The sequence below is a fragment of the Mus caroli genome, unplaced genomic scaffold (assembly GCF_978045245.1).
Source record: "Mus caroli unplaced genomic scaffold, Mus_caroli_1 scaffold_4, whole genome shotgun sequence".
NCBI classification, from domain to species: Eukaryota; Metazoa; Chordata; class Mammalia; order Rodentia; family Muridae; genus Mus; species Mus caroli.
The window spans coordinates 141,838,346-141,907,026 of NW_028227259.1; the positions used below are offsets into that span (position 1 = coordinate 141,838,346).

The 68,681-nt window shown below is 50.2% G+C and overlaps 4 protein-coding genes across 11 annotated transcripts; 2 read left to right on the plus strand and 2 right to left on the minus strand.

The window, feature by feature from the left end:
* The first annotated feature begins 2,836 nt into the window (after positions 1-2,836).
* On the plus strand, positions 2,837-14,777 carry Lrch4 (leucine rich repeats and calponin homology domain containing 4). Of its 3 annotated transcripts, none has more exons than XM_021161927.2 (18): positions 2,837-3,123; positions 7,292-7,436; positions 7,569-7,695; positions 7,865-7,970; positions 10,444-10,580; positions 10,692-10,804; positions 10,920-11,019; positions 11,252-11,342; positions 11,433-11,509; positions 11,605-11,666; positions 11,765-11,881; positions 11,992-12,060; positions 12,138-12,241; positions 12,344-12,427; positions 12,797-12,873; positions 13,025-13,162; positions 13,253-13,330; positions 13,631-14,777. In XM_021161927.2, the coding sequence occupies exons 1-18, from the start codon at positions 2,904-2,906 to the stop codon at positions 13,826-13,828; spliced, it is 2,043 nt and encodes a 680-aa protein (XP_021017586.1). In that variant the 5' UTR covers positions 2,837-2,903; the 3' UTR covers positions 13,829-14,777. The 3 variants fall into 3 exon arrangements, with proteins under 3 accessions (XP_021017586.1, XP_085693480.1, XP_021017587.1); XM_085837354.1 differs by having other exon boundaries at positions 14,448-14,777; XM_021161928.3 differs by lacking the exon at positions 2,837-3,123 and adding an exon at positions 3,863-4,005.
* Positions 14,778-15,041: 264 nt separating this feature from the next.
* Positions 15,042-16,587, plus strand: Sap25 (Sin3A associated protein 25). Its single transcript, XM_029477755.2, has 6 exons — positions 15,042-15,239; positions 15,406-15,500; positions 15,594-15,697; positions 15,782-15,920; positions 16,026-16,123; positions 16,207-16,587. Exons 1-6 carry the CDS (start codon positions 15,097-15,099, stop codon positions 16,471-16,473), a joined length of 846 nt encoding a protein of 281 aa, XP_029333615.1. The 5' UTR covers positions 15,042-15,096; the 3' UTR covers positions 16,474-16,587.
* An 818-nt stretch (positions 16,588-17,405) lies between these two features.
* On the minus strand, positions 17,406-19,856 carry LOC110293997 (uncharacterized). Its single transcript, XM_021161930.3, has 2 exons — positions 19,258-19,856; positions 17,406-18,837 (listed from the first exon to the last, which is right to left on the minus strand). The coding sequence occupies exons 1-2, from the start codon at positions 19,685-19,687 to the stop codon at positions 17,783-17,785; spliced, it is 1,485 nt and encodes a 494-aa protein (XP_021017589.1). The 5' UTR covers positions 19,688-19,856; the 3' UTR covers positions 17,406-17,782.
* A 4,845-nt stretch (positions 19,857-24,701) lies between these two features.
* Agfg2 (ArfGAP with FG repeats 2) lies at positions 24,702-58,917 on the minus strand. Of its 6 annotated transcripts, none has more exons than XM_021163615.3 (13): positions 58,539-58,917; positions 41,569-41,662; positions 40,942-41,057; positions 37,803-37,959; positions 37,028-37,193; positions 35,182-35,307; positions 33,986-34,018; positions 29,990-30,110; positions 29,712-29,794; positions 29,523-29,603; positions 28,154-28,282; positions 26,656-26,741; positions 24,702-26,053 (listed from the first exon to the last, which is right to left on the minus strand). In XM_021163615.3, exons 1-13 carry the CDS (start codon positions 58,757-58,759, stop codon positions 26,000-26,002), a joined length of 1,467 nt encoding a protein of 488 aa, XP_021019274.1. In that variant the 5' UTR covers positions 58,760-58,917; the 3' UTR covers positions 24,702-25,999. The 6 variants fall into 6 exon arrangements, with proteins under 6 accessions (XP_021019274.1, XP_021019273.1, XP_029333580.1 ...); XM_021163614.3 differs by having other exon boundaries at positions 35,182-35,310; XM_029477720.2 differs by having other exon boundaries at positions 35,182-35,334.
* Positions 58,918-68,681: the final 9,764 nt, after the last annotated feature.

Here is a 68,681-nt window from a genome sequence, read left to right on the forward strand (position 1 = left end):
AATTCTGTTACATCCATAGTGTGTGTGTGTGTGTGTGTGTGTGTGCAGGCGCGCACGTGTGCGTGTGCTATGTAGCACACAGGTGGAGGTCAGCTTGAGAGCTGTTTCTCTCTTCCTAACCTGTGGGTCCTGGGGATAGAACATTCCTTTACCCTCTGAGCATTTATTCAGTCCAAATTTTAAGTGTTACTTTTTGAGACAGAATCTCACTATGTATCTCTGGCTATCCTAAAACTCAGTATATAGGGTTAGGGTTAGGGTTAGGGTTAGGCTGTGAGTTAGGCTGGCCCTGAACTCACAGATCCACCTGCTTCTGCCTCCTGATTACTGGGACTAAAGGAGTGCACCGCTACATCCAACTTTTTGGTTTTTTTTAAAGACTTACTTAGTGGTGGTTGCACGCCTTTCATCCCAGCACTTGGGAGGCAGAGGCAGGCGGATTTCTGAGTTCGAGGCCAGCCTGGTCTACAAAGTGAGTTCCAGGACAGCCAGGGCTATACAAAGAAACCCTGTCTCAAAAACCAAAAAAAAAAAAAATTTACTTTGTGTGTGTGTGTGTATGTGTTGCGTGCATGTATGAGTACCATATAAATGCCTGGATGCCATGGAACTGGGAGTTCAGAGGGCTGTGAGCTGCCATGTGGCTGCTGTGAATCCCATCTGGGTCCTCTGCAAGAGCAGCAAGTGCTCACAGCTTCTCAGATCTCTCTCCCCAGACTCCTAAGGTTTAATTTCTTTTTAATTGTGTTTGCCTGTGTGTACGGGTGGAGGAATGTGCCTGTGAGTCCAATGCCTGTGGTGGCCAGAAGAGAGACCTGGGCGGCCGGGAGCAGGAGATCCAAGTTGTTGTGAGCCACTCTCTTGGGTGCTTAGAACAGAAGTAGACCAATATACATTATTGGCCAGCTAAACTCGCTCTCCAGCCCCCAGTCTCTAATACTTTAGTGTCTAGGCATATCAGTATAGCAGGAATGACCAGAGATGAGAGAGCAACTTCAGTTACTGGTGGTCAGGCAACACGGAAAGCAGACATGGTCTTCTGTCACTACACAAGATCTTAAGCTCTCTAAGCGAGCCCTGCATGAGGGTGCACACCTATAACCCCAGCACTTGAGAGGTGGTAACCGTCAGGAGTTGTTCATGGTCACTCCTAGCTACATCACCCGTTAGAGGCCAGCTAGAACTAGAGGAGACCTTGTCTCCGAAAGCCAGTCTCCCTCTTTCCTTTAGGTCACCATGCCACCCACATTGAGAAAAAAAGACTGAAATTACGGGGCCATGTTAGCCACAGCTACAGCCACATTGGTAAGCTGTGGAGGCACCCCAGAGCGAAAGGGGGATGCTTAGTGGCACGCCTCACCACAGGATTAACCTTGGAAGAGCCGAGGCGATTAAGGGTGTTGGGGTGCCTGTTTCTTAATGACTAGAAGCCACACAGGGAGGTTCATTAAACGCTAACATTCTTCTAAAAGCAAATCTCAAGGAAAAAAAAAACCTACTCTTTTACTACTACCTCTCACATCTAGGACTCCTTCCTGTATCTCAAGAAGTTTTCTGGGTTTTTTGTTTGTTTTTTAAAAAGGTTAGTTTTGAGTTATGTAGTCCAGGCTTGCCTGGAATTGACCTCGAAGTCCTGATCCTTCTGCCTCCTCTTTTTAAGAACTGTCACGACAGGCTCATGCCACCACACCCAGCTTCAAATAAGAGGTTTTCCAATAGACAAAGTCTGTTATGAAAGTATGTGTGGGGGAGTTCTACGTGGAGGTCTGAGATTTGTCCAGCTTCCCTTTCCTCATTTATAAAAAACGGAGGTCTTAGCTGGGCGATGATGATGCACGCCTTTAGTCCCAGCATTGGGGAGACACAGGCAGGAGGAGCTCTGAGTTCAAGGCCAGCCTGGTCTACAGAGCAAGTTTCAGGACAGCCAGGGCTACACAGAGAAATAAATCCTGTCTCGGAAAAGCAACAAACAAAAAACCCCCAAAGATCTTGTTCTAGAGGCCATGAGATCCTTCGCAGTCTCTAAAGTTTGGTCTGGCCATCACAAGTCTTCTCGAGGGGGACTTTGGCAGGTCTGACGACTTTCCCTCTCTGAACTGGAAACCCCCTCACCAGTCAACCCCAGCATTCCCATTAGGGACTCAAGACTGCGCAGGAGGAAATGGTCCCTTCTGTTGAGACAACAGCCTGAGTGCTGAGTGGGGCATCCCTCGCCCTTCCTCACTTCTCGGATGCTGGTTTGCTCCCCAGTAAACACAGCTAGCACCCAACCCTAACCCTGCACTGTCAGGCCGCCCAGCGCGCGCCTTTTACGATCTTTACCTGCATCTCAAAAATTCTAGCTCACCCACCTCCTTCTGTCTAGCGAATGGAGCACCTCCTAGCCCATGCTATTGGTAGGCAGAACCGTCCCTCAGAGAAGAGGCCGGGACAGGTTTCTTTTGTAGGTTCTAATTGGTCTTCTTCACAGTCACTCGCCTAGATCTAGACTGCAATTGGTCTTGGTTGAAAAAGCAGGTTTGTGGTCTCTGGGTCTCTAATACCCTAAAGTTGAGACCTGTAGTCCCCGCCTCCTGGGCGGGTCTCATTGGATCCATCTCCAGCCTCGAGAGTTGTGATTGGATGTCGCTGCGCGGGGCGGGCCGACCAGGAACCGCGGCCGTTGGCGGGGTGCTCCTCTCTCACCCCTCCCTTCCCTCAGTGTAATCTAGAATTGGGAGGCTCCACCCCCTGCCGTTTTCTGATTGGGCACTTCTAACGCGTCTCTGGTTCATGATTGGCCCGCGGAGTTCCTGACCCTCGCTTCCTCCCTTCAGTGGCGACTACGGCGGCTCCGAGGAGGGGGAAGGGCGAGAAGGGCCGGCCGGTGCCGTCAGTCAGGCAGAGGGAGCCGCCGAGAGCGGATGGCGGCAGCGGTAGCGGGCCCACTCGCCGCCGGGGGTGAGGAAGCTGCAGCTTCAGTGTCCTTGCCAGGGTCTCCTGGTCTACCTGGGAGCCGTAGCGCAGAACGAGCCCTAGAGGAGGCTGTGGCCACCGGGACCCTGAACTTGTCCAACCGGCGTTTGAAGCACTTCCCCCGGGGCGCGGCCCGCAGTTACGACTTGTCAGACATCACCCAGGCCGGTGAGTTGCGCTGGTGCCCAGAGAGCAGGGGAACCCATACTGGACTGCGACCCTCATTTGCATAGCCCCGCCTCGCGTTCGATTGGGCCCACCCCTTCACCTGGCAGTCTTGCATGCTCGCCCCTTGGGATTGGCATTGAGCCCGCGACCTCCCCTCCCCTGTGTAAGAACCACTGGACAATGAGTTCGCTTCAAGAGTGCACAGAACACTTTTGGCCGAGCTCTAGGAGACTCTTCCCCTTTATTTGCATATTGCGCACCTGTAGCATGGTCCCGCCCCTCACCTGGTAGGCTTCTTCAACCCTAGATCTGATCAACCCTTAAAGCAAGCTTCCATGTAGAGTCTATCATTAATCGCTACATTTTCACCCTTTTAGTCGCTTCCAACGTCTTTCTCACCCGTCCACCTCAATCTCAACAAGCCCCCGTTATCCCTTTCCTAAAGGGTCGCCCCTAACAACCCGACGTTTCTGCTTGCTTTTACCTAGTCTCCGCAAGTCCCAGCCCCTCTCCGCCGTCCACCCCAGCCTGTCTATGTAAGGAAGTGAATCTCCCGCCCTTAACTTTCCACCCATTATCTCCCTATCCCCTTTCTCTTCTTCCTGGCTTTATGAGGTCACTGTGGAGTTTGTGATCTCATAGGAACCCTATAATTCTGCTTTCCCCTTAGGGGAGAAACTTGAGGCAGCTTGCTGAAAGGAAGGACATTGTATCTCTTAGTTAGGAGTGCTGACCTCCTGGAGACTCTCCAGTCCCTGCCCTCAGGACCCCTCTAATCATGTCCACTCCACCCTGGTGGGTGTGTGTTTGGGATCCCACTAATCATGGGCACTCTACCCTTGGGTCTGTTATGGCCAGGCACTGGGGACTGTACTATGACAGGTGAGTCAGGCTGCTTAGGAGGCAGCCTATGAACTTGGGCTGGCAGCTGAGGGCGGGGGAATCACAACAGAGGGCTACATTCCGGGAGCCCCACCCCGGTCTGGGCTGGAAGTGTGAGGGCCCCTTCTGCTCCTCTCATCTGGTCCAGGGCTGGATCGAGCTGGATCAAAGAACACATTGCTCCAGTAGGTTCCTGCCCACCTGCAATTGTACCGGGCTGGCTGGGGCACAATCTCCCCTTACAGCTCTGGAGAGAAAAAGTTTAAATCTCTCTGTTTTTAAATGCTTTTTCCCTACACAGTTGAATGAGTCCTGGGAATGGGTGAGCCCCAGGAGCCATGCTTACCCCTCTTAGGTCCCCCCAGCCCCCCCCCCCCCTAGATTGACCTCAGCAGCTGTGTGACACTGGCCGTCTGTTCCCTTTCCCCTCCCCCTCTTGCTTGTTTTGTGACCAAGACCAAATGTTTTTCTTTACTTCCTCAGGGCTCTGTCTCAGTGAGTGGACTCTTGGGAAAACTACCAAGCCCTCCCAGCCCCTCCTAGCTCCTGCCCCAACCTAATCTCCTCCTTCAACATTCCGGCCCAGGGTGCAGCTAGGGCTCCCCCGGGTGCAGGCTCACTGTGTGCTGAAGTGGGAAATTCCCTCTGTGCCTTCTTCAGTCTTGTTGGAGCCCAGTTCTAGGCAGGTGGGTTCCATTATGTCCAGCCGCTGTCCTCTGTCTTCTCTCTCCAAGCTGGGTGCTCCTAGCCTTGGAGGGCGTGTGTGTATGGCAGAAACCCAGAATTGCCTGGTGCCCTGTCCTCTGCCTCCCCTTACCCTCCAACCCAGACTAAGTGCTTCAGCATTGTGCCGCTGGGTTAGTGTGTCTCCTGCTTGCTGTCTTCCCTGAATGTTCCCTCCGTGGACTCCCCTGACAACCAAGGATTGTGTTCCTTTGACCTACTAGTAGAGACCTGGGTTGGGGCACGGCAAGTTCTAGCAAAGGAGAAGTGTTGATCACTCTCCCACAGACCACATCCTGTGCCCCTGAGCCCTGCCTCCTCCAGCCTGGGCTGCTTCCGCCCCTGACTTCTGCCCCTCTACTCTTTACCCAATCCCAGTTTGGTCTGCACTCCTATGCATGCATGCATAACACTTATGCATTTGTGAGCACAAAGGAAAGAGGCAGGTGTTGGGCATGGGTGGAGGACCAGATGCGGGCCTCCCACCGTCTCCGGAACTGTTCTTCCCATATCAGCTCAGTCTGTGTTCAGTGGGGCAGGAGCAAAGAAGAGAAAGCAGTTTGCAGGGCATCAGGCTACTATCCCCTGAGAAACAGATGTACAAGCCACAGCCTAATGGATTGTTTCTACTCCGTTTCCTGTCACAAGACACATTTCCTTTGGGGAATGTTCCCCAGCTTCTCTTAGCTTTTGCCCCCTACTGAAGGAGGACCTTTAAAGAAGCTCACAACCACTCTGGCCTGGGTTTCCCCTAAAATACCCAGACACCTCCTAGGGCATCCTGAACAGAACAAACAGAAATGTGGCTTCTAGGGGTCTGTGGTCTGTGTCTCCACACTGGAGGGAGCTGTGGGCTTAGTGCCTCTGCCACGGCCATAGTGAGCCAGTCTTTGAGATAAGAGGGTGTTAGCCTCTTACCTCAGCTCCTTGCTCTGCTCATAGTAAACGTAAAGACCCTGGGCCTCAGGCAGAGGAACGGTGCTGAGGTTGGAAAAGGGCAGCCGGCCTGGGGACCAGGGAACCCCAGTGAAACCCCTTAAGTACTCTGAGAAGTTGGTCCCAGCTCCAGCTTAGCCTTCTGCCTTTCCCTCCCTGACTTCCTGAGCTAAGTGTTCCTAGTCGTCTTTTGGTCCTGGAGGCTCATGAAAAACTGGCCAAGTATCAGGGTCTCACTTAATCCCAAAAGCCAGGATATCTCTGTTCGTGATTTCTTCCCTATGCTGAAAACAGGTTGATGCTAGGAGGAAGGGCTCTTTCTCCCTGTGGCCCCCCAGAGGTTTCTGCATTCTCCTCTTGACCTTTCCTGCCTATCACCTTACTGTTGTTTTCAACTTGTCTTTCTTGTGCTGGGATCACATCCAGAGCCTGCTGTGTGCTAGACCCATTGAGTCGCATCCAGCCCTAGCCAGGCCCTGCTTTTGGGGGGGAGCGGGGAGAGTGAGTGCATGCTCAGAGGTGGAGGCCGGAGGAAGAGGATGTTGGGGTGCTGCTCTGTCACTCCACCCGGCAGCCCAGAAACCCAGGTCATTTCTGCCGGCTCCTCTCCCACCCTCCCCACAGCACTGAGGTCACAGGTACATGTTTATGCCCAGTGTTTTACATGAGTGCCGGGATCTAACTCAGATCCTCATGTGTGTGGAGTCAGTGTGTTATTCACTAAGCCTCCTCTTTATCCCTCTGACTCTCTTTACAAGCAAGGCCCCCTTGTGTGATCTCCCGCCTTTCAGCTCTCCTGACATCTCAGCACACACAACCGCAGAATTATAGACCCTCCTGTACGCTACCAGGAGAAATCTTCATTTGTCCGATTTTTTGCTGGGTGGGACAGAGTCGAATCTTGAACTCTGAATAAAAAGCCAGATATGGCCGTGTTCACTTGCAGTCCCACCCCTGGGGAGGCCTGGATTCTTCTCTCTCAGCATTCTGATTGCTGCAATTACAGGCATGAGCCACCACGTGTAGCTTCATATGTGAATTTAAAGAGTATGTTTATGGTCTGTTATTACACTCCCAAGTCTGGGCTTCTCCAGCTGTGTCCCTCTGGCCTTCTCTTTGCCTTTCTGGTCATGCTTATTTTATGCTTTGGTTTATAGACTTATTGTCCCCCCAGGGAGGCCAGGTTTATGAACACATGAATACAGGTTATATGTATACATGTGTTGTATATGTGTGCACACACCTATGGAAGCTGGGGGTACCCCAGCTGGTGTTCAGGTACCATCCACTTTGCCTCTCTGAGACAGAGTCTCTTCATTGACCTGGTCACTGAATCAGCTAGGCTGACTGGTCAGCTGGCCAACGAGCACCAAGGATCCACTTGTCCCTGCCTCTCCAGTGGTGGGATTGCAAGCGAACACTGCTGGACCTTACACTGGATTCTGGGGATTGAACTTCATGTGTGGCAGGCCTTTATCCACTTAGTTCTCGCCTTAACCCTATGGGCTTGATTCTTTAGGTCAGTGGGGGATATGGAGCTAGGCAGCTGCTTCAGGGGACATTCAGCCCCCCTGTTGTGTGAGGCCGAACCTTTTCTCAGCTCATTCCAGACCCTTACTTTCCTTAGACTTGTCTCGGAACCGGTTTCCCGAGGTGCCTGAGGCAGCTTGCCAGCTGGTGTCCCTGGAAGGCCTGAGCCTCTACCACAATTGCCTGAAATGCCTGAACCCAGCCTTGGGGAATCTTACAGCCCTCACCTACCTCAACCTCAGGTAGTGGGGCTTATTCTGTGGACCTCGAAGACCCTTTATTCCCTCCCGAATGGTTCTCCCAGACCCAGGAGGAGGCCTGGTGCTTGGTGCTTTGCCTGGGGTGTAAGCCTGCTGCCTTTCTCCCTTCCACAGCCGGAACCAGCTGTCGTCGTTGCCGTCCTACATCTGCCAGCTGCCCCTTCGAGTACTTATCATCAGCAACAACAAGTTAGGAGCCTTGCCTCCAGACATCAGCACCTTAGGAAGCCTGCGGCAGCTTGTGAGAATAAGGGACAAGGGCCAGAAGAGGGCCTGTTGAGCCAGGGCCTGGGGACTTGGGGGGGAGGGGTAGCAGGAAAAGGCTTGGACGAAAGGCAAGTAGCTAGAGAGAAATGGCAGAGTGATTTCTGCTGACCCTGGGCTTATAGAGCTTCCCTTCTCTGACCTAGGATGTGAGCAGCAATGAGCTGCAGTCCCTGCCCGTGGAGCTGTGTAGCCTCCGTTCCCTGCGGGATCTCAACGTTCGAAGGAACCAGCTCAGTACCCTGCCTGATGGTGAGGAAAGTGAGCCAGAGGGCATGGTGTCCGTGCTCATCTGTGTCTTCATCAGCTCGGCAGCAGTAACACATGTGCTGTACATACGCTGGGTGGCTTCTAAGCAGCCAGGCATTGCCCACAGTCAGATCTGGTGCTGTGTGGCCAGGTGGTATTAGAATTCCCATGGATAACAAACATACCTTCCTGTGTCCTCATCAACAGAGCAGAGAGAGCGCGCACCAGGACCTCTGGCTCGTTTTATAAGGATGCTAATCCTCTCTGGACTCTGCTCTCATGACTTGAATTACTGCCCTAAGGCCCCACTTCTTTTTTTTTTATTAGATATTTTCTTCATTTACATTTCAAATGCTATTCCCAAAGCCCCCTATACCTTCCCCCTGCCCTGCTCCCCAACCTACCCACTCCCACTTCCTGGCCCTGGTGTTCCCCTGTACTGGGTGGGGCATATGATCTTCGCAATACCAAGGGCCTCTCCTCACATTGATGGCCGACTAGGCCATCCTTTTGCTATATGCAACTAGAGACACAGCTCTGGGGGTACTGGTTAGTTCATATTGTTGTTCCTCTTATAGGGTTGCAGACCCCTTTAGCTCCTTGGGTATTTTCTCTCACTCCTTCATTAGGGGACCTGTGTTCCATCCAATAGATGACTGTGAGCATCCACTTCTGTATTTGCCAGGCATTGGCATAGATTCACAAGAGAGAGTTATGTCAGGGTCCTGTCAGCAAAATCTTTCTGGCATATGCAATAGTGCCTAGGTTTGGTGGTTGTATATGGGATGGATCCCCGGGTGGGGCAGTCTCTGGATGGTCTTTCCTTCCGTCTTAGCTCCGAACTTTGTCTCTGTGGCTCCTTCCATAGGTATTTTGTTCCCCAGGCCCCACTTCTTAGTACCAATCACTTTAATAGTTATGATTTCAACATACAAAATGGGGGAGGGGGCACAAACATTTAACTTGAAATAATACTTCTACCTTGGAGAAGCCACAGGCAAGAAATCCTTTGAAAATAACCTTGCCTTCGTTGCTCAGGGATTTTCAGTGTCTAAAGCAAACTGTAAACAGTTGTATTTGCTTCTGACCATGGCAACCCTCCGAGGCTGGGCAGGCACGCACTCCTAGTTCTGCTTTTACGAGTGTGGAGACAGGGTAGGGAAGAAAGGTAGGAGGGAATCAGGCAACTGTAGAACCCTAAGGTTGGAAGGGATCTGAAGGGCCCACCCAACACCCACCTCACCCCAGCAGGAGCTCTTGAAACAACGCTAGTCACGTGGTGCTCTTGAATCTCCTCTGGAGGACTCTGAACTGGGAGGGTCCCTGATATCAGAGCTTAAGCAGTCCTGTCTAATGGAGTAGTTATGACACACCAACATTTGACAGTCACCGCTGGGATGCAGTGTACCTTCTCATGTTCACCCAGCCACGTTCTGGTGTGTGTGCTTCCTGTGTTTCAGGTGGGGAGTCCCATACATGTGACTGAGATCTGAGACCAGCCCTCAAAGGTTGAGTGGCTTAATGGAGGAGAGGCAGCCATTCATAGGGAACTGCGAGGGGCAGGAGGCTTGGGAACCCAGGAGGGGGCAGTGGGGTTCTGGGGAGTCTGGGAGATGGTATCCAGAAGCTCAGGCACAGCTGACCTTAGAGAATGCTCCATCCTTCATCCAGGTGGAGGAGTACCATGTACAGAGCACAGAGGCAGGGATAGCGTGGTCTATCTTGGGCAGTTAGAAAGACAAGGTAGATAGGAGGAGGCAGGAAGGGTGCAGACTTGGCGTTGAAGACCAAGAGTAATGGCCATCCATTTTCCCTGCCTCCTCCCACTCCTCTCTGCCTCGGCCTCTGCCCTCCCAGTCTGTTAAGTGTCTTCATTACAAAATACGTGAAGCCAAGGAATTTTGTCTTGTTTAGTTGAGACAGGGTCTCACTATGTAAACCAGACTGGCCTGGAGCTCACAGACATCTGCTTGCCTCTGCCTCCCGAGTACTGGCATTAAAGGTGTGTGCCACCCTACCTGGCTGGAATTTTGCCTTTTTTTTGTTTTGCTTTTTGAGAGTTAGTTCAGGCTGCCCTCCAGTGTGTAGGCAAGAATGGCCTTGAACCCCACTTCTCTTGCTCTCACCTCTGAGTGTTGGGATTACAGGCATGTGCCACTTTAGCAGTTCTGGCTGTGTGGTTTTGGGAGGCTTTTGAGCAGTAACATCAGTTGGTTTGTGTCTTGCGCTGCTCTTTGGAGAATGTAGGATGAATTCCCGGGTGGGGGTGGCAGGAGAGGAGGATGCATAGTGCTGAACTCAGCTGTGAGGGAGGAGAGGAGCAGCCTTTTGTTTCTGGGAAGTGAGCTGAGCCAGCCAGGGTTGGAGGTGCTATGATGGAGCTAGGGTTGACTGACTGCCCAGAGCCAAGTTAAAGGAAGAGAATTCAAGGCCTTCACCTGGGCATCTCCTAACTCTCCCTGTGCCCCAACTATAGAGCTGGGAGACCTTCCTCTGGTCCGCCTGGATTTCTCCTGTAACCGCGTCTCCCGAATCCCGGTCTCCTTCTGCCGCCTCAGGCACCTGCAGGTCGTTCTGCTGGATAGCAACCCCCTACAGAGTCCACCTGCCCAGGTAAGGTGCAGCCTGGGTGGAGCCTGAGGACAGTGGTGCTCTGAGGTAGCGTGGGAGGATCCGACAGGGCTTAGGGAGCCACCTCTTCTCTTGCATGTGCCCCTCACACAGATATGCCTGAAGGGGAAACTTCACATCTTCAAGTACCTAACAATGGAAGCTGGCCGGAGGGGAGCCGCCCTCGGGGACCTGGTCCCTTCCCGCCCCCCAAGTTTTAGTCCTTGGTAAGGCCCAGGGGAAGGAATCCCCTTCTTGGGACCAAAGAACTCCCCTGGATTCCAGTGGGAGGGTAGGGGTGCCGCCAGCCTGGGACTGACCGGGTCTTCCTGGCTGCTCCAGCCCTGCCGAAGATTTATTTCCGGGACGTCGTTATGATGGTGGCTTGGACTCAGGCTTCCATAGCGTCGACAGTGGCAGCAAGAGGTGGTCAGGAAATGAGGTAAGGACCTCCTTTGCAAGGGCATTTGGGGATGTCATTGGGACTGGGACTGGGGACTCTATACCTAATAGGTTAGTATCTCAGTAAGAGGTCATGGCTGGGGCTCCTTCCCCTACTATCCCCAAGAGGCAGGCCCTCCACTTGATCCCAGTCTCTACTGTGCAGTCTGAACCCATATGGTCCCCAGCCCTGCATGGAGCCCATGTCCCATCTCTGCCTCTCTGCCTTAAAGTCCACAGATGATTTTTCAGAGCTGTCTTTCCGGATCTCGGAGCTGGCTCGGGATCCCCGGGGGCCTAGACAACCTAGGGAAGATGGCGCTGGTGAGCAAGGGAATTTGCCCAGGAAGTGATGAGTGAGTATGGGCTGGAAGCCCCCTCCTGCTTGCTGGCTGACAGGCCCTGGTCTTGCAGGCGATGGAGACCTGGAGCAGATTGACTTTATTGACAGCCACGTTCCTGGGGAAGATGAAGAGCGAAGTGCAGCTGAGGTTAGGAGCCAGGCCTGTCCCTGGGCAGGTGGAGAGGCACTGATCAGTGTAAATGGGGGCCAGGCCTCTCTTCAGCTCTGCTGTCCTCTCTTCAGGAGCAGCTGCCTTCTGAATTAAGCCTTGCAGCAGGGGATGTGGAGAAGCCATCTAGCAGCAGGTATTCCAACCCCCAAGCCCACTCTTCTCCCTCCTACTCCACAGCCTGGGCACCTCCCTTCCACTGACAAAGGTCTCTCTTGTCCTGTCTTCTGCCAGGCGAGAGGAGCCTGCAGGGGAGGAGAGGCGGCGCCCAGACACTTTGCAGTTGTGGCAGGAACGGGAGCGGAAGCAACAGCAACAGAGTGGGGGGTGGGGGTCCCCCAGGAAGGACAGGTAAGGAAGGGCTCAGGGCCTGACAGGGACAGATGCAAATGCCTCTCAGACTTCTGTTCTACAGAATTCCAGGCCTGACTGCCCAGCTTTTTCCTCTTCTGCTTCTCCAGCGTCCTGAAGCGGGGGATCCGAGCTGCCGGGGCAGGTGCTTCAGCCCCATCCACACAGGCCACCTGCAAGTAGGTGTCCTCTGAGACCCACCTCCCTAGGCCTTCCTCGTGGCCGGCCTTCTCTGAGTCCCTTCTTTTTTCCTCAGTGGCCCACCAAAGTCCAGCACTACCCAACTGGGAGTTTCAGGGGGGCAGGGAGCTCCCACACCACCCCCCACCTCCCAGGACCCCCTTCCTGTATCTGGACCAGGTAGGACATTGATGGCTTGGAGATGGTTGGGACATAGAGGCCTGAAGGAAGAATGGGCTACTGAGGGTTGTCTCTGTTGCCTATCCCTGGCTCTCCCCCCAGTGACAGCTCCTGTTCCCAGGCCACTGGGCTCCATTCAGAGACCAAACAGCTTCCTCTTCCGTTCCTCTTCTCAGAGTGGCTCAAGTAAGTCTTTCTCTTCCTGGCACTAACCTTGGGACTCGTATCTCTCTCTCTCTTTTTTTTTTTTTTTAAGGTTTTTCGAGACAGGGTTTCTCTGTGTAGCCCTGGCTGTCCTGGAACTCACTCTGTAGACCAGGCTGGCCTCCAACTCAGAAATCTGCCTGCCTCTACCTCCCGAGTGCTGGGTTTAAAGGCGTGCGCTACCACTGTCTGGCAGGACTCCTAACTCTTGAGGCTTGTGTCTCTTAGGGTGTTGTCCCTGTTCATGGAAAATCCCGTAGGCTGGAATCTGTATTGGTATCAGACTGTTGGAAGCAGGCTCCAAAATTTATCCATGAAGCAGAGCTATCCCTGTCCTCCTTTTCCTCCTAGGTCCTTCCTCTCCAGAGTCTGTTTTGAGACCTCGGCCGTTTCCTCAGGAGAAGGAGCTAATATCCCAACTTCGCCAGGTGAGCAAAGTGATATTCTCAGAGGCCTGGCCCAGCATGGCGTCTCCTTTCCCTCTCCTTCCTCAGCCCACAACTCCTGTCATTGAGGAGGGGAAGGGATGGAGGGAGTGACCCTGCTGACCCCAGCTGCTGCTTCTGTCTCTGTTTCCAGGTCCTAGAGTCGCGGCTGCAGCAGCCCCTACCTGAGGACCTGGCAGAAGCTCTCGCCAACGGGGTCCTCCTTTGCCAGCTGGCGAACCAGCTGCGGCCCCGCTCTGTACCCTTCATTCATGTGCCCTCACCTGCTGTGGTCAGTGGGAGCCCAAAAGGAAGAAGAGGGGAAGGGATGTGACTCTGGCTTTGCCTTTCCAAATTTCTTCCCTTTCTCCTCTGTCTCCAGCCAAAGCTCAGTGCTCTCAAGTCTCGGAAGAATGTAGAGAGTTTCCTAGAAGCCTGTCGGAAAATGGGTGTACCTGAGGTATGGGGCTGCACTCTGCTCTGGAGCATGTTGGTGTCTAGGGCTCAGCTGAAACTGCATGAGGGGCGGAGTTCCATCCTCTGGGGTGTTCGCTCCTACAGGAAGCATGTGTCCTGGTCCCACCCCTTAGATCTCCTGCCCTGCTCTCCCTCCCTGTCCTGCATGTCCTGCATGTCTGCATGTCGGTAATGGCTCTGGCTGTTGTCCTGGTTTGTGAGGGCAGGGTGGGAAGGCCCGTGGCTTGATGTTGCTAACTTCTGTGATTTGTCCTTGTCCATCTGCCCTGTCCTCCCTCCCCAGGCTGACCTGTGCTCGCCCTCGGATCTCCTCCGGGGCACCGCCCAGGGGCTGCAGACCGTCCTGGAGGCTGTGATCCTGGTTGGGGGCAAGGCCCCTCTCCCAGTCCAGCCCTCCTCTGGTCTGGGTGGCTTCCTCCTCTTCTACGTGGTCTTCATGCTGCTGCTCTATGTCGTCTACACTCGGCTCCTGGGCTCCTAGGACCCACGTTGCCCTTTCCTTCCCCACCTTCTATTTATAAGACCTCCTGTCCAACCGGTGGTGCCTTCAGCCCTACCAAAGACACTAGTGTCCCCTCACCAACGCTGACCTCAGAAGCCCCACTCTCATACCCACAATACCCTTACCCTTAGTGCTGATGGTGCCTTCATGTTCTCCCGGCCAGCCCTCCGTCCCCCGTCGGATGACAGGACTGTGGCTTTTCTCTTCTGTTCTCCCTCCCCCTACCGGCTGCTATGGGGGAGCTAAATTATCTCTGTTTTGTAGAGAGAACTATTAGCAGGGGATGTGAGCCCAGCATGGGCCCCTGGCTCTGTGTATAAACTGTATAGATTGTCACCTCTGTGTGTGTGTGTGTGAGCTCCTGCTGCAGCCAGGTCTTGTCCTGCCTGGGCTACCTGCCTGTGCAAGCATTTCCCTTTGGAAATGACAGGCCTCTCCTGTCCCAGTCCCCTGTGTTAACCACCCTTCTGTTATCTGCTGGCAGCTTCCATGTGTCATTTGTCCCCAGATATGGGGCAGTGTCTACCAGGAGTCCCCACCCTCTTAACCTTGCTGGGGGAATTCGAGGGGAAAACTTAACCTGGGCCCCTCCCCCCAGGAGTCCCTGTGCCAGCCCCACCACATCCTGGAAGAGGAAGGGGCCCCTGGAAGGGGCCTCCCTCACATCGCTGCTGTCCTTCACGCACTTCTGGAACAGCCTTAGGGGTAGAGGTTGGGGGCTCTGGGCCCCAACTACCATCGGACCTGTCCTGGGAGCAGATGACACCTGGGCCCTGCCAATTAACAAGGATTTGGTGACCATGGTCTTGTGTGTAGCACTGGCCTTGGGTATCCCCTTGCCGTTAGGCTGCTTCGGGTACAGCCCCCATCTGGGTGAAGAGCGTTGTGTCAAACACAATAAAAAGAAGCCCAGAGGCCTGTAGGTTGATCCTCAGGTGTGTGCCTGCCTGTCCATGAATGCGCGAGCTTTTCGGGGACCTGAGTCCTCTACTGTGAGTCCCAGTGTAGACTGCTATATTTCTGTGCCTGGCAGAGGAGCATTGCCGGCACAAGTGCCCCGTGCCTCTGCCGCCAGGGGGAGCCCTTGAGAACCTGGTGGGAGCGTGCCACGTGGCTGAAGAAACGCTGGCGCAGGCGTCGTGGCGACACCTCTGAGGTGGGCTAGGACTTGGGCGCTCATGTAGTCAGGGCCGCGCGCAAGCGCAAGCACGGCGGTGGGTATTGCCTGGTGCTTCACCAGACGCAGGATGTTGCCTTGGCTTGGGCCATGGGCCACAGGCCAGGAGGAGGCAACAGAGGGGCTAGGCCTCCCCACCGGCAGTGGTCACGGAGAGGCCTTGAGCTCTGGAGAGGAAACCATGAAGGAGCAAGAAACGCCTGTGCAGGACAGGTGAGGGCTTGGTGGGGGCCGCTAGGAGGCGTTGTGGGCGCTTTCCAAAACTGAAAATCTAGGAGATCGGGACTGGGAAATGGGTATATTTGTTGGTCCTGCGACTAACTTAGGTCAGCATTAGGAAGGGAAGTGAGTGGGGAAGCCTGTCCTTCCCTTCACACAGCTCACAGCCCCAGGCCCTCAGCCCATCTGAGCCAGGAAGAAAGCAGCTGCCGCCTTCCAGGCACCTGGCTACTGAGCCGACTGCAGAAGCCTCAGGTAGGTACCAGGTCGGCACCAGGTCGTGCTGTTTTTACCCGCAAGGCCCCAGAGAGTCCGAGCCTGTTCTAATCTCGTCTCTCTCGTTCACAGTACCTCTTTCTCCCCGGGTGACCTCCCAGGTCACCCCCTCAAGGATGACTCCACTGCCACTTCGGGATCCCAGCCACCAGGCTAATGCAGGACCTCAGCTGGTGGTGAGCTGGGGGATTTGTGGTTGTGTCTCCAGGTAGCAGGGGTGCCAAGAGAGATGGAACTCAGTGACTTCCTGTTCTCCACAGGGGCCCAGCTGTGGGCCAGGGGTATCTTTGTCTAATAGGACACTGTGCCATCCTTCCTGGCCTATGTATGATAACTGGGGCAGGAGCCCAACCACCTCAGGACGTCCAGAGGAAGAGCAGGTGGTGTCTAAGGATACAGGTACTGATCTTGGTCCCAACAGCTCAGTTGTGAAGTTGCCAGGGAAGCTGCATTGAGGGCTGGGGAGGAAGGCCAAGGCCACCAAGCTAGCAGGCTGTCTTTCAGGGGTCCCGGTGAGAAACTATGAAGATGTCTTTCTCTTGGATCCTCTACTACCATGTGGGCAGCGTGTTCCCCTAATCCTGTCCAAGCCCCCTCAGCAGGTAAGAGTGAGCCTCCCTCCATTCTCTTCTCCCTTTCTCCATTCAAAGCCAGGAGGACAAGCTTCCCTTTTTTGTCTTCTCAGGCAATGGACTCCAGGAAGCTGCTGCTCCCACCACCCATCATGTCGCCCTCTGTGCATCCCTCCTCATCCCAGGCCTGCTCCTCCACCTGGCTCAGCGAGGCAGAGATGATCGCCCTTGCTGGTCTGCTGCAGATGAGCCAGGGAGAGCAGGCACCCAACACTGTGGCAAGCTCTCTGCCTTCCACCAGATGCCCAGACCCTGTCTCTGTCTCTGAAGACCCAGGTCCCAGTGGTGACCAGAGCTGTTCTGGGAGTACTGACACATAGACCATATAGTACCCCAATAACCACAGTCCATAGTGTACCCTGCCCCCCTCTCCTCCACAGGTGCTTCTCCCCCAAGCTGTTTTGTTGACAATAAATCAGAGTTTGCAAACCAGGCTCTCTGCAGTGGGACATGGGCTGCGGATCAGGCTGGGTCCCATTATACCATTTGTTCTTCCTCCAGGCCTCCTTACTCATTGGTCACACACTACATGGGGTGGGGGGATCCATTGAACAAGACAGTCAGGGAGAAGGGCACCTTTAATGGGTGGGTTGGGCTGCACTCTGGGAAGTGAGGAACTCGATTGTGTCTGCTGGGCCCAGAGAAAGGTCAGATGAGCACTGGCTGCTTGGGGAGCACTGGCTGCTTGGGGAGCACTGGCTGCTTGGGGAGCACTGGCTGCTTGGGGAGCACTGGCTGCTTGGGGAGCACTGGCTGCTTGAGGAGCACTGGCTGCTTGGGGAGCACCGGCTGCTTGGGGAGCACCGGCTGCTTGGGGAGCACTGGCTGCTTGGGGAGCACCGGCTGCTTGGGGAGCACTGGCTGCTTGGGGAGCACTGGCTGCTTGGGGAGCACTGGCTGCTTGGGGAGCACCGGCTGCTTGGGGAGCACTGGCTGCTTGGGGAGCACTGGCTGCTTGGGGAGCACTGGCTGCTTGGGGAGCACCGGCTGCTTGGGGAGCACTGGCTGCTTGGGGAGCACTGGCTGCTTGGGGAGCACTGGCTGCTTGGGGAGCACTGGCTGCTTGGGGAGCACTGGCTGCTTGGGGAGCACTGGCTGCTTGGGGAGCACCGGCTGCTTGGGGAGCACTGGCTGCTTGGGGAGCACCGTCATGATCCCTGATGCTCCTCCCATTGTTTCGGAGCCTTAGGAATTCCGCTGTGGCTTGAAAAAACCGGGTTAGGATAATGTCTTGGCAGAGGAGACACAATGACATCTAGTTGCCAACATGTGAGGGGACAGAGCTGTCCCAAACCAGGGTGAGAGTCTTCATCCAGGCTTGGGCCACAGCTAGCCTGAGACTGATTCTGTGGGCATTCATCTGAGAAGGGTTTTATTTGTTTGTTGTTTGGATTGCGAGTGGGGGGAGGGTTGGGAGGGCAGAGAGTTCTAGTGTTTTCTCTGAAGAGTCGGATTCTTTTGGAGCACGTCTTCCTGGGCGTTTCCTAGGTGGGCAGCATAGCAGCTCATGGTGGCCTCAGGGTTCCTGGGTCCTGTGTGCTGAGCTGAACAGTACTAAGGTTTCCTCCTCTTCTCCTCTCTGCCCTGACCAATACCTGGGTCTCCTCACCTGACTATCTCCCAGAAGTTCTAGAACTTGATGCTGGCATAGCTATGTGGATTCTTCCCTGGGGCTGCTCCAGAAACCTCCAGGGGAGGGACCAGGTCCAGGTCCACATAGTTGAGGCAGCTGTCCAGAGACCCCAGCCTAGCACTGTCCGTTCCTACGTAGTCAGGGATGGACATGTAGTCCCCAGAGAGCTCTGACCCTTGGGAACAGCGGGGCTGAGCCACTGTGGGTCTCCATCTGTCTCTCAGACTACAGTGGGCACCCGGATGCCCAAGATCAGACTCCCTGGCCTTGAGCTCGTAGTAAAAAGGCCCGGGTAAAAATCTATTCATGGGTACATACTCTGTGCTCTCACAATCCTCAAGCTGCTTATTAGGATCTGCCCTGGCAGGGGTGGGAGGAAGGCCTGGGGGCGCCATCCACATATAGTCACCTGCTTCTCCTCCCCCCATGTGGACATAGTCATTCCTGACTCCCATGGTGATGTAGTTCCCGCCCAGATCTAGTCCCTTGTAGGAGTGTGTTGACCCCATCCTTTCCAGGGGCTTGAAGTAGTCCTGCTTTGCTTGATCACTGGGGCTTCTTGCTTGTGCTGCCGATGCAGGGATTTCATATGGTGTCGGGGTAGGAGCTGCAGGAACACTCTTTGGAGAATTTCCCTGTGGTGGCTCAGCTTTGCCAGCTGCATTGCTCCCTAGCCGCTTCATGGCAGCCAGGACTGTCTCGTGAATGCTTTGGGCCACCACTGCATCAGGGGCCTGCAGCCATAGCTCACCAGGACCAATGGGCGCTGAGCGCCCGAGTTCCAGGAAGAAAAAAGAGTCTGCGTGGCCGCAGCGGCGCACACTGAGCAAGGACAAGCGCAGGACTGGTGGTGGTGTTGCCCGGCTGTCTCTGGAACCTTTGCTTCCTGGCTTTCGCAGAAGGCTCAGGGCCCCAGAACCCAGGCACAGGCGATAGCTGCCGCTGCTCAGGCCTTGTGCTCTCCCCAGCCCCTTGGACCGCAGTGTCACAGGCCAGACGTCCTGGAATGGGGCGAAGATCCAAGACTCAGGGGCCTCTTGGGGACTGAAACCTGGAGAGAATTGGCAAGTCACTGGGAGGCAGGGGTTGGGGTCACCAGGTCCCAGGTGACCAAGACGTTTTATACGTCTTCTCTCTCTCTCTCTCTCTCTCTCTCTCTCTCTCTCTCTCTCTCTCTCTCTCTCTCTCTCTCTCTCTCTCTCTCTCTCTTTTTAGCTTAAGATTTGAACCTCAGGCCCGGCGTGGTGGCGCACGCCTTTGATCCCAGCACTTGGGAGGCGAATTTCTGAGTTCGAGGCCAGCCTGGTCTACAGAGTGAGTTCCAGGACAGCCAGGGCCACACAGAGAGACCCTGTCTCGAAAAAACAAAAACAAAACAAAAATTTGAACCTCAGTTGATCTGAGGGAAACGGGTTCAAGATAAACTAAGTCAGCAACCCCCTGACCTCCCCGTCGCTCACCCAAGGCTCACCCATAGCAGTAGCAGCAGCTGCTGCGGCGGTGGCGCGCACCTCGAGCAGGGCGCTGTACCATGCTTGCTGCTCTGCTTCGCTGGCCGCCGCCACGCCCAGGCTGCTGTCGCTGGTATAGATGACGATCAGGTGGCGCTGACGGGCATCTGCGCGCTTGCTAATAGTGCAGGCACCCTCCAGGCTAACGGTACGCCGGGGTCTAGGTGGGCGGCAGCCGCTGGCCAAGAACTTCTTCTCGCTCTCGTAGCACTCCAGGCGTGGTGGGTCAGCGCGCAGCACGAAAAAGCGGCGGCGCTGGGACTTCTGCTTCCTCAGATGGCCACAGAGCCGCACGTCGGGCGGGCAGGGCCAAGGAAACGGTGAGCCGAGGGACATGTCGGTGGACTCGCCCCCGGAGGAGACTGTGGGGCCCGTACCTGCAGGCTTCATTTCCAGCCAAAGACAGTAAACTGTCCCCAGAAGAACTGATTTGAATGGGTCTGGTCCCCTGAGCTACCACCCGCTTGGGACAAGTAGACCTGGGAGACTGCAGCCCGTCTAGCTGCCCTGCATCTCTACACGCCCTCTCCTGACTTGGAGTGAACAAGGACCCTGTACACAGGAGTGCGTGTGTCCCAGTGGCCAGTGACACCAGAACTCCTAGGTCTAAGGGAGGCTGACCCAGCTGGGTCAGCCTCCTTGTTGGAATCTCCACCCCTTCAAGTTAACCCTCCCACGCCCGAGTGCAGGAATTTGAGTTTAGGATTCATAGGCTAGAGTAGGAGCCCTGCACCGCTGGGACCAAACTTTCACAGGGGCGGGGGAGTGAGGGGGGGCATCTCTACCAATCAGCTGACTGGATATGGGGGTGGAGGAGTACCGCCAGAGGCAGCCTGGGGCAATCTCGAAAGCCAGAAAGCCAGGGTGCAGAAGCAGAAGCGGCTGTGGTTAGCAGCGATGGCACTAGTGATTATAAGAGTGGCCTGGTCTAGCAGGCCATCCTGATAGCAGCAGTTCTCCAGGGAGGAGCCTCCTCACTGAGCCTCTAGTTGTATAAGTCCTCAGTGTTCTTTCCCTTCCCACCCAGAGATGATCTTTGTGTCTTTGCTTCTGAGCTATCCAGGAAACAGTGGCTGCTGAGCAGTGTGCCGAACTGCTAACTGCAGTTCTTCAATGAGTTTGGGTTGATGGATACCCCAGGATAAGGAAACCAAACTAGATTGGTCTCTGGTAACCAGCCGCACCCCCTCCCCCAGATTCCCACGCATGCAAATGTCCACTGAAGGATATGTGAAAGAGGACTTAGTCTCTCGGGGATACCTTCCTCAAAGTGCCCCTGACTACCAGCCAAATGCCAACTTGAACCTGATGGTGGCTGTGGTCACAGGAGCTGGGATCCTGTGGCAGACATCCTGGTGACCCTTTGTATCCTGAGAGGTTTAGGTGGGGTCAGAGATCATAGGACACAAATGCACATGCTTATTGGAGGCTGGAAGACAACCTCTCGTATTCCTCAAGAGCGATCCCTCTTGTTTTTGAGACAGGCTTAGAACTTGTCTAGTAGGTTAGATTTGCAGGCCTGGAAGGCACAGGCATATCATATGTCTGACTCCACTTCCCCTGCCTGAGGTTACAGTGCATGCTACCACACCCAGCTTAGAAAATATTATGTGTGTTGTACAGGCTGTCCCCTGCATGTGGTCAGAGGTCAGCTTCTGGAAGTGGGGCCTCACCTTCCACCTTTTTTTGTTTGTTTGTTTTTGTTTTTTGTTTTTTCCAGACAGGGTTTCTCTGTGTAGCCCTGGCTGTCCTGGAACCCAACTCTGTAGACCAGGCTGGCCTCGAACTCAGAAATCCGCCTGCCTCTGCCTCCCAAGCGCTGGGATCAAAGGCATGCGCCACCATGCCCGGCTAGCCTTCCACCTTTTTGAAGCAGGGACTCTCTCTGCTACCGCACTGTGTACCCCAGGCATTTAAAGATAGTAGTGGCCGTTATTTTTTTAGGCAGGGTTTCTCTGTAGCTCTGGCTGCCCTGGGACTCAGAGAGCTGCCTGCCTCTGCCTTCTGAGTGTTGGGATAAAAAGCACGTGTCCTGTTGTAGTCTTCTAGCTTGCTCTAGAAGTACTGCGGTTATAATGAACTGGGATTCTACTTTTTATGTGGGTTCTGATGATCAAATTTGGGCCATTGGGTCTGCACAGCAAGCATGTTTCTAATTGAACTACGTCCCCAGCCCCTTGGATATTTTGTTTCTCCATATTAGGGTCACATGGGGGTGCGGAGTGGTGTGACACATTCTGTCAGACAAAGCTTAGTTGACAAGTCATGGTGCCTTAGCAGACCTGCCAATACCCTAATGCTGTGGCCAGCAAAATCCATGTGGGGAAAGATAACGGTATACAGAGAAGAAAAGGCCAAGCCCTGAGACCCTGGTAGGGGACTTGGGGGAGGTACTCCCTTAGGTAAGGGACACATTTAACAGGTAAACAGAACCAAGACAACCTGGGTCGGTCTTCTTCTCAGGATAGTTCAGGGGCAGCCCAAGCAGCAGAGGTCTATGACCCATTTGTGATCCTGAATCCTAGAGAAATCACTGCTGTAATGAAGCTGGGTTGGGATCTGTTCCCACCCCCCCAGTCAGGTTTCTTTGTGAAGTCCTGGCTGTCCTGGAACCCCCTTTATAGGCACTCAGAGATCCGACTACCCCTGCCTCCCAAGTGAGTGCTGGTCTTAGAGGCATTTAAACTACCATTGCCCGTCTGCTTTAAAGCTGCACATCTTTGAGCACCTTTTCAAGTGCTGCATGGAAAGTAGACACCCAGTACCAACAGACATCATAGGTATGGGCCTTTCGTGCCAGAGGCCTGCCCCAGGTGCCTCCCAGCCGTGCAGAGCCCCACCCAGAGCTGAAAGAAATGTTCAACGTTCAGTCGGCAAACCCTGGAAGATGGCCCCTTGGATTATGTACTCATGCAAGTTTGAGACTTGAGCTGGGTAGTCAGGATACACAGAGAGCTGGCCATGGCCATGTGCAGCCATAAACCCAGGGCCCTGAGTGAGAGGGGAGCGGAGACAGGATGGTTTCCAGACACTCTCTAGCCTGCTAGCCTGGAGTATGCAATGGCGAACAAGACTCCATCTCAAAGGAAACTGAGCTTCACTCCCTCAGGATTGAGTTGAGGCATCCAGGAAGGGTCTTTTCCTATCTTCTTCCTGCTTCCCTGACCCTGGTTATCTTGCAAACATCTGTCCTTGTGAAATCACATCTGCTGTCACAGAGACAGCTCCAAATGTTCTGTGTCACTCAGCCCTGGAGTGCTGGGTAAAAGATAAAGCAGGAAGCAGCAGCCACCCGAGGACCTGGGGTGTGGACTAAGAGAGAGCATAGCGGTGTGCAGTAGTGTACAGAGAGGTGAGCAGTGTCTAGTGACGTGATACGCTGGGTACCAGAAGCCTGGCTTACCTCAGTTGCCATAGCAACAACTCTTCTCTGGGCTCTACCTAAGCACATATTTTACAGTCTTCTGAAACCCCAGCAACTCAGGAAGTAGCATATTAGGGGCTCTGCTAGGTTGGGGGCACACCACATCTCTATGGAAGACTCTTGTTAGCAGGAGTAGGAATCCAGAGAACCTTTGGGATGGCTTGTGATTCTTCTCTGGGTGTGTGTGGGGTGGGTGGGTGAGGGGGACAACTAAGCTATGTAATGAGGTTTGGTACTCACAGAAACTGCCCATGGGTGATTGGCTGACAGACAGACCGGAGCCAGGGTAGCTGTCACCTGCATAGCATAGCTAGAGCATTGGCCAGGGGCGGTGTAGAGAGAAGGACGTGGCCAGATGTGTATAAGTCAAGTCCCAGGCCCCCCACCCCCGAGGTGTGTATGTGCAAGTATGTGCATCTGTCCAGACTTACAGCCGTCAGGTGAGGCTGTGCAAAGAGGACAAACAAGCCCACTCGGTTCCTTTATTCTACACACTGGGGATGTTCCTGTTGTTTTTGCCACTGGTCTGGAGAGGTTAGACAGAGGAAGGTTGCTGAGCCCTTCTCTGCCAGGGCCCCAGCCTCAGCTCAGGGGATGTTTGAGGCTAACCCTGGGTAGATTCTCAGTCAGAAGGCTGTCCAGGTCCACACCAGACAGAGGGACAGGAGGGGAGGAGGCTAGGAGGACCTGGACACAGGCAACAGGCAGGCAACAGGAAGTCCCTGGGACACAGTGCAGTTTGATTTATACATAAAAGGGGCCCTGGGTTTTTTTGTTGTTGTTGTTTTTTTTTTTTTTTAGGGCCCTTTAAAACTAAAGTTATCTGAAGCCAGAGTGTTCCAGGGAAGCTGTGTTTAAAAAAAAAAAAAACCAACCTTGCCCTTACTCCTGGCTTCAAGCAGAATGGGGGGAAAGGGAAGGGCCAGAGATATGGTTCCTTTGGTAGAATGCTTGATTCCTAGCACCTTGTGAAACTGTGTGGTGGCATGTCAGAAATTCAGTCACACTTGGTTACACAGTGTGTCTGAGGCCGGCCTGAGCTCCACAGTGAGTTCCATGCAAGCCAGAGCTACACAGCCTCTGTGATTATGTCTCAAAAGCAGCAGCAGCAGCAAAAAAGAAACGGGAGGGGCAGCCTGGCGTCGGGGCACATACCTGGACTCTTATCCCTCAGGAGACTGAGGCAGCAGAACTAGTCTGAGGATAGCCCAAGCTACATAGGGAGAACTGGTGGTGGTGGGGGGAAACAGACTGCCATTATTAAAGATGAGAAAAGAAACAGAAAATATGGAAAAATCTAGTACAAAGGCTAGGGGCCAGCTGGGTGACCTCCCTCCCTCCCCCCCTCCCAGGAGAGGGAAGGAGGGGAGAGGCTAGGCTAGCGGAAACAGTAGAGACTGAGTCTTACTGCAGAGGGAAGGCCAAGCCTGGCTTAGCAAGAGCTACAGATCTTTCCAGAAACATCTATAAAGCAAAGGACTGACTGATAACTTAATTCCCACATCCCTTTGCTGGTCCCTATGGCAGGCCCAGAGAAATCCTAAGAATGAATAATTTAAAGGGCCAGGAACTCTTGGCGGAGGTCTGAAGGGCGGGGCCTCCCAGGGTAAACAGCAAGGCCAAGGCCTGGGTCTGTCTGCTGGAGGGGGATTTATCTCATGCGCAGGCAGCGCAAACACCTGGCCGATGACACAACAGCCACTGGTAAGGAACTGCTGGAGGCGCCGAGAACACTGAGGGGGCGGTTTACTTATCAACGCTACACTCAACCAGCTCCATGGCACCTGCCACCCTGCGCGATCACTACCACATCGGGCCCCTCACTGGTCTCCCAGCTTCTTGCTAACAGAGGGTGTGCAGTTCAGGTCAGTCAGTTGAGGTCACGTGTTTATCAGCCCAGGCAGTGAAGATCAGAAGATCCAAGTCAAGGCTCAGTCATGTTGACTGACTTGTGTCCACTCCAGCTGGCACAAAGCAAGACACTCAGAGCTTTTTTTTTTTTTTTTTAATCCTTTCAAACGCAATCTTTTCCGACATTGCCTCCAAACAAGCTTTGGTGCAGATATTTGGGAGCAGAGGGAGGAATGTGGAAAAAAGAAAAAACAAAACAAAACAAAAAAAAAAACCACAAAACTCCTCAGCCAATCGCAGACTTTTCATTGGAAAAGCCTAGCCTCTGGGGTACCCCTTCTCGTGTACATTGTGGAAAGCGTCAGGACACTTGGTTGTCCTCCCCTGAGCCCTGGGGCTCCGGGTTTGATTATCCAGGCACAGGCAGGAGTTACCCTACTCTTCAAGTTCCCGGGAGGAGGAGTCTAGACGAGTGCTCTACCACTGAACTACATCCTGAGTTCTCTGTTTTTACTTTTTATCGTTTTTTTTCCTTTGAGACGGAGGGTCTCAAAACTGTCCAGGCTAGTCTTGAACTTGTGATCCTCCTACCCAAGTCCCCCAAGTTCAAGGGTTGTCTGGGAGAAAAAGAATGGCCAGCGGTGTTTATCTGTTTACATATGTGTATGCATATATATATTTATTTATTTATGTATATAATAGCTATATTAGAAAAGTCTCTATTTATAAATATAAAACACTGGTATCCAAACATGACAGGGCTAACTAAAGTGCTTGACAGGAGGCGGGCACGCATACTCTGTAGGTCAAACTCCCCCACCCTGACGGACAAGATGAGGGGGCAGCTAGGAAGAACTGAGGTGGAGAGAAGTGGGTGTGGCCGAGTCTGGCAAACAAAAAGCACTAGACACCAGAAGCTCCGCAGTCCCAGGGCTATCTGGTGGCTTTCAACACCAGGCCTCATCTTTACCCTACATCCGAGCTTTGCTTCGATCTGGGAGGAAAGCGGCAGCTTTGGAAGGTTGGGTGTGGAGGAAGGAGCTGCTAGGGCTGTGCCTAGCTTCTCTCCCCACAGGCCAGGAGGGACAGGATCGAAGACTGTCTTCATACTTAATAATCTGACAGAACTACACCACTATGGGGTCTCCTGGTGGGCTTCTTCCTGGGTAGGTGTCCGGCGAGGAAGAGGAAGCCCCTGGGCGGCAGACCAGGAGGCTAGAGTCTGATTCATCTCCAAGTCACACTTCTAAACCTCCCCTCTTCCCAGGTCCATAAGCCCCGCAACCCAGGCCCAATCCCAGCCTCAGACCCACAGAAATGCCCCACAGGCAAATGGTCACCAGAGCTCTGAGGGGTGCAGCAGAAGTAGAAGTTGTCCCCCACACCCCCAGGAGGGGAGAGCCCCTTCTTCCCCCAGTGACACAGTGCTACAAGAATGGGTTTGTGGTTGGAGGTTTGGAGGCAAACGCTGAGGATCCAGTCTGCAAAGAGACAGCAAACGGTTACTAGATTAGGGGGATGGGGGGAACTGCTGGAGACCACCCAACGTAACTACTGGAGGAACAGACAGCAAGGGGGATTAGGGGACACTGAAGGGAGTGAGGGACTGAGTGGGGCCTGGGAGCTGGGTGTGGATGGACACATCTGAGATCTCAGCACTCAGATGTCTGAGGCAGGAGGAGCCTGAGTTTCAGCCTAGCCTGGGGTACACAATGCGACTCAGTCTCAAAAAAAGGGAGGAGGTGGGGTGTGCGTGTACCGGCTTCATGGGTACCTAAGCTTGAATCCTCAGCACCTATATAAAGCTGGGGTGGTCTCATGTGCACCTACAACCTCGGTGTCCCTCGAGGGACAGAGACGGGAGGATCACTGGGGTTCACCAGCCACCAGACTAGCTCCAGGTTCCGTGAGAGGCCCTATGTCAGGTGGAGCGTGATAGGGAAGGCCACCGGAAGTCCTCCTCTGGCCTCTGTGAGTGCATGGGTACACACACATGCACTCCAGGAAGGGATCTTAGTTATACCCCACATTACCACCTTCTGGAAAGATCTGTGTGTCTCCAATGTCACAGTGCAGTGATTACCATGAAAGGATTGGTAGAGATCCCAGCCGGCTGGCTCAGTGGCCTCTGCCCCAGCTTAGAGGTCCCCAAGTCGCCAAAGGAAGAGCCTGGGAGGCAAGGACAATAATTTGGTTGACTGTGTCTCTCACCTTCCTGAAGGGGAACAGCTTGCTACATTCCCAGGGAACACCCAAGAGGGATCCTTCCAGAATTCTTAGAAAAGTATGGAGCCATCAGGAGACAGAGGTAGCGCTGCAGCTCCTCTGGTCCCCCCTACTGGTCAGAAAGGGAAATAGGTCAAGTCTCCATCTGTACAGGCAACCAGCGCCCCACCCTGCTGTAAACTGTCTTCTTAAGGTTCAAGAAGTGTGGGCTGAAAACAAATCCTTAAAAATATTTTGGCCTGGCAGTGGTGGCCCAGGCCTTTAACCCAAGCAAGGCCAGCCTGGTCTACAGAGTAAGTTCCAGGATAGCCAGGGCTACACAGAGAAACCCTGTCTTGGAAAAAACAAAAACAAAAAGAAAACAAACAAAAAAATCGAGCCAGGTATAGTGGCACACATCTTTAATCCCAGCATTTGGGAGTCCAAGGCAGGCAGATTTCTGTGAATTCGAGGCCAGCCTGGTCTACAGAGTGAGTTCCAGACAGTCAGGGCTACACAGAGAGACCCTGTCTGGACAAACAGAATCAAAAGATTATAAACAGCCAAGCATAGTGTCATATTTAACCCCAGCACCCGGCAAGCTGGGAGGATCAGGAATTCAAGACTAGCCTGGGCTACACACTGCAAACCTATCTCAAAACAAAACAAAAAATAAGACAAGATAAAGAGGGGCTGGCAAGGTGGATCAGGGGTAAAGGCTTCTGCTGCCAACCTGATGACCTGAGTTTGATAGCCAGGACCCACACACTGGAAGGAGAGACCTGACTTATCACAAGTTGTCTGATCTTCATGGCAGTGCTATGCCACGCTCACCCAAACACACACAAACAAATGTTCAACAAAACAGGCGAAGGCTGGAGAGATGGCTCCACAGTTAAAAACACAGCCCACTCTTCCAGAGGACCAAGGTTCACATCATGCAGCCAAAACACCCACACATACCAAATAAACTTCCCTTTAAAAGGATATGCATATGGAGAGAGAGGGGTGTGTATAGGCTCCTGCCTTCTTTATTGGACTGGGAATGGAACTCAGTGTCCGTGGTGCCAGGCAAACTCTACAGTGAGCTCCGCTCCCGCCCTCTTTCTACTACGTGAGCATTCCCGGCAGGCCTTGCACTTGTCTCAGCCTCTTGATTGCTGGGATAAATGCACTTGCGCACTTGGTGTGCACAGTTTCTGTGTAAATGCAATGCCGTTCACATGAACTGCATGAGTATCTATGGAGTCCGGTGTGCATGTGGGGTGGGGGTGGGGTTCCTGGAACAGATCACACACAGTACTCGGAGGCTGCACTGTCCAGATGTACAGTGGGGATAAGCAGAGGAAAGAGGGGCTCATAACCGGTCCTCTTACCATTCTGCTGGTCGACCAGTCCAGCCTGTGTGGGGAACACGGGTGCAGAGAAGGGACTGGCAAAGGCCCCAGAGGGTGGCACTGGCTGAAGAAGGCCAGGCCGAACACTGCTCATCCCGAAGCCAGGCCCTGTGGAGCGAGAGAGGGGAGGCTCAAGCAGACTTCAGGCAGATGAGCTGACATTTTGTCACCTTAATGTCCCCATATAGAAAGTAAGGTCACTTTTCCCACAGTGGGAAGCCCTATAAGCCTGTGATCTCCGTGCTCCTGGGGCTCCTGGCTTGAAGGGTGCAGTGCTCGTGAACCATGCAGAACTGGGCCCACAGACAAGGGGACTTATGACCCCTCACTATGTCCGCTCTCATTGAGTCTCTCTCCCGGTGTCCCTCCCCCCTTATGAGGCAGGGTCTCACGTAGCCCAAGCTGTCCTTGAGCTCACTATGTAGCTAAGGATGGCCTTCTCCTGATCTTCTTATGCCTAGCTTCCCAGCGCTGGATGACAGCTCTGTGCCTTCATGCCCAGATCTGCTTTTATCCCTGAAATGGGCATGGGACCCATCTCACTGGGCCACCATAAGCTGATGGAGTGAGGCCCCGTGTGTGTGTGTGTGTGTGTGTGTGTGTGCATGCATGCGTGTGACTCTGCTCTAGGCGACCTCCTGTCTCCTCAGCCTGAGTCCCCATCGAGCTAACAGGATTTGAGGAGTTTAAGGGACAATATAGAGGCTGTGGAGGGCCCAGGGCAAGGAACTACAAGGCCTTGCTGACTAACAAGGACTCTGTTCATGACGGTTCTCTGATAGTTTAGGCTTGGAACACTGAAGGAAGAAAGCCTGGCTGTCCCAAGGGATGGATCTGCATAGGGGATTGGAGACAGGAGCATCATAGTGCCCTCAGCTAAGAGGAAAGACACTTGAGAACCGACTTGGGGGAAAGGCATGCTTCCCTCCCCCTCCTCCTCCTCTCTCCTCCCCCTCCCTCCCTCTCCTCCACTCACCCGCTTTTCTCTTGACTCTCCTTCCTTTAAATCTTTTTTTTTTTTTTTTTTTTTTGAGACAGAGTCTCACTATGTAGACCAGGCTGGCCCGGATCTTACTATGTACCCCAGCCTGTCCTTGAACTTGTGACGATCCTCTCTCTTAAGCAGTACTGGTATTATAGGGGCGCACCACCATGTGGCGCATTTTCTGTGACACTGTTATGGCACGGATGCTTCTATTTTTAGTCCACTAGGTGGCTTGGATTTACAGCTGGAACTAGCTGGGGCTAGTGTGGAGAGCGTGATGTTGACTGCTCTTTGGACGACGAGAGACATAGGGTTAGGAGAGCTGGCACTCTAAAAACTTCAAAGTTGGTTCTGGGAACTTACCTGAGGCTAGACCATTGGGTTGGAATGGGTTGGTAGAAGGCAGCTGGGCTTGGGCAGGGGTGGCGAAGGGGTTGGTGTAGGCTGCTCACAGCACAAAGAGAGACGTTAGAGAAAACGATGGTTTGAGTCCTTTCAATCTTGAGGTGCTTTCCCCACCTCCCCTTCCAGGTCTCCACAGGTAAGACTCACCTCCAAAGGGGAGCCCTCCACTGCCGCTAACACCTGGCACGGCCGACTGCAGGGCAGGAACCTGGCTCGGCATCCCGAAAACACTGCGGCGCAGGGAGAGAGGAGGTGGGAATGGGCAGCTTCCAGGAAGAGCAAGCAAGGGGGCAAAGAAGGCAAGCCCGCTGTGTTACCCAAGGCTAGCCCAGGAAGCCAAGGGGAGACAAGGAAGCCACAATGCACTATCAGCCTGTGAAAATGCCACCAACCTTCAGATGGGTCACCTTTGTGTCTAGACCCACCTGCCAGGGAGACCTCCGGCAGCCATCCTGGGACCCAGGAGGCCGCCCATATCTGCAAGGTTGTTGGGTTGACTGGCAGCTGCAAGGGGTGCCACACCAAACGCTGACATCTGGCCACTTCCTGGATGGGATAAAACAAGGAGGCTAGGCTGAGACCTGAGGGAAAGACAAGAAGGGGAGATGGAGGTGGGGGTGGGATGGAATGGTGACAGGTGAGGCACCTGCTGGACTCTCTGAGCCAGTTCAGCTCACTAGCCAGTGGCTAGTGTAGAAGGCTCATCCCCTGAAGACTTTAAGGTCTCATCTTGGCTGTCTTCTTTTATGCCATACAGTTTGGTCTGTATGTCCTAGACGGATGCCTGTCTCTTCAGCAAATATGGCATTCCTCCTTTCTGTCTTTTTTGAGACAGGCTCTCAATATGTAGCTAAGGCTGGCCTTGAACTCTCCTTTATCCTCTTGCCTTAGCCTCCCAATACTGGGATTACAAGTGTGCCTGGAGTATAACGGGCTAAGGATCAAATCCAGGGCTCAGTGTATAGACAGACACTCTACAAAGACATTCCGAGTTCCCGGTTAACTTTGAGAATCAGGCAGGCAGCGGTGGCACATACCTTCAATATCACCATCCAGGGGGCAGAGGCAGGTGGATCTGTGAGTTCAAGGCTAGCCTGGTCTACAGAGCAAGTTCTAGGACAGCCAGGGCTACACAGAGAAACCCTGACTCAAAAAAAAAAAAAAAACCCAAAAAACAAAAACAACAAAACAAAACAAAAACCCAAACTGGCCAAAGGAAATTAGTTTAATAATTGTACCATGAATGAAATCTAGGGTCCTGTGCATGTTAGATAAGTACCCTACCATGGAACTAACGTCCCAAACCTTCGTTTTTAACATAGGGTCTCCCTACATAGCCCAGTTAGACCTCAACCTTGCAGCAAGTCAGCCTCAGCTTCCTGAGGGCTTGGAGGCCACCATACTCAGCATCTCCCTGCACTCTCTCTCTTCCTCCCCATCTATCTCCCCCACCCCAGTGGTGCTGGGACAGAACCCGGGACCTTGTGCATGCTAGGCAAGAACTCTGTCACTGAGCCATATACACTCCAGCTCAGTTCTGGCTTCTTTTTCCAACACTGTAGTTTGAATGTCTATGCTTCCCCCATTTCTAAAGACTGCATTTATCGTTTTAATTCCTTACTTATTTGTGTGTGGGTGTTGAGTGCTTTTTACATAGGTTCTGGAGATCAAACTTAAGTTATCAGACTTATATAGCAAATGCCTTTACCCACGGAACCATCTGGACAGCCCTGCCCCCCACCCCCCCATCCATGTTTTCAAACACAGAACGTAAGGCAGGTGGATCTGGGCCATGCTTGCTTGCCTCAGAGTACACAGGGTTTCTGAGCTAACGTAACACGGGGTTTTAGCTCCTCTTCGGTATGGTCTCGCTCTCCATGTTCCAACTGCTTCCCAGGGAGAGAGCCTTCTACTCCAGCTGGCTCCTGCCTGGATCAGAGTCTGTGAAGTGTTCCCCTGTGGACACTAGAGGGCAGAGCTGGGCTTCAACTCGGGTTACCCAGGAAGCCATCACCAGCTCCAAAGCGGCAGTTTAATTCTTATTAATTTTTTTTTTTTGCATAAAGGGGTGCACATGGAGGTCAGAGGACTTGCAGTAGCTGGTTCTCTTGTTCCGTCACGTGGGTTCTAGGGATCAACCTCAGGTCACTGGACTTGGCAGCAAAAGCCTTACCCACTGATCTCTGCACATTTAGCAACTTCCCCTCTTCGAACTCCTTACATACACAGCACAGCCCTATCAGAAGAGTTGCCCACCTCTCAAAATGTCTCAAGTCTATAGAGCTTTTTCTGCCTCATGTTGCTGGGGATGGAATCCGGGGCCTTGCCTGTGCTAGGCAGGTGCTCTACCACTGAGCTACATCCTCCATCCTAGCTCCACGTGCACACTGGGGATCGATCTTGCCACAGTGGCAGGGATGGGTTAGAGGGTGCCCTGTCAGCTGGTAGAGCCGTCCAGACCTGATGCTTTGGGAAGGCTGCGAGTCTCGGGTCTTTCTTTTCCCACATAGATCCCAGCACTGTTGGGATGTAATCACTTGTGCTATAGGCTGGCATCCCTCTCACCCCTACCCTCTCTTGTGTCTTTTCAGACAGGGTCTCACGTAGCTCAGGCTGACTTCAAACTCCCGGTGTAGCGAGCCAATGACCTCAAATTTCTGACCCTCCTTCTTCACTATCCTGAGTGACAGGATTATGAGCCTAGCTTAACATGTCTAATTTATGTGCTGATAAGGATCAAACCGAGACACTTTCACAAACTATGCAAGCACTGTACCAACAGGACGATGAATAAATATTGTAAAATTTAAAACCTTCTAAGACTTTTTTTTTTTAATTTTACTTGTATGAGCATTCTGCTTGCACATATGTGTGTACTATGTACGCGCCTGGTGTGCACACGGGCCAGAAGAGGGCATCGGGTCCCCTGGAACTGGAATTACAGATGTTGTGAGCTGCCATATAGGTGATGGGACTCGAACCTGAGTCCTCTGGAAGAGCAGTCAGTGCTCTTAACTATTGTTCTGCCTCTCTAGCACAACACACATAATTCTTATTTGTCGGAATGTATGGAAATTTTGTTTCCTATTGAATCACCAACCATTAAAGGATCATGTTGGAAAGAATATTCTGGGGTTGAAGAGATGGCTTAGTGGTTAAGAGCACTCACCACTATTGCAGAGGACCAGGGTTCGGTTCCCAGCACACACTTGATGGCTCACAACCTGGAACTCCTGAGGTTTCAGTGCTCTTTTCTGTCTCCTCACTTGGGGCACATTCATATATTCAGGCCCCAAATGCTCATACACACAAATAAAAATAAAGTAAGCCTTTAAAAAATAAAAAAATATATGTATTTTAGAAGTAGATACTCTGTCATTTGGTCACAAAGTCCCATTTCTTCTATTTTAGAGCACACTTGCTAAATAGTTCCTCAGGACACCCTCGGCTGGCTCACCTCAGTCTCCCGAGGGAGGAAGAAGGGTGGAGGCTCCTACGCAGCTGGCTTGTTAAAAGCTCACTGTATTGGGCCAGGCATTGTGATGTACACACAGGCAGATCAATGTAAGTTCAAAGGCTGGAGAGATGGCTCAGTGGTTAAGAGCACTGACTGCTCTTCTGAAGGTCCTGAGTTCAAATCCCAGCAACCACATGGTGGCTCACAACCATCCGTAATGAGATCTGATGCCCTCTTCTGGTGCGTCTGAAGACAACTACAGTGTACTTACATAAAATAAATAAATAAATCTTTAAAAAAAAATATATATATATATATATATATAAGTTCAAGGCCAGTCTGGTCTACAGAGTGAGTTCCAGGACAGCCAGGGCCACACAGAGAAACCCTGTTTCAAAGAACAAAACAAAAAATTCTTATTGTGCCCAGTAGTCTGTTCTTTGTCAGAATTGCCGATTACTCTAAGTCCCATACTCACGGAAACTTCTGCATGGATTTTAGCAGAACTGTCTTCCTTACAGTTGCCTGATGCTTAATTTCCAGTACCACAAAATCAATCAGGCAATCAAACCAAAGCAGCCCTGCAGTCCTCAGTGACACAGTGGGACCCCGTGGGTAGAGTCAGCAAGTCTTAGTTCTGCCACACTGTGTTGCACAATCTGTTTTATAATGCTGTATTTTTTCACTCTGGTGATGGAATCCAGGTTCTCATTTACTCTACTTACATACTTCACTACTGGAACCACACCCTGGCAACATTTTCATTTATTTATTTCTGAGGCAGGGTCTCACTATGTAGCCCTTGCTGGCCTAGTACTTGCCATGTAGATCAGGCTGGCCTCGAACTTACAGAGGCTGTCTCTGCTTCCCAAGTACTAGGATTAAAGGCATGTGTCATTGTGCCCAGCTACATTTTAAAGACTTCAGAGGACCTTGGGTAGGCTGAGGGCTGCAAAGGACTCACCAAAGCTGTAACTTCCAGTTAGCATCCGATTGGCTGCCAATGAGGGCGGAGAAGCGAAAAGAGAATATGAGTCATTGCTTGTCCCTAGACATCTGGTTTCTACAGCCCTTCAGCTGCCAACGCCTGGTGTCCAGGACAGCCAAAAGAGGAGAGGCAGGGCTATAGAGACTGAGATCTGAAGGCTCTGGAAAGAGCTAAGGATTGAAAGGGATCTCAAGAGTCGCCTGCAACTCCTAATGGCTCAATATCCCTTGTCAAAGAGCTTAGATCTCGGAGATGGGTGTGGATGCCTGGGGACCACCTTGTACTTGACCTGGTGTTTAACCCTTTGAGGCAGGCTATCCCAGACAATAAGAACAGGATGTGTGTATGTTTATTGGACTCAGCCCTCCAGTGTTCCCAGTCAGGAAGTTTCTGTGTGGGTCGGAAGAGCACTGAGCAGGTAAAGACACATATCACGCAAGTCTGAAGACCCGAGTTCAATGCCCAGGTCCCACAGTGGAAGAAGAGACCACCCTCAGAAGCTGGGATCTGACCTCTACATGTGGCAAGGCATACATCAGCCTGCCAAGTGTGTACATATGTGCGCACATAAATATGTAAAATAAAATATTTTTAAGGGCTTGGTGAGATAGCTCAGCGGGTAAGAGTACCAACTGCTCTCCCAGAGGTCCTGAGTTCAAATCCCAGCAACCACATGGAGGCTCACAACCACCCGTAATGAGATCTGACGCTCTCTCTGGTGCGTCTGAAGTCAGCTATAGTGTATTTATGTATAATAATAAATAAATCTTTGGGTGAGAGCAAGCAGAGTTGACCGGAGCAGCAGAGGTCCTAAAAAAATTCAACTCCCAACAACCACATGCAGGCTCACAACCATCTGTACAGCTACAGTGTACTCACATACATAAAATAAATAAATCTTGAAAAAGTATTTTTAAAAGAGTATTGTCTTGGGTAGAATTCTGTCTAATAGTGTAGCAATTTTCCTTTTGTGAAAAAGAGGATCACGGTGGCCCCTGTCTGTGGCTGGCAGGCCCCACATCCTGTTACCCTTTAAGGAGAAGCAGTTTTGAATGCCTCTTTTACAGTTATCTGGTCAATGTGATCGATGGGGATGCAAAGGAAGGATAATGTATGGAGGTGGACAGCGGATGCTCTTGAGAGAGAGGCCAGAAATGGGTGAGGCACTTTACCTGCAGGGGTCGGCTGGGCCTGGAACGGCGCTTGGACGGATGGAGGGAGGCTTCCGAAGGCGGAAGAGCCAGGGCTGCTGCTGAAGGCATCGAAGTTGGCAAAGCCTCCATGGGCAGGAGTCTGGCCTACTGGAGGAGGGGATACAAATGCTGCTGCATGAAGAAAAGAAACCTATACATAGCCAAGGGTGGCTTTTTTTTTTTTTTTTTTGTCAACTTGAAACAAGCCAAAAGTCATTTAGCAAGAGGAACCTCAATTGAGAAAGTGCCTCTGCCACACATGGTGGTGTATGTTTTAACAGCCCTAGGGGGGTAGAGGCAGCAGATCTCTGGGAGTTCAAGGGCAGGCTGGACTATACAGTGAGTACTAGAACAGCCAAGGCTCTGTAGAGAACCCCCTTCCCTGCCAAAACAAAGCGCCTCCATCAGACTGAGCTACTGCAGGTGAGTCTGTGGGAGCACTTTCTTGATTCATGTGGGAGGACCAAACCCCACGGAGGCAGTGTCATCCCTGGGCAGGCAGTCCAGGGCTGTACAAGCAAGCAGGCTGGCTAGTCTACAGAGCAAGACCCAGGCCAGCCAGAGCGACGTGGTGAGAGCCTTGTCTCAGAAGGTTGAAAACCAAAAGAAAACAGGCTGAGCAAGCCAGTAAGGAACAAGCCTGCAGGCCACAATCCTCTCTGTCCTCCAGTTCCTGATGGGAGTTCCAACCAGGACTTCCTTCAAGGGGCTGTGAACCAGGACCCAGAAGCGAAATTAACCCATTCCTCCCCAAATTGCTTTTGGTGAGTGTTTTTTTTTTTTTTTTTTTTTATCATCACAGTGACAGAAACCTGAGACACAAAGCATGGTGGTTCACAACTGTGACCCCAGCACTCAAGAGGCCGGATGGAGATCATAGCATGAGTTTGAGACCAGCCTGAACTCCACAGCACTACTGCCCTATTTCCAAAACAGAGAGACAGTCTCCTTCCCTCCCCGCCCTCCTGGGAGGCAGCTCAGTCCCTAGAATCTATGTCATTAGCTTATAATCTTAGCACTGGAAACACAGAGATAGGTGAACCCATGAGTCTACTGGCCGGCCAGCCTAGCCTTATGTGGCAAGTTCCAGGCCAGCGAGAAACTGGTTTTTGCTTGTTTTACTTTAATAATTGAAAAGGTTGGTGCTGAAGAAATGGCTCAGTGGTTAAGAACACTTTTTTTTTTTTTTTTAAGATGACCATTGGTCGATAGCCAGCACTCATATGGTGGCTCACAGGCATCTATAACGGTGCACGTACATACATTACATGCAAAACATTCATACACATAAAGTAAATAAACCTTTAAAAAAAAGTACAAGGAAACAAGAGACGTCTGGTACCACAACAACCAAGGCAGATGTGGTGGTATACAGACCAGTCAGCCTGCTTTCTCCTCCAACCCTGGAGCACCTGCCCAGGGAGAGCATGGCCTTCTATCTGGCCCCCACTGGGAGAGGCCCTCCCATACCTCTCCTCTCAGTGTACACACATAAACATGCACACATATAAGTGTGGCGATGATTAATCAGCTCTTTACTCTCTGGTTCCAGCCTCCTGAGTGTCAGGATCATAGGCAGGCACCATCACACCCGGCTCCCTTCTGTCTGGCTTAGCAAAGATAAAGCAATAAAATGGGTTCTTTGACTGTTAAAGGAGTTGCTGGGAGCCCCCACTGATATGTTTTATGGCTAGACTACCAAATATAACTCATGCTGCTCCTTGACCCCAGCCACACAGAAAAGTTAGGCCCCGGTGGACTAATGATGTCTTTGCAGTAATATAGATACGGCGGAGATGGATTCCTGTCCCAGGGTAGTACTTACCTCCAAATCCTGGGAATGAGGCAAAGGCTGGCACCACCTGGGGAGCAGCAAAGGGGTCTCCCCCGATATCCGCCAGCAGGTCAGTGCTGGCTTTCTTGGTGGATGAATGGGAAGGAGGCTGGGAGCTCCTGGCTTGCGAGCTGCGTGCCTGCGACTGGCTCCCAGCCTTGGGAAAGAATTGTGTGTGACACTTAGAATCCCACATGACCCGGGTCCCTCCAGAGCTGACCAGGCTGCTACCGAACAGTTAAGCTGAGAGAAGGCAAAGTTGAGTGGGTGTCCTCAGTTCCTCCCTCGGCCACAGGGAGCAGGTACTTCAGGGCATGTAGAAATAACCCTGAGCTGCATAGCAACATGCCCCACAGCGCCCAGGAGCTCACCTCTACATATTCCTCCGCCCCCATGCCCTTCCCACCAAGACAGGGTTTGTGTAGCCCTGGATGGCCTCAAACTCCCAAAGATCCACCTGTCTCTGCCTCCTGAGTTCTGGGATTAAAGGTGTGCACCACCGCCCAGCTCACCCCATATCCTTGCCAGATACAAGAAGGGAGGGTCAAGACTGAAGTCATTATTCTCATCTCCCTAAGCACCACTTTCCTCCAGGGTCTAGGTATCTGGATGTAAGCCAGAGGTAGCAGCGTGGCTGAGAACCAGCCTTTAGCTCACAGACTGACAATGCGCTAAATCCAAATGATCTGACTTAGGAAAGCGGCCCCCGTCTCTCCTAATCTAAACCAAATCTCAGTGGAAATGTGACATCAGGTCTGACAGTTACCTGGCTTGAAGTGGAAGCAGGATCAGAGAGAGATGGCACAGGGTCTCCCAGAAGTGTCCGAATGGGTTTCCCTTCTGGAACAGAGCCCTGGACAGGGGTAGCAGAGACACTGCCTTTGCTGTAAGAGGGCCCCTTGACTTGCTCTGGGGGGACGTACCTGTGAAAAAGAACAGTTATGCTGTTAAAAAAGAGAGAGAGAAAACTTTGGACCATGTTTAGCTAAGGTGGTTGGGGAAAGACAAGTTACAGGGTCAAAGTCTTTAACATTTCTTTACCAATTCCCGTTTAGGAGTGAAAAGAACTTTGTGGTGCACAACTTGAATCCCAGCACCTGGGAGACAGAGGCAGGCGGATCTCTGAGCTCTAGGCCAGCCTGGTCTACTAAGCGAGTTCCAGGACAGCCAGAGCTACACAGAGAAACTCTAGCTCAACCCTTCCCTAACACCTTCCCCCGAAAACAATGTAGAGATCTAACAATATTCTCTTGAATGTGTCCCTTTCTTCTGTGAGCAGGGCTTTGTGCATGATAGCTACTGCTCTGCCACTGAGCCACGCCCCCAGCCCCTCCCTGGGGGATTCTAGGCAGGGGCTCTACCACTGAGCCACGCCCCCAGCCCCTCCCTGGGGGATTCTAGGCAGGGGCTCTACCACTGAGCCACGCCCCCAGCCCCACACTGGGGGATTCTAGGCAGGGGCTCTACCACTGAGCTATATCCACAGCCCCCTTGAGCATGAGCTACCACATACAGCTGCCCCTTGGGTATCTTTTTTTTTCTTTTTTATGAGACAGGGTTTCTCTGTGTAGCCCTGGCCTTGAACTCATTGAGATCTACCTGAAATTAAAGTTGAGAATCATCACCCCTCTGGTACTCCTTGGGTATCTTAATGTATCCTTCTCTGCTTTATATTAAATTTTTCATTATTGTTATTATTATTACTATTATTTGTGTGTGTTACATGTACAAGTACATGTATGTGTGCCACTGAAGGTCAGAAGACAACTTGCATGTTGTATGTTTGCTCCTTCTACCATGTGACTTCTCAGGTCTGAACTCAGATCAAATTAGGTGCCTTTACCTGCTAAGCCATCTTGCCGTCATTGTTTTCGGCCTTTTGAGACATGGTATCACTATGTACCCATAGAGGACTTGAACTAATTCTCCTGCCTCCACTTCCAGAATGCTGCAATTCCTGGTGTATACCACCATGCCCAGCTTTGTGGTAGAAATTTCTGTTCAGAAATGCCGTTTTCCCCCCATATTGTGGCTACTTTTTTTTTTTTTTTTTTAAACATATGATGCCTGCCACACACATCTATACAAAGCAGGGGAACAGATTTGGTTGGTTTTTTTTTTTTAAGATTTATTTATTTATTATATGTGTATACACTGCAGCTGTCTTCAGACACTCCAGAAGAGGGCATCAGATTTTTTGTTACGGATGGTTGTTGAGCCACCATGTGGTTGCTGGGATTTGAACTCAGGACCTTTGGAAGAGCAATCGGTGCTCTTAACCGCTGAGCCATCTCACCAGCCCCTTGTGGCAACTTTTAAAAAGATTTTTTGTTGTTGTTGTTGTTTTTATTCTTCTGAGACAGGGTTTCTCTGTGTAGCTTTGACTGTCCTGGAACTCGGTCTGTAGACCAGGCTGGCCTCAAACTCACAGAGATCTCTGCTTGCCTCTCCCTCGAATGCTGGGGTTAAAGACACCCAGTTGCCACACCCAAATTCTTTAAAGAATTTTGTAATTAGCATATGTTATTTGTACAAGATATTGGATGTCTTCTTTGGCCATCTCAAGGCATCTTGGTTTTAAGTAGTCACAGATACAATAATACAGATAGAACAGTGATCTTATTTTCCAACTTCTTTGTTGACGTGGCCCTTTCTCTTTCTGGGTTCTCTCTGTGTGTGTGTGTGTGTGTGTGTGTGTGTGTATGTGTGTGTGTGTGTGTATGTGTGTGTATGTGTGTGTGTATGTGTGTGTGTGTATGTGTGTGTGTATGTGTGTGTGTGTGTGTATGTGTGTGTATGTGTGTGTGTATGTGTGTGTGTATGTATGTGTGTGTGTATGTGTGTGTGTGTATGTGTGTGTGTATGTATGTGTGTGTGTGTGTATGTGTGTGTATGTGTGTGTGTATGTGTGTGTGTGTGTATGTGTGTGTGTATGTATGTGTATGTGTGTGTGTGTATGTGTGTGTGTGTGTATGTGTGTGTGTGTGTGTGTATGTGTGTGTGTGTGTGTGTATGTGTGTGTGTGTGTGTGTGTGTGTGTGTGTGTTAGAGATCGCCCCCAGGGCCTCCCACAGATCACACTGAAGCTCTTTCTGTACTTTCTATTTTGAGACAGGGTCTCACTGGCTTGCCAAGGCTGGCCATGAATACATTTCCATAGCCCAAAGAGGCCCTGCCCATTCCCTCCTTGTCTCCCAGTCTCTGGGGTAGCTGGATCACCAGGCTGCACCACCATGCTTCCTCAGATTTCTCCTCATTTCCATAGAGAGCATGTGTGTATCTTATCCAACATGGAGCTCAGCCTGCCCTGCCCTCAGTTCTGCTGGAGAAGACTCCCTTCCCACTCCCCAAACGTTCTGCAAGCATCTTAATGCTAGGATACCCCAACGAGGTGGTCTCAGAGATGGCCCAGTGGGTAAGGTCCTTGTTGTATAACCACGGGGCCTTGAGTTCAGATCCCATATAAAGTTAGGTGTGCTGACGAGAAGATCTATCAAGGGCTGGAGAGATGGTTCAGTGGTTAAGAGCACTGACTGCTCTTCTGAAGGTCCTGAGTTCAAATCCAGGTAAGTTTTGTAGATCAGGCTAACCTCGAACTCACAGAGATTCACCCGCCTCTATCTATGGAGTGCTGGGACTAAAGGTGGGCACCACTATCACTATGACCTTGAATTTCTAATTCTCCTGCCTGCTGTATTCTCCCAGAGTGTTGGGATTATAGGCATGAACCAATATGCCCAGTTTCAATTTGTTACTTTGAAGTCAGAATTTAGGTCTAACTGAATCTGGGAGTTGGGGTGAGGAAAAGACCCATTCCAAACCTGGTCACAGAGAAACACCAGTAAGACTTTGGAAATGGGATTGTGGGCAAACTGCCTTGGATATGTCTCTTTCTTCCTTCTTACCATCTTTTTTTCTCATATTTTTCTTGGAGAAACTCCTTCACCTTCTGAGGATCCCTGGAATCTGGTATCAACGATGTCCGAGCATCAAAAAGACCGAGCCAGATTTTTCGACAGACCTGAAGGGACAGAGGCGGTAGAAGCGGTAGAAGGCCTGGAGTGTAAATGGCACTGTTAGTGAAGCTCTGATTAATGATGTCAGGCCAATATACTCAAAGATAAAAGATCTACTGAACTTGGATACAGTGTGTGTGTTGGGGATCCACATTCATCTACAAAACAGACATAATCCCTGCCCCACAGTTTATGATCGAATAGGTCAGGCCTTATGCAAACATGCAATACACATAAGGCAAACAATGGTGGCAGATACTAAAAATATGGAAGAAAAAGTTCATCCCCAAAGAAACTTCGGGGGGCTGGCAAAAAAAAAAAAAAAAAGCCGATGGCCTGAACTGAATCCCTAGGACCCAGATAGTGAAAGCAGAGAACCAACTCATAAAAGTTGTCCTCCATTACCACAGACAGACAGACAGACAGACACACTAAATAGAGAAATGTGAGGCAAAGCTTTGCTACCAAGTGGCATGATAGCTGCAGCCTCCATCCCTTCCCTCAGCGTCTGCTCACCTCATTTCCACGAGATTGGAGGAACAGGACTTCTGGCTCAGTGAAAGTTGTCATGGAGATTGACTTGACTCGATGAGGGGGGTTCAGGCCTCTCCTGTAGAGAGGTGGGCCGTGGCGGGTGAGTGCACAGGAGTGAGGATGAAGAAATGAAGTAACAGCACAGAAGATGGTCTCAGTCAGGACCCCATCCAGGGCTGAGGGCATGGCTCAGTGGTAGAGCACATGCCTAGAATCCCCCAGGGAGGGGCTGGGGGCGTGGCTCAGTGGTAGAGTCCCTGCCTAGAATCCCCCAGGGAGGGGTTGGGGGCGTGGCTCAGTGGTAGAGTCCCTGCCTAGAATCCCCCAGGGAGGGGTTGGGGGCGTGGCTCAGTGGTAGAGTCCCTGCCTAGAATCCCCCAGGGAGGGGTTGGGGGCGTGGCTCAGTGGTAGAGCCCCTGCCTAGAATCCCTCAGTGAGGGGCTGGGGGCGTGGCTCAGTGGCAGAGCCCCTGCCTAGAATCCCCCAGGGAGGGGCTAGGAGTATAGTTTGTCAGTTAAAAATTGGTTGACTTAGTATACACAAAGCCCTTGTTTCTATCCTCAATATTGGAAAACAGAGACACAAAAACTTATCAAAATGAAAGTCCTGCCAAAACAAACAAACAAAACAAGAACAACAAACATCCCTAAGGAACTGGATCAACCAAAAAAAAAAAAAAAAGAAAGAAAGAAAGAAAGAAAGAAAGAAAGAAAGAAAGGAAGGAAGGAAAGAAGGGGGGGAGGAAGGAAGTCTTGCCAAGGACCAGCAAGATGGTTCAGTGGGTATAGGAGCTTGCTGATCTAAGGACTCACACAATAGAAGGAGAGAAATAATGCCCACAAATTCTTGTTTGACCTCCATGTGTATTGTGGCACCCCCCCATATACTAAATAAATAAATTTAATAAATTTTAAATATCCCAACTAGAAGCTAATTCCCAATATCAGGAAAAAATATAAATGAGAATATTCTGGAAACTTCAAAGGAGAGACAAGAAGAGAGACAAACACATTGTGATCCTGTCAGTGACTTTGGAGAAGGAGGCAGAATGGCTGGCTCCGATCCTGTCTGGTGCTCAGCCACATCCCATTTCTGGCTGTTACTCTAGATCTATGGCGACACGTCCAGAGATCTCGTGGGCTTTGCCAAGCATGAAGTCTGGCAGAAAAGGGACCCTTGACGAATGCTGCTGACGGTACCGAGAGAAGGCTGTGTCGAGAAGGGTGGGTATGCGAAAGCCAGCTGCCTCGCTCCCTTAGCAGAAGAATGGAGCTGTGGGGAAGAATGGACAGCCCACCCCCTTCAGGAAGCCATATCTGAAAAAGAAACATCCCAGGCGTCCCTCTTCCGAGAGCTTTTAACAAAGCAGGAAGAAATTTAAAAGTTCAGCCATGAGATGGAAAGACGGGCCACAGCCATGTTCTCATGCCTGTTCCATTAGCTCCCTGGAGAGCCAGGTCTGTCCACAGACACCCTGTGAGGATTTCATTAGAACAGCAAGATTTCTTACCTATCCAGTTGCCCTTCTGAGGTTCTAATGAGGAAACCAGAGGCTCAGCTAGGTGAGCGCTTCATGGCTTCCCCTTTCTTTTTTTTTTTTTAAGCTTTATTTATTATATGTGAGTACACTGTGGCCGTCTTCAGACACACCAGAAGAGGGCACTGGATCCCATTACAGATCATTGTGAGTCACCGTGTAATTGCTAGGAATTGAACTCAGGACCTCTGGAAGAGCAGTCAGTGCTCTTAACCGCTGTGCCATCTCTCCAGCCCCCTTTTCCCTTCTGAAGTTAAATGTATCTATTTAATTATTCATCGTGTGCACACTTCCTGGCCCACGCACGAGTGGAAGTCAGAGGACAACCTGCAGGACTCCAGTCTCTCCTCCCACCGTAGGTCTAAGTGCCCTCACCCACTGAACCATCTCACCAGCCCCCAGGTCTTCCTTGCTTTATAGTTTAAATCTTACTCCAGTCTAGAGCATTGCCCTCATCTTCAAACAAAGGCAGCCAAGCCAAAACAAAGAAATTAGACCAGGAAGTAAAAGATCACAGAGGCACGCAAGAAAGTCTCTGATAGCGAGGCACCTTTGGCTTTGAAATACCAGGTAGGGCCTCAGACCATAGCTTAGTTGGTAGAATGTTTACATGAAGCCCTGGGTTCATCTCCAGCACTGTATAAACCACATGTGGTGGTAGATACCTGTGATCAAAGGTCTGGGGAGGTGGAGGAGACCATCCTTGGCTATATAGCAAGTTCAAGGCCAGCCAGGAATATGAGACCCTGTCTCAAAAAATAAATGAATGAAGATATGGGGCTGGAGAGAAGGCTCAGTGGTTTAGAGCTCAACCTGGGTTGAATTCACAGCAACTACATGGTGGCTCACAACCATCTGCATTTCCAGGGGATCTGACGCCCTCTTCTGGTCTCAGACAGCACTACTCCCACATGGTCCACACAAACATACAGGCATGTATGTATGTACATACGTACGTAGCATACATGTAAAATAATAAAATAAAGATTTAAGTAGGAATATATAGTCACATTCACAGGTAGCATGCACAGCACGAAGGTATCCGTGCCAAGTTTGGAAGAATGGCCGTGACCATGCCAGCATAAGTGATGGCAGCGCGTGGAGACAGGGCAGATGCCAAGCCACGGAGTGAGCAGTGAAGGCTGGCTGCTTCTGGGTGATAAACTGCTCATTTAACGGATTTTAGAGAAGGCTGGGACACAGGAGGCTACAGACGAGGTCATTTTCCAGCCACTCTGCCACTAGACTTTTGAGTAAGGACTCTCCAGATGCCCTTATAAAATGACAAGCAGTATCCAAGAGGGTGACGTCTAAGGAAAGATGAGAGGGAAGCAGACAGCAGAACTTGGGTCCTGTAGCAAACAATAGCTCTTAAATAGGATCTCTCCTGGAGTCTGCTGGGATCAGGTTTCCCAGGCAGTCTTTCTCTGAGCACTTGCTCACTAATGACTTGATTTAGTTTGGTTTTTAGTCTGAGGCAGCCTGCTACCTTCTCAGATTTTTTTTTTTTTTAAAGATTTATTTATTATTATATCTAAGTACACTGTAGCTATCTTCAGATGCACCAGAAGAGGGCATCAGATCTCATTACGGATGGTTGTGAGCCACCATGTGGTTGCTGGGATTTGAACTCAGGACCTTCAGAAGAGCAGTCGGTGCTCTTAACCACTGAGCCATCTCTCCAGCCCCCTTCTCGGATTTTTGAGACAGGGTCCAAGGTTGGCCTCGAACTTGCTTTGTGGTTGAGGATGGCTTTGATCCCCCAACCCCACTGTCTCTCCACTTCCCAAGTGTTGGAGACCACCATGTGCCTTGCTATACAGTGCTAGGGGTTAAAGCCAGGGGCATCACGTATAGGGCATGAGCACTCTACCAGATGAGCTATAGCCCAGCCACTCTAGTAGCTGAGGAATGACTCTCGAAGTTGACCTCTGGTCTCCCCACGAACATGTGCGCGCATACACACACAGACACACACACACACACAAAGGGTGGGAACTCAGGAAGCCTATATAAGTGTACTCACTGCAATAGATGCTATCCAGTCGGACACTTGATGGATTAGGGAGAATGATTCAGGATGTTAGCAGTGAGGAAGGAAGAGAACGGGTCATGGGAACAGTGAAATTTATTATGTTTACATTAGAAAAGCAGATTCTAAACCCATCATAAGAAGGTCGCTGACATTTCCTGAAAAGGACAACCAGGAACTGTTAGCAATTGTAAACACAGAGGCGCTTCCTTGTGAGGGGGACAGGGAGGGGAAGGAGAGGGAGGGGAAACTTAGGCAGGAATCAATCAAGAGTGGACTGCATAGAACAGCAGACTCACCGTCTGCCCGAGTGTGGACAGGAGGGGTGTTTTGGGAGGGAAAGATGAAGGAAGGCCGGGAAGTGATTGGAAAACACAGGGCCTGAATATATCTGAAGGGAACAGGATGTCTTTGCAGTACAGCACAGAGAGCACCGGTCTGACCTTGGTGTCTGGGGACTCGATTATGAATAACCACAGTCAGTCTGGGGGGCAGGGAGAACACTCCAGAAGGAGGCTGCAGCCCAGGGAAGAGGGCCTATGAGTCAGACGATGTCTCTCTGAATCATACGGAGGCTAACTGCTGGCTAGGAACACAGATGTAGAAACCCTTTCCTGCCAGCAGTGGCTTAGGTATTTTGCATTGAGTTGGGTCCAGTCCGGGGTCATGTGAGTTTCAGGGTCATGTGATGGGCCAGATGTGACTCACTGGCCTGGAATGAAACAGACCTAACCCTTTGGCTAGCATCCAGTGTCCCCAACAAAACTCAGGCCCTCCCCCACAACACCCCCAAATGAGGAGGAGTTACTACTCTTGTGTGATGATGGCACACCCATGCCAGACAAACTCAGAATTAAATTTACTTGCCCAGCCTGAATAGGGCAATCATTTTAAATTAACTTAAATTAGTTTATTTGTGTGTGTGTGTGTGTGTGTGAGAGAGAGAGAGAGAGAGAGAGAGAGAGAGAGAATACATGCAAGCCTGTGAGAGAGAGAGAGAGAGAGAGAGAGAGAGAGAGAGAGAGAGAGAGAATACATGCAAGCCTGTGGGGAGGTTGGGGAAAGACATTAGAGTCCGGGTCTATCACTTGATGCCTTAGTCCCAAGGCTGAACTTGGAGCGAGGCTGGCAGCCAGAAAATCCCAGCAATCCCCCTGCCTCCATCTCCCACACTGCTACTCTGTTACATGTACATGCTTAGCTTCTCACATGGGTGTTGGGGATCCGAGCTCAGAGCTCTTACCCACTGAGCATCTCTGAATCCCCAGGAGGAAGCAATAGAAAGCAAACTGACTACTGTGGCTTGTGCTTTAAGTCAGTGCTATTACCTACATTCACTCCTTTCCCTTCCTACTTCTTTCTGAAGTATGTAGCCTAGGCTAGACCTTGAGCTTGCTCTATTGCAGAGGACGGTGCTGGACTCTTCTGCCTCCACCTCCCCAATGCTGGGATTGTACTGGTGCACCCTTGGTAGCCCATACCCAATTTATGACCTCATGACCAACCTCTGGGCTTCCTGCATGCCAGCAAGCATCCTACCAACCCACCTTCATCCCCAGCCCCGCCTCTCCCTCTCCGGCTCTTTTTAAAACCAGGCTCCTAAGAGCATCCAAAAGACTCTGGAGTCCTCTGCAAAGGCAACTTCTTGCGTGTACAGACAACCGGTCTCCCAGGCCTCTTGCTGTCCCTCTCCCCTCCCCTTTGATTTTATTAAACATGCAAGTATCTCCACCCTACCACACCTTGCCACTGTCAAGCTGGCCTATATTTTTGCTTCTATCTCGATCCATGGAAGCATCAAACCCGCTGAGAGGCTGAGATAAGAAGGTTCTGTCAGGTCAACAGTGGAAAAAAACCAGTTCCACCCAGCAGCTAACTCCTCACATCAGTGCCAATTTCAAACTCGGGAAGTCCTTTCCTCTGAACGCCTGTGTCCGGATTCATACAACCTGGATTTGGGTCTCTTTCCTGCTAGAAGCTCCACTCTGCTCCTTGTAATCAAAGGATAGCCAAACCCGTTTAGTTCTTTTCTAACAAACAAACTAATAAGCCTTTTTCATCAGTCTAGGTAGCGTGTGCCCTAGCACACGTGTGGAGGTCAGAGGGCAACAGGTAGGAGTCCCTTCTCTCTCCCCACAAGTGTCCTGAGACTTAAACTCAGGGGGTCAGGCTCGGGAGCAGGCTCCATCAGCCACTGAGTTCACTTTTTTGACTAATAACAAGAAGTTCCTGCTAGGGGTCTCAACAGGCCCGAGGAAGGTCCCTGAGTCACCCTGCTCGACGACCAATTTCACTAATTTCAAAAATTGACATAAATTCTTCTTCAATCCACTTCACTCCTTGCTCAACTGTGAAGATAAACAACCCTCCCATTGTGCGGAGCTGGGCACGCATCTGACAGCCCTGCTGGCTCCTCTCCCTCAAGCCTTTTACACATTTCCCCTCCTTGTTTCTGTTTGTCACCTGTTTCTTTTTCCCACCTCCTAAGTGCCAGGATCACAGGGGTGTGCCACCATCCCCAGCTCCTTTTTCTTTGTTCTGTTTTTAAAACTATCTATCTATCTATCCATCCATCCATCTATTATTTATTTATTTATTTGATAACAAGCACCTTTGTGCACTGGCCCACCTCACAGGCTCCCTTATTATCTGTGTATTCCTGGTGTGTGGGGAGGGACACATGTGTCCCAGAGTGCTTGTGGAGGTCCAGAGGACAACGTTAGGGAGTCTCCTTCCTCCTTAGAGAGACTAGGGATTAAACTCAGGTTCTCAGGCTTGGTGGTAGGATTCCATGAGCCAGCTTACTAGCCTTTCATTTGCTTTCTTGAATTGGAGCTAGGTAGCCCAGGCTAGCATTCAGCTTGCAAGTCATTCCTGTGAGGATTTCAGACCTAGGCCACCATGCCTGGCTTCCTTTTACCTTCTTCTGCATTCCGTATTTATTTATTTATTTCATTTTTTATTTTACGTATGTGAATATACTGTAGCTGTCTTCAGACACACCAGAAGAAGGCATCCGATCCCATTACAGATGGTTGTGAGCCACCAACTGGTTGCTGGGAATTGAACTTGGGACCTCTGGAAGAGCAGTCAGTGCTCTTAATCACTAAGCCATCTCTCCACTTGTTCATGGACCTCTAATATAAACAAATAAGTAAATCGGGGGTAAAGTGATTGATTATCTCAATTAGCACGAGGACCTGAGTTTGATGTCCAGAACAAAAGCCAGGCCACCAAGCATGATGGCACACGCGCCTTGCATCCCAGTGCTCAGGAGGTAGGCAGATCTCTTGAGTTGGAGGCCAGCCTAGTCTACCAGAGCAAGTTCCAGAACAGCCAGGGCTATGCAGAGAGACAGTGTCGCAAAACAAAACAAAACAGCCACCAGCTGGAGAATGCCTGAGGAACAACATCAGCACACAGATGCACCCCCACCCACACCCATGCACATAAGGCTAAATCAGTAAGTCAATGAAACTGTGCCATTTACCTCTGCCCAGTAAAGGTGCCCATGAGAGACGAGGGAGGAGAGGAGGGAACACAGAGAAATAAACAGGGCAAGGTACAAGTGCAGTTTCCACTTCAAACAGATGGAAAAGTACTGAATCAGCGGACGGACAGACAGCCGGTTACACCTTCCTTCAGTCCGCCAAGAGAGGGAGCTTCATCAAGAACCACTTCTGGCAGGCCGGGTAGGGAAACTGAGGCACGTGTAATTCGGGGGCTGGTTTCAAAGGAACACATCTCTGTAGACACCTGCTTGGAGGACTGCCCGAGTGAAGTCTGACTGCCATGGTCAGAGTAAAGCTAGGCAGGAGTCAAAGGTGGCCATCCCTGAGATCTGAAGCAGTAAACGGGGACCTGACAGCCAGGGCACAGAAGCATGGCCCGCTTTGGTGAACAAAAAAAGATACGTAGCATTTCTCCTTCCACACAGTGGTTGACCCACGGGGGTTTTGAAGAAAGCGTGAATAAGAAGGATCATCTAAGGAGTCAGGGGAAAGGCTCAGCAAACACAAGGACCAGAGTTCAATCCTCGAAGCCACATGAGGAGAGCTGGAAGTGGTGGCCTCTGTAGTCTCAACCCCAGGGAGACTGAGACAGAGGACTCCCGGTTACATGCTCCACAGGCAGACTAGCTTCCTCAGGAGGTTCCCAGCTAGTTGAGAGACCCTGTCCCCCCAAACCAAGGTGGGTGGTACCTGGCACACCAGGTTATCCCTTCGGCCCCACATGTTTGTGTGCACACACATACACACAAACACAAACCATTAAGAAAGGCAATAGAGGGACTGGAGAGATGGCTCAGGGCTTAAGAGCACTCAACTGACTGCTCTTCCAGAGGTCCCGAGTTCAGTTCCCAGCAACCACATGGTGGCTCACAACCATGCCCTCTTCTGATGTGTCTGAAGACAGCAACAGTGTAACCACATACATTAAATAGAGAGAGAGAGAAAGAAAGAAAGGAAGGAAGGAAGAGAGAAAGAGGGAGGAAGGGAAGGGAAGGGAAGGGAAGGGAAGGGAAGGGAAGGGAAGGGAAGAGAAGGGAAGGGAAGGGAAGGGAAGGGAAGGGAAGGGAAGGGAAGGGAAGGGAAGGGAAGGGAAGGGAAGGGAAGGGAAGAAAAAGCACAGATATTTAGAGGCTGCCCTTGAACTCTACCCCTTGCCTAAGCCTCCAGAATTCTGGTTTACACATGCATGCCACCATACCAGCTCGATAGGTGCTTTTTAGTAACAATTTTTATGTCACTTTAAGCATCAGAAGGTAGGGATATCATCCTGTAGGAGAGTTAGAATTATATGCATACATACATAGGGAGTTGGAGGCCAGCCTGGGCTACATGAAACCACTGCCAGGCCAGTAAACCCAGCATTTGTGAGGTAGAAAGCCAGCCTTGGTTATATAGAGGGGGCTGAGGTTAGCCTGGGCTACATAAGACCCTGTCTCAAAAACAAAACAAGGGCTTGTGAAGATGGCTTGGCAGGTGAAGGTAAAGGTGCTGGCTGCCAAGCCTGACAGCCTGAGTTAGATCCTCTGGATCCAGCACCTACAAGCTGTCCTCTGACCTCCGTACACACCTGCGCTCACACAAATAAATAAATGCAGACATTGAAAGTTCTATGTGCACTTAAGTCCTGGTTAAAGAAATTAGGTATTAGCGGGCTGGGGCTGTAGCTCACTGGTAGAGAGAGGGCTTGCCTCACATTGTATGAGGCTCGGGTCTCAATCCCTAATACTGCCAGAGAAAGAAAGAAGGAAGTTAGGTATCCGAGGAAAACAAAATGTTCAAAACTAGATCAAATTTGTCAACTGCATTTGTGGCAGCCCACATACAAATACATGCAAATTTTTTGTTTGTTTGTTTGTTTTGTTTTGTTTTTGAGACAGGGTTTCTCTGAGTAGCCCTGGCTGTCCTGGAACTCACGCTGTAGACCAGGCTGGCCTCGAACTCAGAAATCCGCCTGCCTCTGCCTCCCAAGTGTTGGGATTAAAGGCATGCGCCACCACCCCTGGCTTAAATACATGCAAATTTAGAAATGGCCCAAAGCAGCTGCCGATCTCACTCTGTCACATGGACATGCCGGGTTACTGCTACAGCTGAGAAAAGACCTCATGAAATGAGAAAGTGTGAGGAGCTGGAGAGACCACTCAGCCATTAAGAGCACAGGCTGCTCTTCCAGAGGTCCTGGGTTCGATTCCCACAACCACATGGTGGCTCACAACCATCTATAAATGGAGCCAGTACTCTCTTCTGGTGAGTCTGAAAAGAGCAACAGTGTACTCACACATTAAATAAATAAATAAATAGATCTTTTTAGGAAAAAAAAAAAGTGTGAATCCCAGCAGGAGACAGAGGCAGGTGGAGCTCTGTAAGTTCAAGGGCAGCCTAGACAACAGAGCAAATTCCAGGGCTACACAGAGAAACCCTGTCCTGAAAAGAAAAGGGAGAGGAGACATAAAAGCTCAGACATGTAGGGAAGGGTTTAGGATGCCTGTGTGTTAATGGGAAATGTAGAATTCTGGCCAATGAGATGAAAGCTTTACCTTCCAGTAAGTATGAACTCAGAGACCCACGTGGTGCAGGGAGAGAATGATTTCCATCAAACTGTCCTTTGATCTCCACATGAGCGACATGCACACACACACACACACACACACACACACACATATACCCACATACACACACTAAATATGTATAAAAATAAATAAATAAAATGTGATATTTTCCCTCTCCAGACCTTAGGAAATTCGGCTTCCGCTGGAACAGAAGGCTCTATCATGTCAGCCAGCCAGGCCAACTGCGATCCCTGGCAGTTCTGCACACTGCCCCCAGAAAACTCCCTCTCTCTAAAAGGCAGCCATGTTTATTACACAGTTAACAGGAAAATGGCCTTTAAGATAAAGTATATCCTGCTGTCTCCTTTCTCAGACTAGGGTGTTAAAGGTGGTATTGGAAACTCCCCTTCAACCTGCTCCTCAGAGGACTGGGGTTGGTGAGTTACCTCCTGGCATGCAAGAAGCCTTAAATTCAATCCCTGTAAACTGGCAGCAGTAGTGTAGTGCATGTCTGTAAGCTCAGCACCTGAGAGGTAACTAGAAATTCAAGCCACCTTTGGCTACACAGCTAGTTTGAGGCTAGCCTGGGCTACATGAAACTCTCTCTCAAAGGGAAAAAAAAAAAAAGAGCAGATGGTTCAGCAGTTAAGAGCACTAGCTGTTCTTCCACAGGATACAGGTTTGATTCCCAGCACTTACGTGGAGGCTCACAGCCTTCTGTAGCTCCAGTTCCACTGGACCTGAGGCCCTTCTCTGGTTTCTGGGGGCCCTGAATGTACACAGTATGCAAACATACATGGAGGAAAAACACCTATACACATAATAAAGTAAAAATTAATAGATGCTCTTCTTAGCTGGGTGGAGAGAGTGCGCATCTTTAATCCTAGCACTCAGGAAGCAGAGGCAGGGGGATCTCTGAGTTTGAGGCCAGCCTGGTCTACTGAGTGAGTTCCTGGACAGCCAGGAAAAAAGGCAACCAAAAAATAATAATAATAAAAATAAATAAAGCTCTTCATTTTAAAAGACTACATTTTGTTTTTATTTTTGGAGACAGGGTTTCTCTGTATAGCCCTGGCTGTCCTGGAACTCAGAAATCCACCTGCCTCTGCCTCCCCAGTGCTGGGATTAAAGGCATGCGCCACCACCGCCCGGCAAAGACTACGTTTTAAAATTTAATTTGTACTGTGTGCAGTATATGTGGACATACACCCATGACGGTATTAGCAGAGGCCAGAGGAGGGCGCTGGGTGTGCTGCACTGTCATTCTCCATCTTCTTCCCCTGAGACAGGGTCTCTCAATGGAGCCAGCCACCTCTCCCTTCCCCCTGCACTCCTCCTGCCTTTCCCCTCCCCTCTTTCCCCCCATAGCACTGGGGATACAGATACACCTGGAGCCACCCCTAGCCCTGCCTGGCCTGATACTCCCTATGTAAGCCAGGCTGGCCTGGACTTTGTAGAGATCCAGCTACCTCAGCCTCCTCAGTGCTGGGGCAGAAGGCATGTACGTGCCACCACGCCCCGTAGACCCTGGGAATTTGAATTCAGGTCCTCCTGCTTTGTGGGTGTACTTGACATAGCTAGAGTCTTCTAGGATGAGGTAATATCAAGAAGAACTGCCTGCCTCCATCAGACTGGCCTGTAGTTAATCCTCTGTGGGAGCATTTCTGGAGTCATGATTGACATGGGAAGGCCCAGCCCACTGTGGGTGGAACATCCCAGGGCAGGTGGTCCTGGATTGCATATGGAAGGAAACTGAACAACCCATGGAGAACAAGCCAGAAAACAGCCCTCTGTTTCCATGACTTCTGTTTCCATTCCGGCCCAGACTTCCCTTAATGAGGGGCTGTGATTAGGACATGTAAATCAAATATACCCTTTCCTCTGCAAGTACCGTGTGGTAAAACACACATGGTGTCTTACCATAGCAACAGAAAACAGACTAAGACGAGGCAAGTGGGTTCAGCCGCTGAGCAGTCTCTCCAGGTCTCTTCTGTACATCATACCTTAATACACGCTCACACTGCCGTGCAAAACACACCCGGCTCTGCTGTACTTGATGAGACACGGCTACTTATGCACAGATAGGCTCCACTGCGGGAAGCTAGTGAGCCGTTACTGCTGTATCTCCATTGCTGGGGCTTCAGTTATTCAGCTGTAATCTGTCAACTACCCAAGTAAAGACAGATGCAGGGTGCGGGTTTACTGCTGTCTCTCCCTAACCATCATCACAAAATCCTAATGGATGGGCAATCAGCTTTACGGACCTTCAAGGAAATTCGATCTAATAATTTATTTATGACTCGGTGTGAGTGCCTGTTCAAGCCACGGCAGGAGTGTGGGGGTCAGAGGACATCCTTTTGGAATCAGTTGTTTCCTTCTACCAAGTGGGTCATGGGTATTGAACTCGGGCTGTCAGCCTTGGCAGCGAGTCCCTCTAGACATCTCACTGCTGGTTGAGTTCTCTTACTTTAACCCCATAGGAACAGACGATCCTCAGCCGCCCGTCCAGTCTGAGGCACTGGCAGCCCCAGCAAAGCTAGCCCTCTTGGAGTCTCTTGAAGGATTAGAACAAATCTCTCCTACCACATCTCCATTAGGCCATAAGAATCTCTATCCAGTGTTTGCCTAAGTCACAGGACTCAATGATTTAAAAAACAAAAACAAAAAAAAAAAAAACATCATGGGGCTGGAGAGATGGCTCAGCACTTAAGAGCACTGATGGCTCTTCCAAAGGTCCTGAGTTCAAATCCCAGCAACCACATGGTGGCTCACAACCATCCGTAATGAGATCTGGAGACACGCCCTCTTTTGGAGTGTCTGAAGACAGCTACGGTGTACTTAGAATAAATAAATCTTTTTAAAAATTACATTAATTTTTGTTTTACGGCTTAAAAAAATTATTTTTATATGCTTGAGTGTATATGTGCCTGTGTGCCACGTGTATGCCTGGTGTCCTCGGAAGCCATCGGATCTCCTGGAACTGTAGTTACAGGTAGTTGGGAGCTACAATGTGTGAGTGCTGAGAACTGAGCCCTGATCCTCTGAAAAAACTACCAAATACTGAGTCACCCTCCAGTCTCCAGCCAGTCGTTTGTGAGTGTGTGTGCACATGCGCGTGCCTTACATATGAGCCCTAGTGCTCCCATGAAGATCAGAGTCTTCCTACCAGGTGGGTCCAGGGAATCAAGCAAGCACCCATAACCACGGGCCAAATCCCCAGCTCTGGCCGGTGTGTGGCTTTTCATTCATGAGACCAGCAGCTGGGAGTGACCTCGAGGGAGAGGTCTAAGATTCTACAAATTGCGCACTGATACGAAGCAGTTAACTTCTCCAGCACAAGAAATCAGGTTTTTAATATGGCCTAGATCCCTTGTCCTCCCTTCTGTTCTGGTTGTGGGATATTCATTATAGAAGACGAAGGTTATCAGGGGATACTTGAAACCAAATCTAGTAAATGGTAACAATGTCGGCATTTCCTGCTTATGCAGAGCTTTATCTTATCAAAACCCTAACAAAATATATATATTTTAAAGCTCAGCGTTGTAGAGCATGTCTTCTATTCCAACACTTGGGGGGCAGAGGTAACCAGGTCTCTAAGTCTGATGTCATCCTGGTCTACATGGCCAGTTCTAGGACGGCCCAAGCTGTATGGCGAGACCTTGACCCCCACCAATATTTTTTTTATTTTTAAAGATTTATTTATTTATTATATGTAAGTACACTGTAGCTGTACTTGAGACACACCAGAAGAGGGCGCCAGTTCTTGTTACGGATGGTTGTGAGCCACCATGTGGTTGCTGGGAATTGAACTTGGGGCCTTCGGAAGAGCGGTCAGTGCTCTTAACCGCTGAGCCATCTCTCCAGCCCCCCAATATATTTTTTAATTACATGTATTTATTGTCTCTGTGTATACACCTGTGCCGCAGCCTGTGCGCACAGGGCAGAGAACAACTTGGGGAATCAATTCTTCTCCCCTTCTACCTGGTGGGAACTGAACTCAGGGCAGCAGGCTCGGCAGCAGGTACTTTTACCAACTGACTCATATCCCTCACCCTATCTCTGTTTTTAAGAACAAGGTGTCCTATATCATAGCCTGACCCCAAACTCACTCAGTAGCTGAAGGTCAGACCTTTAAAAAGGTTGCATTTTGTTTGGTTGGTTTGGTTTTTTTTTAAAAGATTTTATTCATTATTTTATTTATTATTATATGTAAATACATTGCAGCTGTCTTCAGACACACCAAAGGAGGGCATCAGATCTCATTATGGATGGCTATGAGCCATATGTGGTTGCTGGGATTTGAACTCAGGACCTTCGGAAGAGCAGTCAGTGCTCTTAACCGCTGAGCCATCTCTCCAGCCCCGTTTGTTGGGTTTTTATTAATACCCACTGGGATCTGGTTTTACTGTTAGTGTTTTGTTTGTATTTATCTATTTTTAGATTACATCTATGAGTGTTTCGTCCGTATGTCTGTCTGTGCACCACATGCATGCCAGAAGAGGATGTTGATTCCCTTTGCACAGACGGTTACAGACGGTTGGTGAGCTGCTGTGAGTGCTGGGAACGGAACCTGGGTCTTCAGCAAAAGCAAGACGTACTTTTAACTGCTGAGCCATCTCTCCAGCCCAAGCCCTCCCTGAGTTCATTATCTTTCATGCCATCACCACTAACCATTAGAACAGATGAACAGTTTTCCTGACAGCCCCAGGGCCTAGCTCTGAGAGATCATTAAGGCTTCTCTTCACTTCTATCCAGATGCAATCATTTGATTTTCCAGACTGGGGGAGGGGCTGTGGCTCAGTAGTAGAGTACTTGCCTATCATGTGCAAGGCCCTGAGTTCAAACCTAAGTACCAGAAAAACAATACAGATTTCCCTTCTCAGAACATTTCAAGATTTATGCTTTCTTTTTTATTATATGCTATAATATACAGGATATCCATGTGTATATGTGTTCACATGTGTCTGAGTTTATATGCATGCAAAGGCCAGTTGACTTGGGTACCTCCCTTGACTGCCATCCACCTTATTATCTATTGAGGCAAGGTCTCCCTTCTGAGCCAGAGCCTCTCAAGTGCTAGGATCACAAGCAAGCCACCTCGTTCTCCTGCCCTTTACCTGGGTTCTGTGAATCTGACCTCGGGTCCTCACGTTTTCACGACAAGTACTTTATCCACTGAGCCATCCTCTCAAGCTCATACACTGTCCTCTATACGGGCATGGGTGTATATATGGATGGTTTAGTCAAATAATCCAGGCCAGCCTCAGTCTCCCGGGGTGGAGGTCACATATACATGGTGGTCCATGTCCAGCCACAGTGGTAGAAGGGAGGCTGAGAACACTGGCGGGCTGGGGCTACAGCTCAGTCCAAGTGCACCCTTAGTGTTCATAAAGGCCTGGGTGGGACCCTGGCACCTCACAAGTCAGGCTAGTGCACACCTGTAATCCTAGCGCTCAGGAGGTGGAAACAAAAGGAAGCTAAGTTTAAAGCCATTCTTAGGTACACAGTCAAGGCTAGCTTAGACTACATGAGACCCTGTCTCAAACAACAACAACAACAACAATAAAACTATAGACATTTTAAGAAGAGGGTGACAATGTAGTAGAAACATAGTTCCACACGGTCTCCTAGGACACCGGGATCTTCATTTCTGGTCTCCCCACAATCCTAGCTCATACTAAATGACAAACGCTGGGAACAGAATCCTCCATATGGCACCGGGTAAATTACTAAACCTCTTTCTGCTTCTGATCTCCCATCTGTCGCAAAAGAACAATACTCCTTGGTTTTGTTTTTTTTTCAGGCTGGTATGCATATAAGAACAGGAGAGCTTTCCTTATTAAAAAAAATAAATAAATAAAATAGCAGTGTACTAAAATACTAGAAAACCAGACAAAAAGGAGTCCCTAAGAAAACCAAAGATCTCGAACCCAATGTTAGTCAAATAATTCCTAAGGAGAAAGAGCTTACTAAATAACTAGCAAGCTGGGGTGGTCTGGGCTGAGGGTAGCATTGTGGATTTTACAACCAAGCCTCTGCTCCCCAAATTTACAGTTTACCAGATGAGTCTCAGTAGTACACTTAGGAAAGACCCCCAAAGCATGCCTGTAACCCCAGCCATTACAGAGGTAGAGGCAGGAGGATTCTGAGTTCCAAAGCCATCCCTAGCTACATCATGAATTAAAAGTCACCGTGGACTGTATGAGATCCCGTCTCAAGACAAATAAAAAAAAAAAAAAAAAAAATGGACTGGTGAGCTAGCTAGCTCAGCAAGTATGGGAGTTTACAGCCATGCCTGTTGACCTGAGTTTGATCCCCAGGCCCCACGTAGTGGAAGGAAATTGCTGATTCCTACAAGTTATTCTCTGATAACCACACAAGCCATGGAACCTACATGGCCCTACAGTACAAAATAAAGAAACCAAACGCAACTTTAACGGGGGCAGAGGACGAAATGGGGAAAAGAAAAGAATATCCCATTCTGATCTTCATCTGTTCAGGAAAGTTAAGCTATCCGCCAGGATAACCCTTTGGCTCTCTGCCCTCAGTACATTTCGTAAGTCATCTACCCTCTAGCTAGCATTCCAGAGCCTGAAAGATTAGGATCTGCACCTGATCCCTGGCTTCATACCTGCCACTCTAGGCTGTCAGCCTGGGCTAATGCGTGGAGCATTTTCCATTCCCTTCTAGGGTACTTTTGTCTTAGGCTCGACTTCCCTATTTCTTTCCCTTCTCCTTCCACCCTCTCCCCGTCCCCCTCCGCTCCCCTCCTGGTGGAGCGGAGAGGGTCTCAAGGTTGGCCTTGAACTCCTGATCCACCTCCCCCTCAGTGTTGGGATTACAGGCGTGTACCACACTACTCGGGTTTTATGCAGTGCTGTGGATGGAAACTCAGGGCGCCGAGCGTGCTAGGCAAGCACTCTACCAACTGAGATACAATGCAACCCCAGCTAAAGTTCCCTTTAAAGGTCTATGTCAATTTCTGGCCCTTTAAGTCCCTCCCCCACCCCACCCCAGTTCCTTTCAATTCTCCACACTTTCTCTCTCCCCACCTGCAATTCGCCTTCGCCTCCCTCAGGGAGTTTCTCCAATCCTCTCCTCGTGTCCTTCTACAGCCCCCACCCTCCCTCTGCAGCGCGACTCCACTCTCGCCTTCTGTCCCCCTGCGCTTTTTCCCTTTCCCCCACGACACACCTCTGCAGCAGGCGACCTTCCACCGCCACATCCAATGCCGGGGCTACCCCTCTGACCTCCTGGATCGCCCCGAGCTCCTGCAGGCTCGCTTCACCCCAACCAAACCCAGTTTCCCCCCGGGATCCACTCACAGGAGGCCGGAGCAGGTGGTGCAGACGAAGCTGCCCACGGTGATGTCCACATACGTGACCCCGCGCTGGGCGCACTCGAAACAGTGGCGGTTCCCGGCCTGGCTGCAGCCGCCCAGCTCCCGCACTCGGCGGCACCACACCTCCGAAGCGGCTTCAGCCTCCGCTTTGCTCCCTCCGACCCCGCCACCCGGGCCCGGGCCCTTCTTAGCCGCCATCACCATCTCTCCTCCAGGTTCCTCTGCAAGTCAGCGGTCGCTCCCCTTTAACCGCTCGCTGCCTTTCCCGCCTCCGCCGCCTTCGCACGCCCGGCAACCCTGACACCAGCTCCTGCAGCCCCGACCACGACCGCGAGAGACTCTGCCGCCCCCTTCCTCGTCCTGTTCGGCACGCTGATTGGCTAGTCTCCCCCCACCTCCTTGCTTTAATTGGTTCGATTCGAGACGGCCTCCGGTTGCTGGAGCCTTCAGAACCACGCCCCACTGCCGCCCGGGTTTCTGTCTATTCCATTGGTTCACAAAGACCCCCACCTTGCAAGTACAATGCGTGCCCTCCTCCTTGTCCCCGCCCCCTCTCGCCACGGACTCCTATGCTGACTCTGATTGGTTGTTAAGGTTGCAAAATTAGCGTGCGAGAGAAAGGAGGTGTTCGACGCGTGCGTAGTGCTCATCCTCCAGATTGATACTAATTCCCGCCAAATTTCAAAGACTCGTTCCAGGCTGAGCCAGGAGACAAGAAAATCGGAAAGAAATCGCCCTCGGAGGAGCTGGAGGAGAAAGGGAGAGACAGAGAAGGGGAGTGCTTTGTAAAAAATACTTTATTTATCCAAGTCATAGAAAGAGCCCCCACTTTAGAGTCAAGTTAAAAACCTGAGGTAGGATGCAGAAGGGATGAACGGTAACCTTCACTCCCACTCCTGTAAGAAAACCGACTCCTATAAGCTGCCTTCTGATTTCCATGAGTACACACACACAAGCACACAAATAAATAAATGCATGTAAAAAAATATTCAAGAAAACAGGTTGAAGTGGATCACAGAACTGGTTTGTGGCTCAGTCAGAATTTGAATCTGAGTCTTTTGATTTTAAAACTCTGCTCTGTGGCCAGGGATGTATCTCAGCGGGTAGAGTGCACTAAGCTCCCCCAGCACTGCATCCAACTCAGCGCGGTGGCACAGGCCAGTAATTCCAGCATTTGGGAATTGGGGGTAGGAGTAGCGGTCGTTCAGAGTCATCCTCAGTCAGCGCCTGAAAAGGGAAAGGCTGAGGATAAGCAGGTTTAGGGATGCTGGCAACCGTAAGTCAGGAGTTTGGTTTCAGACATGCCAATAGGATGTGGGCAGATGAGAGATAGGTTTCTGAGCTATTAGTACCCAGGAGCCCATGGGCTAGATGAGGTTGCTTAATTGTTGTCATAGCCGCAAGTGTACTTCCCCCTGAGCTGTGGTGATGCCAAGTCTCCATGCACATATGCAAAGGAACCATTTTGCTTCATGTAAAACATGACTGCATACCTTGAATTCCCAGCAGGTGGATCTCTGTGAGTTTTAGGCCAGCCTGGTCTGTGTAGTGAGTTCCAGGGGGTTACACAGTGAAATCCTGTCTCCCCCACCCCCCGACCAAAAAAAAAAAAAAAAGCCTCTTGTACATTTTCAGAGTTCAGCAATCAGCATTTCCCTGTGTTGGCCATTTCTTGCACAGCTTCTCTTTAGCCAGTGGTTATTTCTTCACCCCTTAAAATGTTACCCACCGCAAGTGAATAAATGGGCAGGAATTGGGGTGACCACTGGACTCTGATAGCTTCCAGTCTGTCTTTTGCTACAGGGTGTGGTCTGCAAGAGCAACCAGAGGGTGCTCCCTCCTCCTGTCTCTACTCCACCCAGGCCATATCAGGGAGTGACAACCCTATTTCCCCTCATAATCAGCAAGAACACAAGCAGCCCGGGGACTCCCTCTTCTGCTATTGCTCTTGTGGCCTGGTGGGGAGGGCTTGGTGGCTTTCTTGGTAAGCAAAAGGCCCTTTGCCCTTGGGGCGTTTAGTCTACAGAACCCAAGCAATAGGGGGTGGGAGGTAGAAAGCAAACGGTTTTGTTTTGTTTTGTTTTGTTTTTCAGCATGTCGTTGCAGTGGGAGCTGGAGAGACGTCTCAGCAATTAGGAGCATTTGCTGCTCTTTCAGAGGATCCAAGCTTAGTTCCCAGTTCCCACGCTGGATGACTCACAATCGTTATTACTCCAGCTCCAAGGGATCAATGACTTCTGTCTTCAGGACACTGGTATGCATGTGGCAACCGCCTCCCCCCACCAGCGCGCGCGCGCGCACACACACACACACACACCAATAATTGGGGGTGGAGGAAACGGTAGTCATAGCCTAAGTTGGTACCTCAGTCAGTTAAGTGGTCACCATGCAAGCATGAAGACCTGAACTTGATGTGAAGAGACCCATGTGAAAGGCTACATGATACATGCTGGTAATCCCATTTCTGGGAAGGAGACAGGCGCATCTAGTCAGCCTAGCCTTGCTTAATCAGGGAACCCCAGATTCAAATGAGGGACCTTGTCCCAGACAACAAGGCAGTGAAGAGTTTGTTATGGTGGCACCTGGGAGGCAGAGGCAGGTGGATCCCTGTGAATTTCAGGGCAGCCTGGTCTACATAGCAAGACAGGATTATGTAAAGATACTCTGTCTCCTCCAGCCCCCCGCCCCCACCAAAAGCAAATGAACAGAAAACCAAGGTGCTTAATAATAAGAAAACAAGGGGCAGAAGAGATGGCTCAATGGTTAAGAGTATGAGCTGCTCTTGCAGCAGACCTGAGTTTGATCCCCAGTACCCACATGGTGGTTTACAAACATCTGTCCCAGGGGATCTAAAGCCTTTCTCTAACTTCTAAGACCCCAGGCATGCATGTGGTATACACAGACATATGTACAATCAAAACACCCATTCACATAGAATAAGATAAATACATCTTAAAAAAAAAAAAAAAAAAAAAAAAAACAGTGAGCCAGGCATGGTGGCACACACCTTTAATCCCAGCACTTGGGAGGCAGAGGCAGGCAGATTTCTGAGTTCGAGGCCAGTCTGGTCTACAGAGTGAGTTCCAGGACAGCCAAGGCTACACAGAGAAACCCTGTCTCGAAAAACAAAAAAACAGGCTGGTGAGACAGCTCAGCGGTAAAGAGTACTGACTGCTCTTCCAAAGGTCTCGAGTTCAAATCCCAGCAACCACATGGTGGCTCACAACCATCCATAATGAGATCTGACGCCCTCTTCTGGAGTGTCTGAAGACAACTACAGCGTACTTACATATAATAAATAAATAAACAAACAAATAAATACATATTAAAAAGAAAAACAAACAACAAACACAAAACAAAAACAAACAAACAAACAAACCCAGTGGATAGCTCCTGAAGCCTACACACACACACACACACACACACACACACACACACACACACACACACACGAATAGTAATGGTGAAAGCTTCCCAGACCGCTTCTATTCAATTTCTGTCTTGGATGGAAAAGACTTGACACTTCATTCAGTCAGCTACTGGATCACATATTCCCATCAGCAAGAGAGGGTCCAGCCTCCCAGGTGTCGTCTCCTGGATACCACTAGATCAGTTTTCAGGGGCCACTTCATTGTCATTATTTGGCCAGCTGCTTCCGGTGCATTGGAAATATGATAACAGCTCTTGCCTGGACAACTGTCTTTCTTCTTTGGTTGTGTGCATGTACGTGTGTGTGCACAGGTGTGTGTGTGTGTGTGTGTGTGTGTGTTCATCTGGATATAGAAGTCAACCTCAGGAGTTGTCCCTCCATTGCTGGGCACCTTGCTTTTTGAGAGAGTCTTTCACTGTCCCAGAGATTATTGATGAAGCTAGGCTACCTGGCAGCAAGCCCTAGGGATCCATCCCCCTGTCTCTGTGACCCAGAGCTGGGATTTCAAACGTGTGTCACCATACCTGGCTGAGAGGTGGGGACTGAATTTAGGTCCCCATGCTATACAAATGTCTTACTGACTGAGCTATCTCTCCTGTCCATTTCTCTATTCACCTAGAAGCATGGTTCTAGGTTAGAGACACATTCCTGGCTGGACCACAATCAGGGCTCCCAGCAATGAATATAATAGCCACTACTATCTCAGTCACTACCTGAGTGAGACCCTCAACAAGGTCAGGCCTGTTGATGTTACCTCTTAGGAGTGAGTAGAGAGTAACTTGTTCCTCGACTAAGATTCCAACCACTCGGACTGCCCAGCTCCACCCCAAGCTATATGTAATCCTCCTGCCTCAGCTCTATGTCATCTTGGAAGGGGCTACAGTATATATCATGAAAGATTAACAGAAGGCAGAGCCCGTCTATGCAACTATGGGGAATTGTCATTTGTGGGGAGCAAGAGGGAGCCTTGGGTGAGTGATGTCTACAGAGTAAATGTGTGCTATTTACGTGTGCATGTCAAGGACCACATAGCCCCAGGCTCGGGGACCAAGTTGAGTGTTGACGGTGTGTGCAGAAGATGCCCACCATCATTTTCTCCCCGCTGAGGTTTATGACCTGAAGACCGCTCTCCTCCAGAGACTGCCCCATGTAAGGTTAGCTAATCCTGCCTCCTTTGACCCAGCTGTATACCATAGGTACTATTCCTTGTCTATCTGAGCATCAGAGCCCTGCCTCTCCATTCAACTCTATATAATAAACACACTAAACACCATCAGCAGAGCTGAGGTTTCTCCAGCAGAGATCCCAGAGCGCCTAACCCCAGCTTTCTGTGTGTCTGCCTTTTATTTATTCCACCACTGCCCTAGTAAGGACCCTACCCTTGAGCCATGTTGGACACAGATTCACTCTACCATTTAGAGAATTAAATTAGATAATTAAATAATTTAAACTTGTTTATTTATTTATTGAGATGGAGTCTCTCTATGTAGTCCAGAAACATGCTATGAGAACCAGGCTGGTCTAGAACTCACAGAGATCTGCCTACCTCCACTTCCCGAATGCTGGGTTTAAAGGCCTGCACCACTACACCCAGACCAGATTGTTTATTTTTGAGACAATGTATTTTGCTGTGTAGCTCAGGCTGCCTGGAAGCTTACTATGCATCCTTAGCTGGCCTTGAACTCTGGCTGGTTGTGCCTCAGCTTCCCTGATGCTACAACCAGAGGCCTGAGCCTACACCTAATCAGAAAACAAGATTTTAAAGAAAAGATTGAGGAATGACATCAACTTTATCATTGTCATAACTTACTGTCTGTAGACAGTTTCCAGTCTGCAGTACATTCCATGAACCGCAGATGCTATGTGGGCCCCACCTGGGTCACGAAAGGGAGGCTGAGACGCTTGATGTTCACAGAGCACAATGTAGGGGGAGGAGAAGGAGGAAACAGAAACTTGGGGGGAAGGAAAAGGGAGGGAGAGATAGATGGGGGTGAGAAAGAAAAGGAGAAGGAAAAGGAGAGTAAGGAAGGAAAGAAAGAAAGAAGGAAGGAAGGAAGAAAAGAAAGATGAAAAAGAACAAGAGGAGAAGGGGAGAAAGGGTAAAGAGGAGAGATCAAGAGAGAAGAGAAGGAGGAGCAAGAACTGGAAAAGGAAGGAGGCAAGGAAGAGAGAAGAGGGGAAGAGGAGAAAGGACGAGAACAGAGAAGAGAGGAAGATTCATAGTTACCTCCTGGGCCTTCTCTTGCTTCAGTGATCAGCTGAGACCTTATCAGCATGTGCATTGTACAGAAACTGAAGTCCAGATAATGAGCTATGGAAAAATCATAACTGGGAATAGCTCAGATTCCTAACAGCCAGAATGCAGAGACTCCTACAGACACAGGCTGCGGTACAGTACGCCAAATTAGCTCCAGACCAAAGGTGACTCGGCCTCCACTGGCCACGTGTAAAAGCAAGCTCTCAGAAGAACCGCTCACAGCCGGAGCTGGAGCTGGGTTGAGTCCTTGTCTAGCACACAGGAAGCCCACGGTGGCCTGTGATTTTCATCACCACATACAACAGATGCTGCAGTGCATGCCGGTAATCCCAGAATTCCAGAGGTGAAGGTGAGAGGGTCAGTAGCTCAAAGTTATGTTCAGATACAGGAAACTTTGTCTGAGAGAGGGGGAGGGGAAAAGGGGAGGGGGAGGAGGAAGGGGGGAGGGGGAGGAGTGGAAAAGAAAGGCTGAAATCTACTACAAATGAAACATTGTCTAAAATAAAAGTAGAGTGGCTAGGACTCAAAACACATTAGACACAAGAAAATGTTATGAATTCCTAATAGAAAGTAGTACAAAACAAAATATACTGAGAGCGTTAACTAAGTATGGCAGTGCAGGATCCGAATCTCAGCAGGAGAATCTGAAGTTCAAGGTTGCCCTCAGCTCCAGAGGGAGTTTGAGACCAGCCTGGGCTACATGAGAGTTCATCTGAAAAATAAAATAGAATAAAACAAATAAAAGAAAGAAAAGGAGAAGATAACAATTGTCATTGCAGATTTACAGAAGCAGGGATCCTTGTATATTCTCACATATAGAATTATTAGCTATAGGGCTGGTGAGATGGCTCAGCGGGTAAGAGCACTGACTGTTCTTCTGAAGGTCCTGAGTTCGAATCCCAGCAACCACATGGTAGTTCACAACCATCCGTAATGAGATCTGACGCCCTCTTCTGGTGCATCTGAAGACAGCTATAGTGTAATTACTTATAATAATAAATAAATCTTTGGGTCAGAGTGAGCAGGGTTGACTGGAAGGAGTGAGCAGAGGTCCTAAATTCGATTCTCACCAACCACATGATGGCACCCAACCATCTGTACAGCTACAGTATACTAATATACATAAAGTAAATACATCTTTTAAAACAATTATATAAAAAAAGAATTAGGGCTGGAGAGTGGTTAAGAGCACCAACTGCTCTTCTGAAGGTCCTGAGTTCAAATCCCAGCAACCACATGGTGGCTCACAACCATCCGTAATGAGATCTGATGCCCTCTTCTGTTGCATCTGAAGACAGCTACAGTGTACTTAGATATAATAAGAAACAAATCTTTTTAAAAAAAGAATTATTAGATATAACTCAGTTCCTCTCTTTAACTATATATCCAGAAGAACTGACAACAGCCACTCTAATAAATATATGAATGTGATTGCTCATATCAATACTATTCTCAATAGGCAAAAGATAGAAACGACCTAACGTCTGTTTGCAGATGACAGGATGTGGCAAATGTGACATACATACATGTCAACCACAAACAGTTCTGTACACCTGTTAATTACACACACACACACACACACACACACACACCATACACATAAAATTGAAATTTTTTTAAGTTAAAGAGGAGCAGGGTTGAAAATTGCATCTAACTGAACATGCACAGCACATTGATTCTTTTCTGTTTCTTTAGAGATAAGATCTTACTATATGGCAAAGAGATTCACCTGCCTCTGCCTCCCAAATGCTGGGATTAAAGATGTGCCACTCAATGCTTGGTCTGTTCTTTAAAAACCATCCAAGCAACAACAACAACTCATTAATTTTATTGGCTGATTTAAAAATAATAAACAGCATATGAGGAGTACTAACATGAACTATATATACCAAACAGTAAATATAAAGAACTTTTCTTTTTCTTTTCTTTTCTTTTTTTTTTTCCAAGACAGGGTTTCTCTGTGTAGCCCTGGCTGTGTGCAGGACATGCACAAATGCTAACCTGGTTTAGGACAGGTCCTTGAGCGCTGATGCTTTTTGCTGTTCTTTTGAGACAGGGTCTGGCATTTTATCCCTGGCTAGATGGCAATTCTCAAAGAAGACCAGAGTGGCCTTGAGCTTTTGGCAATCCTCCTTCCTCTGCCTTCTAAGTGCTAGGCTCATAGGCATGTGCCACCGCTTCAGGCTCCACATGGGACCAATTGTCTTTGGATGATCAAGAGTCCAAGACCAGGCTGAGATAGGAAGTGAGATCCCGTCTCCAGATGAGCAAACAAGCAAAGAGCAAAATAGCAAATAGTTTGTTGTGTATTTCATTTGCACCATGGGTTTTTAAAATTCTTATTTATTGGAGCTGGAGAAATGGCTCAGCAATTAACATTTGAGGGCTCTTCCAGGGGACCTACGTTTGATTCCTGGTAGCCATGTGGCCGCTTACAACTGTCTATAATGCTAGCTCCTCCTCTGGCACCGAACACACAGAGATACATGCAGGCAAAACATCCGTACACATAAAGTAAAAACGAATTAAGTATTTTTAAATGTTCATTGTTTATTACAAACGTGTATGCACGGATGCATGCATTGTGTGTGTGCGTGCATACATGTGTAGGTCAGAAGACAATTTTTCTATTTCTACTTGGGCTCCAGGGACTAAACTTAGGTCTTCAAGCAGCTGAGTCATTGCAGCTCCTTTTTTCTTTCTTTTTTTCTTTTTTTTTTTTTTTTGTTTGAGACAATGCCTCATTCACCCTCCCAGGCTGACCTTGAGTTCTGTTGACTTCCCTTTCCTTCCCTCTTCTCTTTCGCGGTCTCCCCCCTCCTTTCCTTTTGCTCTCTCCTTTTTCCTTTTTTTCTGAGAGAGGGTCTGGATTGGTCTCCAACTTCATTTGTAGCTGAAGATGACTTTGAACTCTTGATCTTCCTGCCTCCACCTCGGGAGGGCCAGGGTTACAAGTGTGCACTTCCACACCTGGATTCTTACCTCTGTTGTTGTTGCTCTCCTCCTCTTCCTCTTCTTCCTCCTCTTTTTTTCTGTTTCTTCTTTTGATTCTCCTCATCCTCTTCTTTGTCATCTTCTTCTTCTCCTTCCACAGGTAGGCAACACACTTTTCTTTCCCAAATAAGACTGGGGATTTACTCCTGGAGGCAGAAAGTTTCTAAACTGTGGATATTTGAGAATAGTCATGAAGGCACTGCAGGCAAATGTGCACAGCTTGCTCACTTAGAATCCCAGCCTTCGGGAGGTCGATTCTGGGGAACTGAACTCAGGTCCTCAGGCTTGTGAGGCAGGTGTTTTATCCATGAATCCATGTCCCCATCTCTCTGCTTCTTTTTGTGGTTGATTTAAGACAGGGTTTTTCTACATAGCTCTGGATGTCTTGAAACTCACTATATAGAACAAGTTGGCCTTGAACTCACCAAGATCCACTTACCTCTGCCCCCCAAATTCTGGGATTAAATTTATGATCCACCATGCCCAACTGCTGTTACTTTTTAAAGTCTGTCAGTCCTTATTACCAGCTACTCTGGAGGTCTGAATGGCACACAGGAGGCTTCCTCCTCAGCCCCGATTCTCCCTTTCTCTGAGGTGGGGTGGGGTGGGGTGGGGTAATCTACTGACTTCAGAATGGTTGTGGCCAGAGAGCTCATACCTGCATGCAGTGCACTGGTTTGAGTTAGGCCTTTGTTCTTTAAACTAAAGCATTATTTTGCTGCACAAATCAAACGGAACACTGGCCTGCTTGAGCATATAATTCCTGCCAATACGCTAAGCAAAAGCCAAAACCTCAGCTTGGTGTTAGATCATTTTCTGCAAAGCCTTTATCGCGCTTTCTTGGGTTTTGCTTTTTCGTGAGCCCAACTAGGGATGGCATTCAAAATATTTAGCAGCTGGCTTCAACATGATGACCATCCTAACTTGCACACTTACTTGCTTAGTACAAAGTCACATTCATAGTCTACCACCATGTTGGGTGTAACTCTTTTTTTTCTCTTCAAGACAAGGTTTCTCTGTGTATCTCTGGCAGTCCTGGAACTCACTCTGTAGACTAGAGTGACCTTGAACTCACAAAGATCTATATGCCTCTGCCACCATTGCCCAGTAGGTCTTTAGTTGTTACTAAAGTTGAGGTCTGATCACAGTGTGTGTGTGTGTGTGTGTGTGTGTGTGTGTGTGTGTGTGTGTGTTAGACTCATGTAGACCAGGCTGGCTTCAAACTCACTGTGTAGTGAAAGATGACATTGAGTCCTTAATTTTCTTGCCTCTATCTCCCAGTGCTGGGATGATAGACATGTGCCACCATGCCAGTTAGTGATGGAGCCCAGGGCTTCGGGCACGCTAGGCAAGCACTCTGGCACCTAAGCTACATCTGCAGCCAGCCCTTACCAATGGACATGAGCTTTTCAGTGTTGTAGCAACACAGCAGGATGGACCCTGAA

Coding starts and splice junctions, on each gene's coding strand:
- Agfg2 (XM_029477720.2), bottom strand. CDS start 58,759: ATGGTGATGGCGGCTAAGAAGGGCCCGGGCCCGGGTGGCGGGGTCGGA. Junction 26,742..28,153: donor ACTGGTCGACCAGCAGAATG/GTAAGAGGACCG, acceptor CTTGCCTCCCAG/GCTCTTCCTTTGGCGACTTG. Junction 26,054..26,655: donor TCTCTACCAATCCTTTCATG/GTAATCACTGCA, acceptor GTCTCTTTGCAG/ACTGGATCCTCAGCGTTTGC.
- Lrch4 (XM_021161927.2), top strand. CDS start 2,904: ATGGCGGCAGCGGTAGCGGGCCCACTCGCCGCCGGGGGTGAGGAAGCT. Junction 11,020..11,251: donor AGAGGTGGTCAGGAAATGAG/GTAAGGACCTCC, acceptor TCTGCCTTAAAG/TCCACAGATGATTTTTCAGA. Junction 13,331..13,630: donor GGAAAATGGGTGTACCTGAG/GTATGGGGCTGC, acceptor CTCCCTCCCCAG/GCTGACCTGTGCTCGCCCTC.
- LOC110293997 (XM_021161930.3), bottom strand. CDS start 19,687: ATGAAGCCTGCAGGTACGGGCCCCACAGTCTCCTCCGGGGGCGAGTCC. Junction 18,838..19,257: donor AGCTGCTGCTACTGCTATGG/GTGAGCCTTGGG, acceptor AATTCTCTCCAG/GTTTCAGTCCCCAAGAGGCC.
- Sap25 (XM_029477755.2), top strand. CDS start 15,097: ATGTTGCCTTGGCTTGGGCCATGGGCCACAGGCCAGGAGGAGGCAACA. Junction 15,501..15,593: donor GCCGACTGCAGAAGCCTCAG/GTAGGTACCAGG, acceptor TCTCGTTCACAG/TACCTCTTTCTCCCCGGGTG. Junction 15,921..16,025: donor GGTGGTGTCTAAGGATACAG/GTACTGATCTTG, acceptor GCTGTCTTTCAG/GGGTCCCGGTGAGAAACTAT.